Source organism: Artibeus jamaicensis, unplaced genomic scaffold (assembly GCF_021234435.1).
Source record: "Artibeus jamaicensis isolate MK-2021 breed Jamaican fruit bat unplaced genomic scaffold, CSHL_Jam_final scaffold_1019, whole genome shotgun sequence".
NCBI lineage: Eukaryota > Metazoa > Chordata > Mammalia > Chiroptera > Phyllostomidae > Artibeus > Artibeus jamaicensis.
Window position 1 is genome coordinate 20667289 of NW_026522025.1, and position 72089 is coordinate 20739377.

The following is a 72089-nucleotide window of genomic DNA, read 5'->3' on the forward strand; positions in this document are numbered from 1 at the left end:
CCTTTTCATCACAAGCTCATCTGCACTTATTGTTTGCTGATTTATTTATGATGGCCACTCTGACTGGTGTGAAGTGGTATCCCACTGTGGTTTTAACTTGCATCTCTCCGATGTTGAGTGCGGTTGTGGTGAAAAAGGAATCCTAGTATGCTGTTGGTAGGAATGCAGACTGGTGAAGACACTGTAGAAAACAATATGGAATTTCCTCAAAAATCTGAAAATGTAACTGCCTTTTGACCTGGCAATTCCACTGCTGGGATTGTACCCTAGGAATGCTGAAACACCAATTCAGAAGAATGTAGGCACCCCAACGTGCATTGCAGCATAGTTTACAATAGCCAAGAGTTGGAAGCAACCTAGGTGCCCATCAGTAAATGAGTGGATCAAAAAGCTATGGTACATTTACACAATGGAATACTATGCAGCAGAAAGAAAGAAGGAGCTCCTATCCTTTGCAACAGCATGGATGGAACTGGAAAGTGTTATGCTGAATGAAATAAGCCAGGCGGTGAAAGACAAATACCATATGATCTCACCTTTAACAGGAAGCTAAGCAACAAAACAAATAAGCAAGCAAGGAACAACCAAAGACACTGAAATAGAGAACAGGCTGACAAGGACCAGAGGGGAGAGGGGAGGGAATTTTAGGGGAAAGGGGGAAGGATTCACAGGAACAGGTATAAAGGACACACGGACAAAACCTAAGGGGATGAAAATGGGAGGGAGGTGGGGAGCACTGGGGGGGGTGGGCTGGGATGGGAGTAAAACACAGAAGACTGTACTTGAACAATAATTAAATAAATAAAAAATGGCTTTAAAAATAATATATGGACTTCATTTTTTCCTTGCACACTAATAAAATTCTAAGTGGACTCAAATGGTGCCCAAACACATTTTTGTGTACAGTGGTTTATGCTGTTAATTTTAAAACTACTTTCCAAAGAACACAGATTGTATGAGTCATTTCTTTATTTCCGGGGAAGAAAGTGTGATGAGCATGTTTATGTTTAATGTGTATCTGATCTGTCATCTCTGATTTTTTTCTATAGCACTACAGAAGGTAGGCTTCTACAGCATAAAAAAGTGCCCAGTGGGGTTTCCAATTTCTATAAGAGGCACTAGAGTAGATGATGAAAGCTAGAAATCTGAGTTATAATTTTAGCTCTGCCACTGAATATGCAATCTGAAATAACTAACACATTTTATGATTGTATTTATATTTATAAGTAAGCTAAGGAAAGGACCCCTTTATCCCATAATCTTGTATATAAAGCTTATTGACATTTATTAAGATATTGCATATCTTGAAGAAATACTAATAAATTTTTGTAAGAACTTTGTAAATGGAAATCACTAGGCAAACATATATTAAAGTCATTATACAGAAGGCGGTAATGAGCATTTAAATACAGTATGACAAGTAAGGCAAGTAAAACTCTGAGTTTCCCTCGTATTTTATAATAAAAGAAAAATGTGCACTGAAACCCCTATTTAATGTTTGCTTAAGTGAAACATTAAACAACTTTTAAAAGTCATTCTTTTACACAGCTCTTAAAGCATATTTTGCCTTCTAAGGGATAATAATAATGCTAACAGTAATCATATGCCACATTTACATAATATATTTCTTTTTCTGTGCTGGGAGTACTTTCATAACATGGATCTTATTTTTCTTTGGATGACATTCTTATAAGCTCAGCAGTACAAGTAGCTCAATAAGAGATATAAAATATAGACCAGAGGACAATGCAGATAATCATAAGACAGATTTCTAACACATCAAGAAAGTGCTAATGTAACAGTTATATTACTTATAAACCCATGGAGAAATGAGTAGAATATATTTTATAAATTAAAATGGTAAACATTTATTTTTTCTTTCACTTATTTGAAGTAATTTTCTATTTTTCATGTATCACTTGCCTATATAAATAAACCAGACATTACAAGAAAACTGGAGATCAGTATCTCTCAAGAGCATAGATGTGAAAAATCTCAACAAAATATTTATAAATATAATTCAGTAATGTTCATAAATAACTATATATCATCACCAAGTGGAATTTATCTCAAAGGTTCAAGGTTAGTTTAACAGTTGAAAATCAATCCACATAATCCATCACATCAAAAGACTAAAAAATATCACATGATTATATCTATAGATGCAAAGAAACATTTGACAAAATACAATATCCATTCATCATAAAAACTCTCAATTAACTAGAACTAGAGGCGCACTTCCTCAGTTTGATAAAGACTATCTGCAAAAAACCTGTAGCTAACAAACATACTTACTGATAAGAAACTTGAAGCTTTTGTACTAAGAACAGGTAGAAGACCAGAATGTCCACTCTCGCCACTCCCTTCCAACATGGTACTAGATGTTTTGCTAATGCAACAAGGCACAAAAAGGAAATTAAAGGAATATAGATGGGACAGAAGACATAAACTGTTTGCACAGGACATCACCATCTATGTAGAAAATCCTAAAAAAATAACAAAACAACTCAGACCTAATAATTCTAGCAAGTCTGCAAAATACAAATGTGATACACATGCATCAATTGATTTATTATATATCAGCAATAAACTAATAAAATACAAAATTTAAAAATATTTACAATAGTACCCCCAAAGTTAAATTATAAATTGAACAAATTATATGCCAGATCTGTTTTATAAAAACTACAAACCTAAAGAATGAAATCAAAGAACAAAATAAATAGATATATTCTTTGCTCATAAATGGAAAGCATCAGTATTCTCAAGATATCAGTTTTTCTCAATTTGATCTATAGGTTAAATACAATCAGAATCAAAATATCATCAAGCTATTTATGTAAATATTGATGAGCTGATTCTGAAGTTCACATGGACGGGCAACAGACTCGAGAGAGCTAACACAGTATTAAAGAAGAGCAAAGTTGGAGAACAGGCACTGCCTAAAGTCAAGATTAACTACATAGGTGCAGAAATGAGACAGTGTGGAGCTGTAAAGAAAGAACAGGCAAATAGGTAGATGGAACAATAGAGAGTGCAGCAAATGGTCCAAAAATATAGGCAAACTTATCTTTGTGGAGGAGCAAAGTCAGTAGAATGTAGCAAAGATAGTCTCGTTAACATTAGTGATGAAACAACTAGACATCCACATGCAAAAAATATAAATAAATCTATACGCAGGCTTAACCTGCTCCACAAATATTAACTCAAAATAGATCATAGGTCTAAATTTAATGCATATAATTATGAAACTTCTCAACCATAACCTAAAATGATGCCTTCTTAGATATAATACCAAATATGTGATTCACGAAAAAATTGTAATTAAAAACATCTGCTCTGTGAAGGACAAGTTCAAAAGATTAAAACCACACAAACCACAGTGGGAGAAGACATTTGCAAAAAGCAGGTCTGATAAAGGACTGCTATTTAAAATATAAAAAACCACTTAACTCAGTAATAATAAGAAAACAAAAAATAACATTAACAAACATTTCACCAAAGAAGAAATACAGATGGTAAATGTTCATAAGAAAAGACCCTCCACATCCCGTTACATCAGGAAAAAGCGAATGGAAACAATAATGCAGTTCCACAATACACCTATTAGAATGGCCGAAATCTAGACCACTGACAACCCCAAAATCTGCTGAGGATGTGGAGCAACAGGAACTCTCATACATTCCTGGTGGGACTGACTGCAAAATGATACGGTCACTTTGGAAGACAGTTTTGTGGTTTCTTACACAAATGAACATGCTTTTATCAAAGAATTCAGCAAGCACACTTCTTGGTGTTGACTCAAGAGCTGAAAATTTATTTACACACAAAAGCTTGCACACAAGTGTTTACAACATATTTATCAAAATTGTTAAGCCACTTGAAGCCACTAAGATGTCTTTCAGTAGGTAAATGGTTAAATAAGCTGGAACCCAGATAATTAAATATTACTTAATGCTAAAAAGAGATAATTTCTCAAGCCACTAAAAAGACATGGAGAAACCTTAAAGATTATTTCTAAGTGAAACAAGTTGATCCGAAAAGGCTACACACTCAACTAACTACATGTAGCCTTCCAACTATATGACATTCTGGAAAAGGCAAAAAGATGGAGACAATAAAAACTTCAGTGGTTGCCGTGGCATGGAGAACTGGGGAGAGATAACAGGCAGAGCACAGTGCATTTGTAGGGCAGTAAAAATATTCTGTATGGTGTAATGATAGATATAAGTTACTATACAGGGTCCGGCAGAAATAAGGCTTGCTTGGGCATGGTTGGGAGTGTACATGAATGTCCTGCAGGAGATGGGCAGCAACTCGAACATTTCATCTAAAGTGTCACACAGTGTGCTGGAGTGTGATATTGTTATGTTACAGAGTTTCATGTTTATAATTTTGTTACACAAGATTTTGTAATAAAAATGAAGTGTTACTTGTGTTGTGCCTGTGTACTTATACAAATCTATACAATATACTGCATGAGGAGTACATTTTAAGGAAACAGGTAAACAACAAACTCTGCATGATAATGATGTGTCCGTGTAGGCTCATCCTCAGTAAAGCATTCTGGGAAGTTGGTGATGGAGGAGCCACGCCATGTATGGGGTGGGGTGTTCATGAGAAATCTCTGCACCTTCTCAGTTTTGTCATACACCTAAAAGGCTTCTATAATATAAACTTTAATAATACTCTGCACAGAATTCCACTTCCACTAACCCTTCTTGTTTGAACCCCCCAAGTCTATCTCTGTGATATCACTCTATCATGGTGTGCAATCTTTTACCCCTAACATCCACCTAGTAAGTAGACAACTCCACAAACGCAGTTTTTCCTAATTCCATCCTCTTCTTTACCACCTCTTCACCTCCTTTCTCCTCTCTCCTTCATCTTCCTTCCTTTCTCCTTCTTCCTCTCTCTTTTTCAAATTTGTTTGTTAGTGGTTACATGAAGACCTACTATGTAACAAGTACTCCATAGTTACCTACCTCATTAAGATTTAAATTGAGATGGTCATTGAGACATTCTGCATCACATATTTATTATCATTTGCAGTTTTATTTTATAGTGTTCTGAGAAATGTGCCTGATACACACAAAATAGCATGTAATAACAAGTCTTCTTCCTTAAAGTATGCATGAATAATAAAACATTATGTTGGAATTCTATTTCAAATTCATTTAGCACCTGTACATTGCAAATATGAATACAGTCATACATGAAAAATTTTCTGGAGAGATTTTAAGAGATACTGTTATCACAGGGAGAGAATGGATGGAGTTCCACTGATCTGTGAGATGGTCAATCATAATTTTGTCCCATCTGTCATCTTTCCAAGCTGTGGCTGGATGGCTCATTCTACTGATATGTTATCGTCAGTGTTGGAGAGAGAAATGTAACAGGGCTCACCACAATGATGGATTAGATGCAGGAGTTGTAAAAGAGAGAAGAAATGCATGATGAAGGTAATATTTCTTACCAAAATGTCATCTTTCTGGAAATTAGTGCTGTTATCATAGACATAGTTAAGACAAGAAGATAATACTAACACCTACTGGGTGTTACTTTGTCATAGGAGCCCTTGTAAGTGAATGTATACACAAACACACACATATACATATCCTATACACACATAGACATATGTATATATAGAATACATGTATGTATGTGTGTATATATTTCTATATACATATATTCTGTGTATATATATGAATATGTATATACATATATGTGTGTATACACACATATTCTATGTATATTCTTTGCAAAAACCCTATTCGCAAGACATTTTTATCTCCATTTACACTTGATGAAACTGAAGAACTGACATGTTAAGTAACTCACCCAACAGTTCACAGCTGGCAAGTGCCAGAGCCATAAATTGAACCTTTAGAGTTATGTTCTACTAAGAGACCTTTTTTGGATCTTTTTTAACCACTGTCACAACTAAGGGCTTTTAACCTGTTTGTTCAGCTCTCTCCAATTATAAATTATGCAAGCCACTGAGAGAAGTATAAGGCTCATCTTATAAGCATTCTTGGAAGAGAGATGGAAAGTCCTGGGTGCAGAACAATGCTCTTCTCCTAAGCAGTTAGCTGATGAGGTTCTGCAGCCAAGGTCACTCACTGGAGCTTCGGGGACACTGGTTTATTGGACCCTATCTGTTAGTTCTCTCAAGTTCTTCTCCTTTACATGGTCTCATCCAAGATTTTTTTTCTTATACCCTCAGGGGCTTTGTCCTTATTTTCTTTCACAATAAAACTATGTTCATTAAAAACCAGAATCCCAAACATTAATAACTGAAAAGCAGTGTTGGTTCTAGTGTGCTGAATCATTGAACACTTTCTAGAAATAAAGAGAAAGAAAGAGGTGATGCAACCCATATTAGGAATATAGACCTCCTTCCTAGAATAAATATAATTCTTCAGTTTTAAGGTCTATTAGAGCAAGAACACTGCCAACTCTGTTCAATAATACAGTCCAGTTCCTGTCAGGCAGTGGTCACTCAATTAATGTTTGTTGAATGAATGAATGAACAAATGAATGAATGCATGGATAGTTAGAAAGACAATACAAGTATGTATTTATAGTAAAAAAGGTTGACTACTGATTCTCTGATTATAAAAGTTTTAGTTTATGTATTTAGAAATGTTTCTCCTCCTTTCCTTATAAAAACTTTCAAAAATGTTTCTTGGCCCACCTTTTTAATCCATTCTTTCAGTAGAACACTTACATGTAATTAAATTTTTTCCACTGGGCTCTAAAAAGTGATAATTGAAAATAAAGATGAAAAAATCCACCATTTGTGTTCATACTGGCTTTGAAAAAATTAAAGATGATATGTAGTATTGCAATTATACTTCTCAGTGAGAAATGAAAATCTCTGAGGAAAACTAAGACATTACATGACCCAAACTCCCCTGGCAAACCACTTGTAACATCAAAAACTCTCCTTGGAGATTTAGAAAACTTATCTAATATCTAATTTCCTGTCTATCTCCCTCACAGTTGTACAATCCATTCACAGAAAGACTGTTAAGTTTCTTGTGTCTAAAGGGAGATGATGCAAAATTATTCCTCTCATTTTAACTGTGTTCACCGTTAAACACTGGGGAAGCTAATGGAAGCCTCACTGCTGGACTTTGAGAATTGCTTTCACTTAAAGAACACAGAGTCTAGTACCCTGATAGGGATAATCCATCATATTCTACTTCCATGACACATCAAGACCTGCAGCTTGACCTTCTCTTACAGTCTTTTATTCCCAAGCCTATGAAATTACTATACTTTTAGAATGCATTCTGTATTTTAAACACTGTACTCTCTAAAACAACATGGTTAAAATATATCATATGTTTTTCTCTTAAGGAGATTTTGTTTTACACTAGGACTTATGTGCTAACTCTGATGAGTTTTGAAATATTGCAAGGCTCTGCAATACAGAGAAACACAAAATAAAAAATAAAACTCGTTTGTCTTCTTTTAAACTTCTCCTTTGTACCCACTTTTAAGGCTAATTTCTCACTAAAACAAGAAGGATGACTCAAGCTTAAATGTAAAGGTTATCCAAGACTGACAATTTCAGCAGCGACTTGACATGTTCCTCTGCTGGCACAGGTAATTCTGTTGGGAAGACTGCCATTTGGCACCATTGAGTCCGCATTGTAGATAATGCAACAGTATCTAGTCATAGTTGACCTATTGGAATTGAGGTGATTTATTGAGATAATTTTCTATAATGGGACTATTAATTTTTAACAATTACCAAGGACTGTTGAAGTAGAAAAGAGAATTAAGGACCTACATATAAAGTGCCTTTTTTACTGGGAGGAGGTTAGGACCATTAAAAATGGGCTAAGTGGAGGTTACCGTGCAATTAACTACACTGTTGGAACTCCTTCCTTAATTCTTGCCCCCTTCTCCCATGCCACTGTACATGAAAAACATTGGTGGGAAGTAATTCATGGGAATGGTATTGAGTTGGACTTGGAAGTGCCTCAGTGATAAAATGACTGTAGTTCCTCATAGAAAAGGGCTGGGTATGGACTTGGTAAATTTTTAATGCAATTTAGGCATTTCACCAAATGACAAGAGCACATGTTAGGGACATAGCAATACTGCTGGAATAAAGATATGTAGACATCACTAAGGGCTGTTATTCGTTATATTTGTTTTGTTTCAACAGTATTTAAAAATTAAAAGAGTATTGTTTTCAGAATCACTAAAATAATTTTTAAAATTTAATTGAAGCATGGTAGCTAAAGTTTAGGTATGTTAGCTAAAGTAAAAGTATTGTAATATTGTTTTCTGGAAGGTAGAGTTTAGATCATTTTAAGTGTGATCTAGGAGAGGTACAAGTGTCAAATACTCACAGTATGATCTCAGTGTGCCCAATGAAAAATTAAACATAAGAAATGCTTCATTAGAGTGTCCTTGTAGTTAGTGTATTAGTTTGGGATCTTTTACTTTGCTGTCATGTGCAGATGTATCAAGTGTAATGGGCTTCATTCAGCAAACTGTTTTCTTTATTGGTTGTGTCTCACATGGTCAAGGGCATGCTAAACACATTCTTGGAATGATTCCCTTTTTCAATCACTGTGTCAATAATCACTTAGAATATAAGTGGATTCTGTTTATTTAGAACAACCAGGTGGCTGAAGAGAGTCAGTTAATAAGTAATCAGCAAAATCAAAAGCAATAATGAAGCCCTTCAAGGTTTTGTGCTATATCATCTGATACATAATCTCTATTATGTGGGTAAATACATTGCACGCCTAGCTGTTGAATGACTGCTGATGCCACATTCCACTCTGTGTGTTTATTCAGCTTTGAGGCTCTTGCTGCCAGGAAAGATCTAACATCTGTTTGAAGGTACTATCTTCTGTTCTAGAAGACTCCCTGTTATGAAGTTGGGTTTTCTACAGATACTGCAGTTTTCAGTAGTGCCTGTCAATATATCTTTTATCTACATAAAGAAGTAAAAAAAAAAACTAATAACCACAGAAACTGTATTGAAACTATTCATCTAATTTGATCTAAAAAATGCACTCTCTAATTAGAAAGATTCTATCTGGAAGCTATGCCAAGACTTCAGATGTTAATTCATAATATTTTTCTTGCTCACCACAATCTACTTTGAGTGAAAAAAGGGACTTCATCATGTTCTCTATTACTTTTACATAGATTGAAACATTAATTTTCTGATGACATAAGTCAATATTTCTTTTTATTTCCTTAATATTGTTCTTTTGGTTATATAAGAGCTAGTGTCAATGTGAATGAAACTCAAAGTTTAAATCAGAACGATCTTCAAAACCTTTAAAATAGTGTCCATTTCTCAATTGCATTTATATGTCTTTAATTTAATTAGGTTATAATTGCATTTTATATTGAATAATACTTAATATTTAATGAAAGAGTTATAGGAGCCTACCAGGCCCAGATAACATTCTGAATAAAAAAAGCTCAATGTTTCTGCTGCCTTATTTTACTTCATCCTTCTATCTCTTTAAGTGCCCACCACCCACTCCACACAGAGAAGCAATCAATGTTCTCATTTTGCTCTTGTAATTTCAGAGTTTCAAATCCCTTTATTACTATTTTCCAGGGAACTCCCTAACGACTGTACTTTTCTTATCATCATTTGACTATCATAGTGTAGGTAGACGTGTGTCCTGGGAACTGTTAATTTGACTTAGAAGACATGCCAGGGTCTCATCCCAAATAAATGCATTTACTCTCTCAGATGTCAGAGAATCAAGATCTTACAGGTCAAGGGCAGGAGAAAGGCAAGAAAACACTGCGGGTGCGTGAAGACACTCGGTGTCCTAGGGAGAGTCGATGCGGTGGGACGGGAGATGAGCCCGGCTTCCATCCCCCAGTTTGACACCGTGTATTATGAAGACCTCCCAAATCTTCCCCACGTGTTTACAGCATCTGCCTCCCTTTATAGTTGACAAATCCTACATTAAATTATTTAATGTGTTAGTCCTGTCGATTGGCATCAACAAAGAATAAAGCCCCTCAATTTTAAATGATAAGGCTCACTCTATTTAATCTTTGAGAATTCTTTTTGAAAAATATTTTATTTTTTAAAAGATTTATTTATATATTTATTTTTAGAGAGAGGGGAAGGAGAGGAGAGAGAGAGAAACATCAATGTGTGATTGCCTCACACGTGGCCTCCACTGGGGACCTGGGCCACAACCCAGGCATGTGCCCTGACTGGGAATCGAACCACGATCCTTTAGTTCCCAGGCTCACACTCAATCCTCTGAGCTACACCAGCCAGGGCTCTTTGAGGATTCTTTTAATTCTACAACTTCCTCAAAAGCAGGTATTTTTATATTACTTATTCTCTAACTATGCACCGGACAGCCTTTTAAATTAGACAAACACCTTTGTTTTGGGGGGATTGTATCTAAATGCCAGTTTCCTGTTCTATCTCCATTGTAAACTAAGCTCCAAAATTATTAAAGTTGGTAAAATTTTCTAATATTAAATATTTTGGCCCTACAATATTTACAATACTTTTAGATTAGCAATTGTAATATACATGCCAAGGAACTCTTATTCTTTGGAAAATAAGTGGTAGATAGCTAGATTGTTACAGTGATATAACAAAAAAATCCAATAAAATGGAGCAATACTTTAACAAAATCAAATGAATTTCTTTACTAAATGACTTATCGGAATCTTTAATACATTTTTGGACTTCTGAATTTCCAAGATCAGGAGTTAGTATGAAACAAATATAAACCAGAAAACATTTCTTTTAGAGGAAACTTCGTTTTTGTTTTCTGTGTATTCCATTAAGTTCATTATGAATAGTAAGGGCTTTGATAGAACAAGTTATAAAAAGAAGAAATCTTCATGTCTTGAAAATTGGGGTCCACATTTGAGTTTTTGTATCAATAACTTATCCTCTGTATTAATAAACTTATTTCATTGAACATATATTAAAGTATCAATGATATACCAAGCAGTTATCCAATAATTTTCGGGGCAACTATCTCCAGTCATTTAGCACTATTTTCTTGGTCTCACAGTCACACTTTTGTCTCTGACAAGTCCTTAGAAAACAAACATCTTCTTTACCTGGTTATTTACAGGTAAATAGAAGTGCCTCCATATTAGTCACTGCTGCTGCAAGACAACTGAAGGGGAGTAGTCTAGGGATTACATAGAAACTTAATTTGATCTGAGAGTTCCAGATTTGGTTTACATATATCCTGGTGGCAGTGATTTATTTCTGTACACCGCAATGTCAGAACAATGACAAAACTAGTCTACAGTGATAGCATTGAAGATTGGCACTATTATTTTCTATTGCTTATGACTCCTGGAAACTGGTGATTTTGTTGTCAGAACTTGAACAGAGATATAACCTGGGAGGGGAAATATGATTAGTTCCATGAAGTAAGGCTACTAGAGGGGTGAGAAGGGACTGAGCGAATTAACTTACTTTACGTTTAAATAAGCACATTCCGACTATGTGATCCCTGAGCTGGCATCAGACATGTTTAACCATGCATGGAAATGATAGGTGGTTTTTCTAATCTTCAAAATATTTGAAAAGAAAACAGTCAACCATTTGAAGGTTTCAAGGAAGAATATACCCAAGAGAGACAACTTGTCAAATTGATACATAATGATGTGGCAATAATAGGGACATAAAAGTCACAATTAGAGGAGATATCTGATTACGGTAAATAATTTGTTTCTTATTTTACTGAAGACAGACAAGCAAAAACCAGACAGTATCTGAACACCTTCACTTGGTTTTAGGAATACATCCACCAACCTATGTACACACACCTTTGCCCATAGTCTCTGCCTTCGCTCTTCTTTCAGTGAATGAACTAGTGCTCTCATTGAAAGTTTGAACTAAATCAAACTTTCTATGTGCATACAGATCTACATCCTGTCTCATTTTTGGACAAACTGCTTAATATATCTTTTCTCTTTCCTGCATCATTACCCTTTACCCTTTCTATTGTATTATTATCAGCAGCATAAGAGCATGACATAATATATTCCATCTCAAATTAAAAATAATGTCCTTGACTCCACCCTTATCAGCTCTATCTTACTCATTTTGTTCAGTTATATAAGAGGAACAAACCCTCAAAAACCTTGATAGTACTTACCTCCTGGGTGTGTTCTAGAATTAACACTCTACCAGGCTTTTGTTTTCACCATTCTATAATCCTACAATTGTCGAAAGTCACAACTGGTCACCTCACTGTTACTCTAAAATCAACTCTTCAGCTTCATCTCTCTTGACTTTGACAAACTTTGACACAACTGATCCTCCTCTCTTTTCCAAAACAATTCCACCCAGTGGCTTTCATTCTGTTCTCATAGTTCTTATTTCACACGCTGATTCATCTGTATCTCTGTGAATATTGCTGGTCTTTCTCATATGTAAAACTTGGAGTACTTTAGGGGGCAGTAGCTACAATGGTGGGCAAAAGTAGGGTTATAGTTTTAAGTACATGAATTAGTTTATTTTTATATTATTTATTCTTTTATTATACATTTTTCAACTGTAAACCTGCTTTTGCCCACCCTTGTAAACTCATCTTATCTTTATAATTTTCCTAGGTAATTTCATTCAGTATTACAGCTTTATAGCAATCTTTATATTGACTATTCCAAAATAATATCTTCAGTCATGATCTTTGATCCAAAAATTTCCAACACTGTCCATAAATAAATTAATAAATGGAAATTCATCAAAATTTACAAGTCTTGCTAACTGATAGACACTTTTAGGAGACTAAAAAGACACACCACAGATTTAAAGGTATTTCAAAACCTCATGGAACAATGAATGTGTATTCTAAATACATAAAGGAGAAAATATTAGAAAATAAACAAAATTAAAAATATTGACAAGAGATAGAAGTGGATATTCCATCAAGGAAGATAGATAGACAGATAATAAGCACATGAAGAGATACTTAATTTCAACAGTTATTATAAAAAGCAATACTAATATCATTATGAGATACATTACACACCCCTCAGAGTGATAAAAATAAAAAAGAAAACTAAAACCTGGCATCACTAAATGCTGGCAAGATTGCTGAACATAAGAACCTTACAACTCAGAATGAAAAATGGCACAGCTCTCTTGAAAATTTCTATACACTCAAAAGTATACTTGTGATAAAACCTGGTATGCTAACTTCTTGGTATTCATCTATGAGAAATAAAAATTTTTGTTCATGCAAAATCTTGTTTATGAACATATACAGCAGTTTTATTTGTAATCACTAAAAATTGGAAAACAGCCCGAAGACCATAGGCAGTTATATCCACACACCTCTATACTTCCATAACTCAGGCTAAAATACCTAGAGTGTTTGTTGATACCTGCTTTTCTTGGAACTATACATTTAATCCCTACAACAAAAATAATTGTTTCACTTTGTAAATACATCCAGGTCTTCTCCTCACATCTAGTTTATGCGACCATCGTCTCTTATGTGGACTGTTGCAGTGGTTTCATCTTGAACATTTGTAGGCTCAGGGTCAAAGTACAGGTAGAAGCCCACATACAATATATCTAAATATTCAGAATTTTAAAACATTCTAAAACTGTTTAAATGAGATATGGCAATAAAAGAAGGGCCAAGATATTTCCCTGGGCCCCTAGGTTCCAATTCTCAGCATTTTTCTTCTCTTCTTTCCTACCCCTCACCCTGTTCCATCCTATACATGAGGGCTCTATACTAATAAATGGCAATCGAACACTTGAGTTTAATCCAAAGTCTCTGAAAACAACCAATTATTGTCCACATCTCAGACTTACGATGAATATACCCTGGGGGGTGGGGGGGTAGTAAGTACTTTGTAGATTTTAGTGCAAAATTAGAACACTAAACACCTTGTTTAAAAATCAGGAAAAAATGAAATGTCATTCAAATGACTAAATATAAAGATGCCCTCCTTTAGTCTCTCAGTCATGTTTTTATTTGCTGTTTAATGTTAATCTAAATGAAAAGAAATCAATATTATCTATTAGCATACCTCTTACTATTCAACTTTATATTGTGCAATTTCTATTTTAAATTCAAATAGAAGAACATTTGTTCTTGTGTACAGAATCATTGAAATTATGGTTTACAGCTGAGCTTGTATATATATGCATATGCCTTTTGTTCTTATCAAAAACAGTGGAAATGCTGCATATACTAATTCAACATTTTATTTCACTTTTAAACTTGTGTACATTTCACCAACACTCTTTGCCTTCAGCTTAGTGTTAAGTAAGAGAGGACTGAAAGGATAAAGTATTGCTTCTATGTTTCCATTTTTCCATGTAAGTGGTTAGCTAATACAGAAAGTTACACAAGTAAGAAAGAATATGATACAGTGCCTTGGTTGTTTGAGGGTTTCTGTTTTTTTGGTTTTTTTTAAGAATGTTATTCCTTTACTTCTATAAGCAAAGCAAGTTCTTGTTTGAACTAAGAACATGATCTCTGTGGCTCTCAGCCTCACCTACCCACTCTCTCCTTACTCAGTCATGAATATAACACGAGTTCTGTATCCTCACTGCAGCCTGTTAATTTCCCAAGCATTGCAGACCCACTGAAACTATGTGTTCATGGGGTTTTTTGAAATCTATATATGAATCCAATGGCAAGGAATGACTGTGTAGATTGTGTGTATCTTCTTTGCTAATGTACAAGCTTGGTTATTCCATTGGACTTCACTTCAAAGCGCAAACTCACAGATAAAATTATAAAAAAATTTAGAACACACTAAATCAAGTAAAGGGTCCTTGTTAAGTGCCAATTCCTGTGCCAGTGCAGGGACTGGCATGTGCACCCATGAAGCCAGCCTTCCATTGAGCAGTGGGGCATTCTGCCCTTAAAAAGGAAAATGGGGAAAGTAGTCACAATAGGTCAGGATCTCCAGAGTTCCAAACCCCTAGAGAATGGGAAGAGGAGATGTGAGTTCTCTGTTGTGGAAGTGGGAGGCACCTTCTCTGCTCCACAGGCTCCTCACTAAGAAAATGGTAAGAATACTGCCCAGGGCAGGAGTTCCTCTTCCAGGTTCAAGAACAACAGCCTCCTAACTGACTTTCATTATTATTGTTGTTGTTGTTATTATTGTTGCTGTTCCTAACACTACTATATTTTACCCACATATCATTCAGAATAATCCTCTGGAAATGCACGTTAGCCCATGACACTCTTCTAGACAAAGCCATTAGCCACATTCCATGTCAGAATCAAGATCAAAGTCCTTAATGTTCTGTATTTCCCTTGGTGACCTGCTGATATTATCACTTATTTTTGCACTCTCCACCTCCACTCCAGTTACACTGGCACTTTATCTGCTCCTTGAATGCATAACTAAAGTTCTGTTTGCTCCGTCTTTATTATCAGTGAGAGCTGTCTTCCTGGTCTCTTCAGATCATCATTGCTTTCCAATCACCAAGCTTCATACTGTGATATACTCTTAAAAACACAAATTGGAGCTTATCTGTCTGCTCTAATATATTTGATGGCTTTTCATTATCTGTACGATAAAGGTCAAGTCTTAACATGAGAGATAGATAATTTTTTCATAATAGCTGATATGCATTAAATATTAGATTAGTAAAAGTCATCATTTCTGATGCCTTTTTGATATTTTGGTCCTTCACATTCTTCCTCCCCTCCTTCTTTATTCTTTCTCTTCAATGTCTTTCTCTCTCTCATCTTCTCACTCATTCTCTCTCACCCTCATCCTTGCTCAGTTACATTTGCAAAATAACTGTTTAATAGTGAAATTGTCACAGATCTAGTAGAAAGCTCCTTTAACGAGTAATAAATTTGGGGCAGTAATCCTGCCCTATTAGAAGTAAAAGGGCTGATAATTATCAATACAGATGAGTAGAGACCTGCAGCCTCTGGGTGTGAAAGGAATTGAGTTAAGTCTAAAATCAATCAGACAGTAAGTAAGCTGTCACTAATAATGACAGAAACACTAACCTCCAGTATTAAGCCCGTAACTTTTTGGACCGCCAATACTTTTTGCTGCCAAATGCTTTGGCTTTTGCCCGAGTATGTGGGTATTAGTGATGAATTAGTTGGAGTAACTATAATTATGCAGCTTTCCACAAGAGATTATATTATTTTCATATTGTTTTTATCATATTTCACAAATATCAATGTTTATGTAATTTATATGATAACCTGAATACATTTCTGTAATTGATTGTCATTCTTGCATATCGAAGGGATGTCTAAACTATCCTTTTTTTTTGTGGAAGCTATGCTATACAAATACCAAATCACTTAACTTTTAAAAATTATATCAGAAGGTTATTGTCACACACATTTTTAAACTGTCATATTTAGGAGACTAATTGAGATTCATTTTGATAGATATCTTTGGTGATAAATAGATTGCCTTCCACTATGTATTAAAGAACAGCTTGTTTTCTTTGGATTACAATTTTATGGTAAAATGAAAATAATTTTTTATTTCTCATAATTTATGATATTATCATATCTTGTTACATAAAATGACAATGAACAAAAACAATCCTGCTGTTGCAATCTGTGCTGAAAACCTTCCTTAAACTACACTGTCTCCATTTCTATCTGTAGCTATAGCTGTAGAAGGTTGAAATTTTCTCATGGTATTTGCTGGATGACGTTAATACCTGGTTATAATAGGCACCAACAATATAACATACATTTACTCAAATTTTAAACAGCCAAACCTCTCTGAATAAATATTGCATGCTTTTAAGATTTGTTCCTGCCCATCAATGTTTTTAAATTACTATTATTAACATTTAATTCCTGTTTATATACAAGTAAAATTAATAAGCATTGCTATAATCTACAATCAGTATTATACATAATCTAAATCTAAATCTAAATCTAAATAAGTGCAGCTTTCTAAGAATCACTTATGATTTGTAGGACTATATTGAATTGGAGGAATAAAAAGTTTTTAAGACATTTAAATACCTCAGAAGCTCACTTTCATCAGGTTTGAGAATGCTAACACCTATTGAGTCATTTACCTATGGTTTGAATAATTTATGTATGTTCTATGACACTGGTACCAAACATTTGGGAATCTTGCGATGTGCATGAGGAGTTGTTCTTCCTGAAAACTCGGATGGTTACATTGGGAAAATATAACATGGCGGATTATAGTTCTAGGTCTGGAGACACACTGCTGGTATTCAAAACTGGTCATTTCCAATTACATGACCAAAGATCTCAGTTTCATTATGTGTAAAATATGACTGAAATAATTTATTAAACAAATGAGAAAAGTGCCATATCTAAAACCCTGATAATTCTTGTCATTTCAGCAAAGCTCAACAAATACTAGCTATTGCCATATTAAGTAGATTCTAAGGTACATTTTTATGACATTTCAACATCCCTGAAACAGGATGTATATTTCAGTCTACATTTTCTTACAATTACTGGAGGCTACTATGCAGTCACAGCACTGTTGCCAATTGATAAACCTCAAGACAAACCGCATTAACACTTAAAGACCGAAGGCGCATCTTTTCATTTTAACAAGGTCTTTTTCTTTTTAATTTTTAGACAAAGGGAAAGGAAGGGAGAAAGAAAGGGAGATAAATATCAATGTATGGTTATCTCTTATGTACCCTCAACTGGAGGCCTGCAAACCAGGCACGTGCCCTGACTGGGAATCAAACCAGCGACCTTTAGGTATGTGGCTGGTGCTCAGTACACTGAGCCACACCATCCAGGGTTTGCAAAGTTTTGTTTTTTTTTTAAATTTCTCTAAACAATGGTTTTAAATGTAAAGACTTAGAAATGTTTTGATATGACTATTTCAAATGAGTTTATGTTTGGGGATGCTATGAAAATAGTATTTTCTTTTCCAAATTTTTATTGTTAATACACACATATATATATGCATATGTATACACGTATGTTATAGAGAGATAATTGATTTTAGATGGACCTTATATCCTGTGACATTATAAAATATATTTGTTGGGTCTAATAGTTTTATTTTGTAGATTATGCAGGATTTGCCATGCACATATTCCTGTAGTCTTCAAATAGAGTTTTTTTCTTGCTGATGTGTATTTTTAACCTTGACACTGCAGTGTCAAGTGCATCATGTACAATGATGAGTAGATATCATGTTTGTGTTTCTAACTTTACAGGAAAAGTGTTCTGTCTTTCATCTTTAAGTAAAATACTAGTTGTGAGTTTCCATAGATGTCCTATATCAGGCTGAGGGAATTTGACTTTATTTTAAGTTGGATGAAAATGTTTTTCATCAAGGGTAGTAACTAGAGGGCAGGGGAGAGGGGGATAATAGGAGAAAGAAGGGGAAGGGACAAGCAAAGGAACATGAATAGAGGACTCATGGGCACAGACAATGGGGGTTAAGGTGGGAGTGGGGCAGACAGGGTAGAGATGCGCAATGGAGTAAAACACAGGACCAATAAAAATGAATAAATGTGGCTTTTTGGTACCCTAAAAAGGGTACTTTTTCACTTAGCATAACATTCTCTAGTTCCATCCATGCTGCCAGGAAAGGTAGGCATTCATTCTTTCTTTTTGCTGTGTAGTACTCCGTTGTGTAAATGTGCCATTTTTTGATCCACTCATTTACTGTTGGGCACTTAGGCTGTTTCCAACACTTGGCTATTGTGAATTGTGCTGCTATGAACATTGGGTGCATAGGTTCTTTTAAATGGATGTCTCAGGCCCTGGCTCCTGTGGCTCAGTGGATTGAGCTCTGGCCTGTGAACCAAAGGGTCACTGGTCCATCTCCCAGTTGGGGCACATGACTGGGTTGGGAGCCAGGTTCCCCAGTCTGGGGAGTGTGAGAGGCAACCAGACGTTGATGTCTCTCTCCCTTTCCTTCTCCCTCCCTTCCCCTCTATCTAAAAATAAAGAAATAAAATATTTTTTAAAATAAAAATAAAGAATTAATTGATGTTTCAGGATTTTTAATATATAATCCCAGCAGTGGCATTTCTGGGTAAAAAGGCAATTCCATTGCTAGTTTTTGGAGGAAATTCCATACTGTTTCCCACAGTGACTGCACCATAGGATCTCACCTATAAGTGGAAGCTAACCAACAAAACAAACAAGCCAGCAACATATAACCAGAAACATGGAAATAAAGAACAAATTGACGGTGACCAGAGGGAAGGGGGACAGGGATAATGGGGAAGAAGGAAAGGAACATGTATAAAGAAACATGTATCAAGGAACATGTATAAAGAACATGGACAAAGACAATGTTGGGGGAGGATTGAATGTGGGAGGTGTTGCTGGGTAGGGCCGGAGAGAGTAATGGAGGGAGAATGGGGACAACTATAATTGAACAACAAAAAAAAGGATTAACTTTTTTGAAATTTAAATATTTATGCATGCAATTTTTCTTTTTAGTTTATTGGTAGACAAATTACATTTTTTGTTTTTTAAACATTAAACCAACCTTACATTATTGAGATAAATTCAAGTCATGGTCATGGTGTGTGCCTTTCTATATATAGCTATATATAATTTGCTAATATTTGTTAAGAAGTTTTTGCATTGATATACATGAGGGCTGTTGGTCCATAGTTTTCATTTCTTATAATGCCTTGTTCTGGTTTGATTATCCTGGTAATGCAGGCCTCATATACTCAATTAGGTTGTATTTCCATTTTCTCAATTTCTGTTTTCAGAAATAGTTTAGGTAAGATTGGTGGAGTACACCAACCTAGTCCTTTGGACCTATAGTTTCCTCTTCTGAAAACTGTTTAGTTTATAAATTAAGTTTGCATATTCAATATCTTTAAAGCTAAAGTGTTACTTATATTTTATATCCCTTTTGAAGTAATTTTTTATTATTTTTTAATTATTTAAATTTATTTCTAAATTGTTTATGCTGTTATAACAAATAGACTAGATAGATTGCAAAATGAAACAAATATTTATATCTCACAGGTCTACAGGCTGAGAATTCAAGTTCAAGAACCAGTTAAATTGATTCCTGGTGAGATGTTCCTCCCAGTTTACAGGTTGTCTGCTTACTGTACTTTCCAATGGCAGTGAGAAGTCATCTCTCCTTATCTCCAATTTTAAGGATGCCACCCTCATGATAGAATTATCTACCAAAGACTCTACCAGAAGTTTACCAAACATTCTATCCAAAGCAGCAGAATACATTCTGCTCATTTGCACATGGAACATTGTCCAGGATAGATCATATGTTAGGCCACAAAACAAATCTTTGTAAATTGAAAAATATTGAAACCATATCAAATGTCTTTTCTGACCACAACAGTGTGAAACTAGAAATCAACTAACATGAAGAAAAATGAAGAACTCCTAAATACATGAAGATTAAACAGCATGCTAATGAACAACCAAAGGGCCAAAGAAGTAATAGTGGGGAAAAACACCTTGAGAAATATGAAAATAGAAATACGACTTACCAATATCTGTGGGATGCAGCACAGGACATTCTGATTGGGAAAGTTTACTATTTGTTAAGTGGGTATGTGACTTTTCCATTGATGCTACAACAAATGACCACAAGCCTTGTGCCTTCAAACACACATTTATTATTTTACTATCTTTTATGCCAGCAGTGCTACAGATCTCATCAGACTAAAATAAAGGTGTTAGTAGACTGCATTTCTTTCTAAAGTGTAGGGAAGAATTTCTTTTCTGCACATTTGGTATGTTAGCAGAACTCAGTTCCTTCCAGATGGAGAATCAAGATTTAGATTTGCTTGCTGGCTGCAATCTGAGAGTAGTTTCCTGTACATAGAAATGAGTGCATTCTGTAGGTATTGATCTCTCTCTCATCCACTGTGTGATATCACCAATGGAGAGAGGGAAAGCTTATTGCCTGAGTTCATCAATGGGGACTTGGATTCTATTAGACCTGGAGCTAGAGAATACTGTGCTATTAAGGGATGTGAGCTTATTCTGACTACTGATCAATACCATCCTGACTTTACTAAGTGCTTTGAAGTGCTCAAAAAATGAAACAAACAAAAACAGAAGAAACAGACCTACAGGTAGACGTGATTGTGACACTTGTGATACTTACCTGCTCCAACCAAAGAAGCCCAAATTTCATGTGGACACTAGAATGGAACGTGATGCTGTGGCTTTACTACCGTTGGACAGTCTTGCATTCAGGTTGGGACAAAGGGTCAAAAGTGGAACCTCACAAATTTTGTACTCATTTTCGGGACACTAGTCAGTACCTACAATTCCTATGATGGATCTGGTGTTGTGACCATGAAATGGGCCACCTGTTCCTCTGGACCATGGCCCTCAAAAACTGACCATGGTCTATCCTAGAAAACATACCATGTGTGCTTGAAAATAATGTATATTCTGCTTCTTTGGGGTGAAATACTCTGTAGATATCAATTAAATTCATTTGATTTAGTGTGTCATCTAAGGCCTCTGTCCCCTTGTTGATTTCCTGTCTGAAAAAAATATATTAATGGAAGTCAACAGAGTGTTAAAATCCCCTACTATGACTTTATTTCTGCCATTTTCTCCTCTAATGTCCATCAAGATTTGCTTTACATATTTAGCTGACCCTGTGTTGGGTGCATAAATGTTTACTAGGGTTATATCCTCTTACTGGATTATTCTCTTTGTCATTATGTAATGTCCATTGTTTCTTACTATAGGCTTGGTTTTAACATGTATTTTGTTTGATATAAGTACTGCTACCCCAGCTTTTCCTTTTCCATTTGCATGAAACATCTTTTTTCACCTCTTTATCTTAGTCTGTGTATCTTTCATTCTGATAGGGTTTTTTGGAGGCAGCATATATATGGGTCTGGTTTTCTAATCCATTCAGCTACCCTGCCTTTTGATTGGAACACTTGAGCCATTTACACTTATTTATTTTATACTCTGGTTTCTCTTCAGATTGTATAAATCTTTTGCCTTTTACACTTATTTATTTATTTAAAGATTTTTATTAACTTATTTTTAGAGAGAGGGGAAGGGATAGAGAAAGAGAGGGAGGAAACCATCAATGTGTGGTTGCCTCTAACACATCCCTTAATGGGGACATGGTCTGCAACCCAGGCATGTGCCCTTACTGGGAATCGAACTGGTAATCCTTTGGTTCATAGGCCAGCATTCAATCAACTGAGCCATACCAGCCAGGACTAAGCCATTTACATTTAAAGTGAATATTGATACATACGTATTTATTGCCACTTTTTTACTGTTTTTCTCTGTTTTTTTCTTTTTCTTTTTCTTCTTCCTTTTCTTAAAAAAATATTTTAATATTTGTTTGGTGTTAACAACTCCTTAGCTTTTTCTTGTCTGGGAAGCTCTTTATTTCTCCTTTAATGTTAAATGATAGCGGGTAAGGTAGCTTTGGTTGTAGGTCCTTGCTTTTCATCTCCTTGAATATTTAATGTCAATCTCTGCTGGTCTGAAATGTTTCTGTTGAGAAATCGGTTGACAGTCTAATGGGAGATTCCTTACAGGAAACTAACTCCTTTTCTCTTGCAACTTTTAAAATTCCCCCTTTGTCTTTAAGCTTGGGCATGTCTCTTCTCATCTGGAGCTTCCATAACTGTCTGTTTTCAAATTTAATAATTAGGCCCTTTGGGGCCTAATGGCTCTTTTTTTTTATAATAACAATACAAAAGACAGTAATAAGGCCAAAGTAAAATGGTGCAATTTTAGCATTTCAATCAGGAAAAGAACACTTTTCTGTATTACACAGAAGAATCTATTAATAGATAAATAAATTCAGCAAACTAGCAGGATACAAAATTAATATCCATAAATCAGTTGCATTTTATATGCCAATAATGAACTATCATCAATAAGGAAAATTAAGAAAACAATCCCATTCACAATTGCTTCAAAAAGAATGAAATGCCTAGGAATAAATCTAACCAAGGATGTAAAAGACTTGTACTCAGAAAATTATAAGACACTGAAGAAAGAAATAGAAGATACAAAGAAATGGAAGTGAATACTGTGTTCATGGTAGGAAGAATTAACATCATTAAAATGTCCATACTACCCATAGCAATCTATAGATTCAGTGCAATTTCTATCAAGATTCCAATGACATACTTCATAGGGCTAGAAAAAGTATTTCAAAAATCTATATGGAACAACAAAAGGCCCTGATTCTACCTAGCAACAGTGATCTTGAGAAAGAAAAACAAAGTTGGAGGAGTCACAGTACCTGATATTAAACTATACTATAAAGCTATAGTAATCAAAACAGCATGGTACTAGCATAAAAACAGACACTTAGATCAACAGAAGAGAGAGATGAGAAATAAACCCACACTTTTATATTTAATTAATATTTGACAGAGGAAGCAAGCACTTAAAACAGGCTAAATATAGTTTATTCAATAAATGGTGTTGGGAAAAATGGAGAGATATGTACAGAAAAATGAAACTAGACCACCTCCTCATACCACACACACAAAAATAAATTCAAAATGTATTAAAGAATTAATTGTCAAACCTGCAATCACAAAAATCTTGAAGAAAACATGTTTTAAAATATCAGACATTGCTTTCATCAATATTTCTTTGGATATATCTCCCCAGGCAAGAGAAACAAATTAAAAAATAAACAATACACATCGTGTAGTATGTTAGAGAGTTCTACATAATGAATAGCTATACCTCCTGAAATGCTGGGAGTGCCCTCACTCAAAAACACTGACAAACAGGGTCAGATCTGTACTGGAATGTCTCCATACTGCCTTCCTCAGGGGTTGCACCAATATGCATTCCCACCAACAGTGCACGAGCATCCCTTTTCTCAATATCCTCACCGGCACTTGTTTTTTGTTAATTTATTGATGATAGCCATTTTGATATGTGTGAGGTGATATTTCATTGTGGTTTTAATTTATTTTTCTTTTATGATTAATGACATTGAGCATCTTTTTGTATGTCTATTGGCCATCTCTATGTCCTGTTTGGAGCATTGTCTGTTCAGGTCCTTTGCCCATTTTTTAATTGAATTTTTTTTGGTGTTAAGTTGTGTAAGTTCTTTATAAATTTTGGATATTAACCCCTTATCAGACATATCAGCATATATGTTCTCCTATTAAATTAATGTTTTTTTTTATTTTGTTGATGTTTTCCTTTGCTGTGCAAAAACTTCTTGGTTTCACATAGTTCTATTTGTGTATTATTTTTTAACTTTGTACACACTAAATATCTCCCATCCCTAGTCACTGGAAAACCTAAAGTGCTCACACATTTCAAATTGTTTCTTAGTACTACCACTCTAAATATTAATACATGTTTTTAAAGGGAAGTAAATGAAGTCAGAAATTACTACTGTTGATTTTTCATTTATTTATTTTTTTATCATTTGTTTAACAAGCATATATCGGGTAATTCCAGAGTGACAAATTCTACGCTGGACACTGTATATGCAGAGCACAGAATGCTCTTGACCTAAAGTTCCTTCCATTTCTGTGTTCCATCCTCAAATTAGAGGAGCTATTAACACTGCTATTCAGATTGTAGGGCATTTATTGAGCCACACATACTGTGTTCTAAAATGATTGTTGACACACAATTCTATTTCTTCTAATTCAATCTTTCATACTTTTTGTCTTCTGGATAAGTACTTAATTTTTTTATTTTCCACTCAAATGTGGCAAGTGAGACATTTCTCTGAAGTGATAAATTTGTAGCAAGATTGAAAGAACTCTGGGAAGAGATTTTACTTGAGCCATGAGGTCACTATCCATGCTCTCATGGAACATTATAAAAAGTCCTATCCTATGATAAAAAAAAAACGATTCCAGCTAATGCTTTATCTTATTTCTCATTTTGTATGTGTGTAAATTCTTGGGGACTTCATGTGGGCAGTGGTAAGGTTAAACCAAGATTATAACCCTCTAATAGTATGATTCTTTTCACATTATAAACTTGCCATTATTTGCATTTCTTGAAGTCCTTCTTGTTAGAGTAGGCAGCTAGGAGTTAACAAAAGAGAATAGAACTAGACTGGCTGGGTCAGATTAAGTCTGAAAGTTATACTCAGGTTTAAGTGTAACTTCAGGCTTAAGTCTGAAAGTTCCAGCTTCAGATACCCCAGGGGATAGCTGATTCCTTACCAAAGACATTAATACCATCGAACTGTCTAGGAAGGACCAGCTTTCCAATTCTCCCAGGGTAAAACTAATCTGATTGCCCAGGCTATGGAAGGAGTAACAAAAAATAAAGGTAAAATTTTTCTACTGGGCACATGCACAGTATAAATCAGATGATGCAGCAAAAGTTTGGAGCACAGGCAATAGGAACCAAAATGGTGAAATAAATGGGCTGAGCCTAGCCTGGGAAAAGAATCAGATTGGATAAGGGCATGGAATCCTGGAAGGGTCAGGAATGGGATTGGTTGCAGGGAGGGCCCAACACAAACCAGGGAAAACCCAGGAAGTAGGTTGGGTTATTTGAAAGAAAGCTGGCTACTTTTCAGAAACCTCTGAGCAGATGCTACTAGGGCATGCCCACACTCTGCATCCCTGGAGGTATATTATTGCCTTTCAGCCCAATAGATCTTGCCACTACAATCAAACTTATATCCCACGCATGTGCCCTTTGAAATTTCTTTCTTGCAACACTATAGAATCCATTTCCAACAACAGTGCTTTCACCTCCCTTCCACATTAGTTTCCATACGATAATGCTAATTTTTGAAATATGAACCTTCTTACACAGAAGGGAATGAATAAAAAATAATATTGAACTCATACTAAAAGAGACATAGAAAAAGAGAACCAAACATCAAAGATCAGCAGAGTAACTTCAAGAATCCACCCTGGATTCTAGATTGAGGTAGAGATTTTACAAAGAAAGGAGAGGGCCGTGGGGTGCCAGTGATGGAAGGACACAGAAAACATCAACTAGGACTCCCTCCCTGTGGGGAAATACAGATATCAGGTGTGAGTCTTTGTGGGTCACAGCTCAGCTTAAGAAGGATTTGGGAAAGAGGAAATTAGAAAGTGCCTGGGACAGGAGATTAGGGAAGGTACAGCCTCTAGAGGAGACCAAAATGTTGTGGGAAGGAATAGGTGAGTCTCAGATCTTAACAGTCAAAGGAAAAAATAAATACGATGAAGATAAGGCTACTATTGAAACAAGACAATATCAAAAAATCATGAAGAAGTTTAAAGAATCTTTACTCTTATTTCTAAAAGTGCTGATACCATCAAAAGGAAAAACACTCCTATTTATTCTATTTTTGAAGTTTGCCTCTGTTTGTCATCTCAAGGGTTTCCCCTGTCAGTAGCAGCAGTAGTTATAGGAAGGAACCTGAATACACACAGATATATTTTGAAACCTGGACAATTTAACCTAAAATACATTTCAGCTTTGGAGTGCCCTTGAGGGTGGAACTGAATTGCTCAGCAGATGAATAATGGGATTCATTACTATGACCAGTTAAAATCTAACATAACCCAAGGTATTCCCTTGCTGTTTAGCAGCTTAGAGATTGGGGAAAGTAATGCAGCCCCACTTGAAGCAATTTCTTATCCTACTGCAGAAGCCATCAACAAAGGGATATTTTCTTCCTACAGGATAGAGGTATATCTATTTTCATAGATACAGGGAACAGAGGCCACCTCTTTGCATATTCAAATGACCTTGCTTTGATCATTGTAATTCTGTGATGCAAAAAAAATAAGTGCTTATTTATTAAGCAAGCCATAAAAATAGACTTGATCAATATCCTAAGGGTCCATATACTTACCTATATATTTTGCTTTTGTTAGTGTGTCCAAATAGTCATATGAATAATAATGTTAGGTCATCAATTTAGAGACACTCTCTGTGTTCTTTATTCTGTTATACATGCAAAATAAAATCTGCTGTATAAAATATAAATTAAACACTATGAGGTCACCTTTTCCTTACAGTGTTTATCAGATAACAAGAAACAGGGTTTTTATTTTTATGAAGCTAAAATTTATGCAATCACGGTTACACCATAACTAGTATGGTATAAAATTGATATACATATATATGTTAATTTTACCTATGAATATATATAAAAATAGAATAAGATGTCCTAGCTGGTATCCTGGTGTTGCTTAGTTGGTTGGAATGTTGTCCCACACACCTAAAGGTTGTGGGTTCAATTTCTGATCAGGGCACATACCTAGGCTACAAGTTCAATCCACAGCCAGGGAGCCTATGAGAGACAATCGATGATGTTTCTCTCTCACATCCGTGTCTCTTCTCTCTCTTTCATTCTCTCTTTCTCTCTTTCTGTCTTCCCTTTCCTCTCTTTCTAAAAGCAATAAAAATGATCTTGGGAGAGAACTAAAAAAGTAAGATAAGGCTAAAATAATCTATGTTTAGGAAGACCTGTTAACAGACAACTGTGACATTTAACAATGATAACAATAACAACAAAACACTGTGACCTCAAGATATTGATGTTACTTGTCTTAGTCCTACTTATTGTCAATGTCTGAATCAGAACCCATATAATCTAAGGTAATTACCCAATCTATACTGGGTAATTCTAGGTTTTCAAGTAAGCCAGCTTGTTCCCATTCTACAACTAGATTAGTTAGGATAACACATGCCATTATTAAAAGTGAACTCACAAGCTCTATAATTTAACCTAATTAAAGTTTGTTTGTTGCTCACCTAAACTGACAAATACTGAGAGCCTTCCACCTAGGGATCAAGAGCACCTGGGATCTTCCATCATATGGCTCTGTAATTCTCTAGGACCTTTGGTCCTATGGATCCAGCTGACAGAGAAAGAGAGACAGAAAAGTATATGACACAATATACAGATGATGGATCATAGAATTACACACTTGAAGCCTATATAATCTTATTATCCAATGTCACCCCAATACATTTAATTAAAAAAGAAAATCAATATGTGCATTTCAACATTACAAAAAACAGAAAAGAAATGCTTTTCTTCTTAACTATTCTAGCAAATGTAGCACTAATTACTTATATTCACATTTCATTACTGAAAAGCAGTCAGATGATTTCAAAGTCCCCGAGTGGGATCTGGGAAATCAAATCTCTAACTAATAGCTTCACAAAGTTTGTGGAAAAATAATATCTTTTTATGAGACCCATACCGTGTTCTAATTTATACCTGTTGTTCTGTTTAAGACTACTTATTACTATCCAATTTAAGACATTTTAATAGTGTTACCTTCTCAAAAACATTCTGGTTTGAATGACAGATTATGTAATCATCCTATGTTCTACTACAGTGCCCTTAGAAAAATACACAAGATTTTTATAATTATGGTTTGATTTTGGTTCCATTTCTAATACATAAAAGTACATGAATATGCCAACATTATAATGTTTTGTTGCAGATACCATTAGCATACTGTTTAATGTGTTTAGTTCATAGAAAATACTCAACACCTCTGGAGATCCAGAATATTGTAACTATTTTTAAAATATATTCCCCAAATACTTAATAATAATAACATTTCTCAAATGTATGAAATTTGTATCAGAAATTTATCAAAAATAAAATGTTTATGATTTTTTTGACCCTAGATAATGCAGTTTTGAAGAAAATCATACATAAATAAATGAAATGCAGCCAAATGTTCAAAGACACAGTGAATATTTTATAAGCATGTTGGAAAAAATTTAAACATACAGTAAATATACATCTAAAAGAAAGAAGAGAACCGAGGTACTCTGCTACCTGAAGACAAAAGGATTGGATATATATTAACTTCACACCCCATACAATCAGTTAATGCTGCAATAAACTCTCCTGCAGTGTACAATTTGAGTATATAATTTTTTAAATGATAAAGCAAGTGAGGATGTAATAACAGAGCCTTTAAGCAATAACATGCCATGTATCCCGAATACTAGCATTCTGTGATATCACATAAGATTTGCTTATGAAAACTATCTGAGAAACATAGTTTACCATGACAAGTTTCCAGAATAAAAGTACTACTCTTTCTCATGAAATGTAATGAAGACTACACTTCAATGAAGTACAGTTGTCAGCTGAAGGAAAATTACTGCTTTGTTATGTTGAAATAACACATAATATAGAACAGAACATGAATTAAAATAACTTTTGAGACAGCAGCATGTATAATTACATAAGGTGTCTCTACCATGATTTTTTATAATAAAGTATTATATATAGCCCATTCAGCATATTTCCTTCTAATCCGTCTACCCGTCCCTCAATACCCTGTTCTCCCCATTCCAACACAGCTGTTAAATGTCGATGTCACAGTGAAGATTTTATAAAATCTTAAATGTTTTGAGCTCCAAAAGAACAACCTGACCAGTACCTTTCGAACTGAAAACTCAAAAATTCCTATCTTAAAAATATTTTCATTATTTGTGAATCCTCACACAAGGATATGTTTATTGATTTTAGAGAAAGAAGAAGGAAGAGAGAGTGAGAGAAACATGGATGTGAAAGAGAAACATCAGTCGGCCACCTCAGTGCACACCCTGACTGAGGATCAAACCTGCCACTTAAGCATGTTTCCCAAATCGGGACAGAACCCACAGCTTTTTGGTGCATAAGAAGATGCTCCAACCAATGGAGCCACCCAGCCAGGGCAAAACCCTCATAAATTCTTAATTGTACTATTCTATAGCAAATATTCTGGAACTTTCCTAAAATAGCTGATACCATAAAAAATGAAAACAGGAAGAAATGAATGTCTTTATCCTTTTAAACAGAAAATGTCCAAAGTTTTTTCTTATTTGTAATGTTCTACTGAAATGTATAACCTGTCATTTTTGAATGTTCTAGGGTAAGTGTATTTCCAAAATTTTCTGGACTGTTTTGGGAATTATTGTCCATTCCATTCACATTCGTATACAAAGATACCACTAATTTTCTTTTGAAATTTAAGAATATTAATTTAAAAACATAATGTACTACCTATTAGCATATTGCCATGCCATAAACAACATATGAGGAGCGGTTCTGATAACTTAATTGTAGTATTACGAAGAAGTTTATGTAGAAGGGACCCTAACTGTTCTCAAATACAAATCACTCATTTTAAAATAAAAAATCGCAAGAAGATTAACTGACTTCACAAAATCACACCAACTTTTGGTGGCAGAACTAGGGCTGATATTACAGTCACCAATTATTTTTATTTTCATGTGTCCAACACTTTGAATATCTCTTTGATGTGATCACCGCCTGAAGTGTCTGCATCATTATGGATGAAATAAGACATTCACCTGGAGTCCTGTGGAGGAAAAGGGAAGGTCTGGGCCTGGCTTTTCTCTGAAGGGGAGCAAAAGCCTCGCCCTTACCCTGACTGACAGCTTTTACTGGGTTTCTTCCACAGTACCTGATGGTCCTCATTTACTGTGCACAGGTTGCTTTAGATGGTTACCTTTCACAGAAAACAAAGCAACCAATGCCGATAATCACATTACAGAAGAGAAATATTTGCAAATGAAAAGGGCAAAAGTGGTTGAATCAGTTACACCGGTCCTAGGAAGGTTTAGCAGGGATTTTAGGAAGTTACTTTGCAGTAAATGTTTGCCATAAATCCAGGCAAGGAAGTTTTTAGCAAAAAGCAAGACTCAAAGCAGCCTAGGCACATTGCAGGCCTGATCCCCCACGGGAGAACCTAATCGTGGGTGTGGGTCCTGTGCATCTCCCAGTAGGAGCTGGGCTCACGCGATGTAGGATAGTCTCCTACATCTCTTATCTGATTTAATTGTTGCACCACCCTGTAAAAAGGTTAGGATAATAAGTAATATTTCCATTTGGCAAAAGATAAAGAAAAGAAGACATTGGCTTATGTAATCTACCCATTTGGGAAAGATATCCACAAACATGTTAATTTTGTATCATTTGTAGAATATATCCTTTTAGGTATTTTATGTAATGTTTTGTGGCCAACTATCCAGGTAAACTTAGTTTCCCTTTATAATTCTAAAGATGATTTTTGCACCACCGTACTACCAGGCTCCGAGACAGAAAGCTTTGCTCAAAAATCTGTATTGTGTACTGTCACCTTGGCGTGAATAACCTGCATTTCTAAATATGTTCATGTAAAATGTAATTTACAAATAAGTAACATCTTTTGGACAGTTGCCACAAACGAGAAAGTCTTTGTGGAAGTCCAGATTTCCAGAGAAGTTACTCCATTAAAGCAAAAAATATATATGTTTAGACATATTGAAGTGGATAAAAGGAACATTTTGATAATGCCCTCATCATTCCTACACCGAAGTGGTATATCTCACTTAGGGTTAAAAGGGACCTTCTTGGACAATGGTTTTTGCCTGCAGTAGAAGAGGAGAGTGGCTGAGTGAGCGGGTTGCTGTCCAATAGAGTCATTTAAATATTCTTTTTTTTCTTTTTCAAAATACATTTTATTGATTATGCCATTACAGTTATTCTATTCCCCCCTTCATTCCCCTCCACCCTGCACACCCCCTCCCCCACCATTTCCCCCTTTAGTTTATGACCATGTGTCTCAAGTTCTTTAGATTCTATATTTCCCATACTATTCTTGCCCCCTCCTATCTATTTTCTACCTACCATCTATGCTACTTATTTTCTGTACCTTCTCCCCCCTTTTCCTTCTCCTACTCCCCTGTTGCTAACCCTCCATGTGATCTTCATTTTTATGGTTCTGCTCCTGATCTAGCTGTCCTCTTAGTTTGCTTTTGTTTTAGGTGTGATTCTTAATAACTGTGAGTTTGCTGTCCTTTCACTGTTCATTTTTTTCATCTTCTTTTTCTTAGATAAGTTCCTTAATATTTCACATAATAAGGGCTTGGTGATGATGAACTCCTTGAATTTCATCTTATCTGAGAAGCACTTTATCTGTCCTTCCATTCTAAATGAAAGCTTTGCTGGATAGAGCAATCTTGGATGTAGGTCTTTGGATTTCATGACTTGGAATACTTCTTTCCAGCCCCTTCTTGCCTGTAAGGTCTCTTTTGAGAAACCCGCTGACAGTCTGATGGGAACTCCTTTGTAGGTGACTGTCCCCTTATTTCTTGTTATTTCTAGGATTCTCTCCTTGATTGTAATCTTGGCTAATGTAATGATGATGTGCCTTGGTGTGTTTCTTCTTGGGTCTAACTTCTTTGGGACTCTCTGAGCTTCTTGGCCTTCCTAGAAGTCTATTTTCTTTCCCAGATTGGGGAATTCTCCTTAATTATTTGTTCAAATAAATTTTAGAAATGGGAGGTCCATGCCCAAGGGAGACAGAGAATGGAGAAAACAGCAGATGAAATTCTAAGAGGAATTAAAGGCATGTGGTTCCTGCTGACTGCACTGCAGATTCTACCAGGAAGCTTGTTTACAAGCCACATGGTAAACCTCTATTGAGGATCTCTACAGCTGGCTTTGAGGGTTTCCCAATGCTCTGCCTGCCTCACCCACACCTACCTTCACTGTGAAGCTGGTTTTATGTGTAGGATCCCAAGGGTCATGACAATAGTGAGATTTAGTCAGGGAGCATATATAGAAAGCAGACCAGGGTCTGTGGGCAAGAAAAAAAAAAGCATATATTTAAGTTGTAGTGCCATTTTTGAGAAAAAAAATAAAAGCTATCAACAGCTGGACTGATGTGTTGTAGAATCTGGAAAAAAAACATACAAGCTTAAGAATTCTGCCACAAAAGATAGCAACACATTCGGAGTAGATGTATTCATACAAGATCTGAGAATCACTAGTAGAACTAAAAAAAATTTTTTTTTACCTTGAGTACCACTAGTAAAGATCAGAGAAAGTGAATCCTACTTCAACTGTAAAAATAGGAAAGCAAAACTCTAGGGAATATGAAAATTCAAGGACATGTGACATCATCAAAAAGTCACAATAATTTATTACCAAAACAAAGACATAGAGATTTATGATTTATCTGACAAAGAATTTAAAATAGTTTTTTTAAGGAAATGTGATGAGCTACCAGAAAGTACAGAAAAGCAATTCAACAAAATCAGGCAAATAATGCTAACATAGTATGAGACATTTAATGTAAATATATATATCACAAAAAAGAATCAAACAGAAATTCTAGAACAGAATTTAATTAATGAAATTAAAAATACAACAAAGAACATGAACAGTAGACTATATCAACAGAGGAAAGAATGAATAATAAAAAAAGATAGGAACTTTATAATAACCTAGTCAGAGAAGAACAAAGAAAAATAATGAAAGGTGAAGAAGTCGATGTGATATACGGGATACTATCAAAATAAACCCCAATATGTAAATTATTGGAGTTCCAGAACAAAAGTTGAATTTAGGGTTGAAAGATTATTTAAAGAAATAATGGCTGAGAACTTCCCAAAACTTGGAGGAGATTTGGACATTTAAATTATGGAGTTAATAAAATTAGGGAGTTAATCACCCCCCAAAAATTTAATCTAAAATATTTTTCTATCAAAATTTAAATACAAGAAAAAAATAAAACTTTCAGAAATCAAACACAAGATGCTAAAAGCAGAACAAAAAATTGTAACCTACATAGGAACCCCCATTATGTAATCAACATAGTCCTCAGCAGAAACCCTACAGGGCAGAAGAGAGTGAGGTGATAAACATTCAGTACCAAAAAAAAAAGTGGCAACCAAGAATACTCTTAGCTGGCAAAGTTATCCTTCAGAAATGAAGAAAGATATAAAGACTTTCTCAGGCAATCAAAAGTTGAGAGAATTTATTATCATTAAATCTGAATGAAAGAAATGATAAAAGGAATTCTTCTAGCTGAAATGAAAGAACATGTCAGTAACCTAAATCAGTAACCTAAAAACCTATAAAAATATACAACACAATGTGGTAAACCCAAACATACAGTCAAATTCAGAATACTCTAATACTGTAATGTTGTGCTATGTTAACCACTTAACTGTAGTATAAAGGTTAAAGCAAGAGAATAGTAAAAATAACTACAGTTACAATATTTGTTGATGAATACAAAAAGAGGGAGATTGTGAGATTAAAGGACAGAAGGTAGAAAAAAGGGTAAAGTTTTTATGTGTGATTGAAGTTATCAACCTAAAGAGAATATCATATTCATAACATGTTTTATATAAGCCTCCTGGGACCCATAGAGCCAAAATCTACACTGTATTTCACAAAATAAGTAGACAAGAGAACAGAGAATACTGGTATAGAAACGCATCAATTCACAAAAGAAAGTAGCACAGGGGAAGAATGGAAAAGGGAACTATGAAACATCTAGAAAACAATTAAGATAACATTAGTACATCCTTATCTGCCAATAATGACTCTAAATGTAAGTGGATTGAACTCTCAAATTAAAAGACATACTGTGGCTAGATCAAAGCAAACAAACAAGAAAACAAGACCCAATTATATACCTTATGCCTACAAGAGACTTTTCTGGAGAAATCTTCAAAACCAAATGCCAAGTTTTCCCAATTTAAACATTCTCTTAGGGTAAAAAAAATGCTTTTGCTTTTAATACTCAGCAACCCTTTTGGTTTTCGGTATTCTGTCATATTTTTCCCAAGTGTGTATTGTAAAGCTCTTAGGAGATAATTTTTAATCTATCATAAATTTTGTTCTGAATAACCTAATTTATCCTATTTCTTACAGCATATGAATTTTCATTTTAAAACAATGCATTTAAACAGTAACATTTTCTAATAAATTTCCAAAAATAAAAAGGAAAGAAAAAAATAAATTCACCAATACTTTTGTTTTTTGCATTCTTGAACTATGGTATTATTATTTTGGCATTTTTTACCTCTCAGTCTTTTCTTTCCTCAAAAATTTTTATACAGTTATGTTCTATATGCACTTTTTAAATTAATAATGTATTAAGGAATGTTGTTCATGCTACTCCCTTTTTATAAACACCATTTTGGATGGCTGCTGTGGGCAGAAAGCTTGCCCTTTGCCTCTCCCCTGCTGCTGAACACAGCTACCTACACATATTAGCCATTCAGTAATGTTACCCTGAATAAGGGGGCAGGCATTTTAAGTATAAATGCTTTCTTGTATAGTCAATTCTTTCCGCCACACCACCTAATATAATAATGTAGTTCAAAAGTTGACATTCAATGAACAGTTGCTGAGTTAAACACTGTAAGGATTTTACTCATGTTGCCACGTGAACTCAATAAAGAAGAGGATGTGGTATTTGACTTTTGTCTCTCATAAGCCCTGGTCTCTGTGGGGTTCAGTTTGGGGCATTAAAAAATTCATAAAAATGAATACATTACCATACATTTTATTCTACATAAGGGATATTCATTCCTTCACCTATCTGCCTTAACCTTTGACCTCCTATAATCAGTTCTCAATACACCTGCTAGAATTATCTTTTCAAAAGTTCAAATACATCATGTCAGTTTTCTCCTTACACCTTCCAATAACTTTCCATCTCAGAGTAAAAGCCAAATCCCTTAAAGTGGTTTAAAAGCCATTACATAATATAGTCAGGTCGCCTGTCTGACATCTTTTTCTTTCATTGTATGTTGCTTGCCTTGATTTACCCACACTAGACTCCCCACTGCTCCCTAAATACGCAAAGCATGTATCTCTCTTTGGGATCTGGCATTTGCTATTCTCTTTGCCAGAAAATATTCTATTCTCTCCCTTAAATTATTCATTTCTCCTTTCAAATATCAGCTTACCTGAGAGGTTTTCCCTCTCTTCAAACTGGTATTCCTTGATCACTTTGCTATTTAATTTAGTCATATGAGGTCTGTCTAGAAAAAGGCCAGCCATTGTTAATATAAGGAGAACAGTTTGCATGATATTGATGTAACCTGACAGACAAGGAGAGTGGACTGGAATGCACATGTGTGAACAATGACGACTTCACTGGACTAGTCAGTAGGGGTGGTAGATGCCACTAAGTGAGCATGCGCACAGTGCGGCTGTGCATTCAAAATGACTGAGCAAGTAGAACAACAAATCTGCATCAAATTTTGTGTTAAGTTTGAATGTTCCTCCATGAAATTCAGGAGGCTTTCAGGGAAGATGTGATGAGTATAGTGCAAATAAAAGTGTGGCAAAAATGCCTCAAAAGTGTTTGAGAATCTGTTGAAAGTGACCCACATTCTGGAAGTCCTGCAATAAGCAGAACACCCAAAAATGTTGAATGTATATGGGTTGCAATCAACAAAGGTCTGTGCAAGGCCCCAAAGTGTCTACTTTGAGTGGGACTGAGGCATTGTCGTCATATACACAATGTTTCTTATATCTTGTATCTTTAATATGTGTCTCTATTTTTTACAGAGCATGGCTGGGTACTTTATGGACAGACCTCATATATATGTCAAGAAGTTTGTGCTTCATACCAGGATCTCTTTTCCCCCACAAAGCCCAACTCCTTTCCTTTATATCATGCTGAAATATGAATTAAATGCAAATAACTTAACAATTTTTTGATAATTTTACAATCTAATTTAATATTAGCTTCTGGGCTATAGTTTGTCACTGACATAAAGGTTAAATTCTATGGCTAATGATCTTGAAATTCACACAGTACATGGTAGTAGAAGAAAATAAAATCTTTGAAATTCAAAGGAAAAGAACTTCTTTGTGAATATTTTTTAGTGATGTTGGTATGAAAACTTTTTGCAGATATGAAACCACTGTACTTGGGGGTTTTTTTAGGCCTCAACCTCAACAGCTGTTCTTGTAACAGCACAGCAAGCTTTGTGTTCTGAGATGCAGGCCACGGGGTTTCTTTGTTAAGGAGTGCTTCCCTTTCATAAACTTCATTTTTTAATGCATTAGTGAGCATGTATGATGCTGAAATTAGTAGGGAATATCTCAGAAATAAAATCACAATATAATTAAAACTCTAAGAGAAACCATATAATATTTATAATACATCCTTGGCAGATTATTATTTTTTCCTCTGTCTCCTATATTCTAGGTGAAATATTTGTCTAAAATAAGAAAATTAATAAATCTGGGCTTAGGGTAAGATCTAGTTTCTAAACTCCATATTCTTGCAGTTCTTATCGACTTCAAAATGGTTATAATGGTTATATTTTAAAAAATAATTTGTGTTTTCTTTTACATGATGATATCATGTGTGCCTTGGCCACATATATGACAAGGGCATTGAAAGTTTTGGTAGTATAACTAGGTTTTTGGTGATCCTGTTACAGGGAGATTGAATATATATAAGATCCTAAATAGAGCTTAATTCAATACAAGAATACTTATTATTTTTCCAATATGTGTCAGATATTTTTAAGATGATTTTAGTATCATGTGATAGGACAGAGAAAAGTTGACTGATCACACAGAAATCAAACCAAATTCTTTGTCCTACTTGCATGTATAGTCTTACCAGTGAGGACCAAATCATTGGACAATAAGGGTCTGGATTAATCTTAGAAAGATGTTCCGAACTCTATCAGCAAGGCTAACTGACTCCAAACTAATTACTGTAAAATTACTCACACACATCGATTAGCACATAAAGTTATCAGCAACCTAGGAGAATATTCAGGTAAATAGCAGTTTCAGGTAAATAGCAGTTAATGCTTAGTTTATCTGCCTAAATAAAAATCTTAAAAGTATTAAATTTGAAGTACAAATTTTTCCATTTTTTGACTTACATTATTAAGATAACATAATCCAAATTGTGTCTATATCTTTGCACTTAATTTGACTTCTTTTGATTTAGATTAGCTTTTTGACTGATCCTCTACCCTCTGAGAGAAGATCTCAGCCCTTGACAAGCAGAATGAGGAATTCAATTATTGCTATGGTAAACCCATCCTCAATTGGACATTTTCACTGAGTTAGAGACTCCATTAACTATTCCTTTCCTTTTTCTCATTATTCATGTCTACAGATCTATTTTTTACTTTTCACAAGAAATCTTTTCATTTAAACAAGTTTAATCAACCTCTACAGAAGTTTCTCTAGAAAATTAACTGGACTGACTCTAGCTTTGTGTAGATAATAGACATAGTATTTAGCTTTTAATAATTTTAAAGGCTAAATAAAATAATATAGGAAAATCACCTTATAAAATTAAACATATATAATAAAAGGTTAAATGTGTTCCCAATGGATATGTGGTAATATATGAATATTTATAAAACTCTAATAATTAGAAAACAAAATGATTATATGATTTAGAAAATAGTTTTGGTAATCTTGGGTTGAAGAATTAATTAGTGGTAAAATATTAAGGGTTGGAAGAATGAACCATGGATAAAAAAATTACCTACAGAGGCAACCAAAAAACAATAAGGTGAAAAAGAATTTGTCCAAGGTTACTTGTCATTCATTAATAAATCCTTCATTCACTCCTGCATCTATATACCTATCAATCATTTCTCACACACAAATACAAAGGTGTAAATCAAGCCCCATGCTTTCATGGCATTTACAGAATCCAAGAAAAAGAGCAATGTCTTTCAAAACACAACTATTATTGAGGAAACAATTGAGGTCTTGCAACACAGGGGAATGAAATACCACATACAGAAGTCCTCAACCTCATGAAGAGTGTATATTAAACCTAATCATTCTCACTGGCTAATTAAGGTTACTCCACCATTAATATAATTATATGGTTTTTTTCCTAGCTATTAGGAGACCATTTCTTTTAATGAAAATATACCTTTCTTCCAACAATATAGGAAAAACTCAAGAGGTAAACTGGTGGTGAATTATTTTTCTCTCGAACATCATTTTCATTTTCTGAAAGACACTGGAAGATGTTGCACTTATATACAAAGATTAATAACATATGATTCTTTTTCCAAGTGACTCAAAATCTAATAAGGGAGATAAATGTAACATAAGTACAATTGAATGTGACATACACAATCACACAAGTTTACAAGGGGGGAGTCTACTGAAAAATGCAACAAAGACATTGCATAGAACAAGGCCTACTTCTGGAATATGGTCTCAAATAATTTTTATGTCCAATCTGTTCTAATGCTATTGTGACATTTATTCAATAAAAGTTGATTGAGTGTTCACCATTAGACAGACTCTGTGATAATTACTAGGATTGTAACAGAGAAAAAGACAGCCCATGGCTTAAAAAAGCCAATCTAGCAAGTCAGACAAGGAGCAAATCTATTCAGCAAGTACTAGTTCAGTCTTTACCTCATGTTTCAGGCTTTAAGTAGAGCAGCAGAGGACATAAAAACAAATATTTTCACCCTTACAGAGGAACTTATATTTTAATCAGGTGAAATTGACAATGAACAATTAAACAAGAAACACACTATTTCTTTAAGATGATGATGAGGATTATTGGGAAAAATTACATTTTTACAAGATGAAGTCACAGCTGAATAGCTATCATACAGAAGAGATAGTTCATAATCAAAGACTTTCTGAGATGAGTTTTGAAAGATAAATGAGAATTGTGTAATTGTTAAAAGAGGGAAAGAACATATTTATTAGGGAGGCCAGTCTGGATTTTATTCAATTGTCTTTGTATACTACAGTGACCTAAGAAGGGATAAATTTTTTTTCAGTGACTCACCAGAGGAGCAAAGATATAGAAACAACAATTTTTAAAACAGTTGAAATGCTGGAGAGAGAGCTGTGCATAGCTTCCACCAATGACCTACCTGACCACCAAAGATCATAATAGGAGTGCAGGTAAATGTTGTACAGGTAGCAGATGCAAGGCAAAAGCAAAACAAAGCAAAACAAAAACAACAAAATGAGCAACAACAAAAAGTACTAGGAATAGTATATGTCATAGCAGATAGCAGAATGACAACTGATCTGACACTTACTTTAAAGACATTGTTTTGCATGCGATTCCTAGAAACAGGGATGCTAATTTGGGGGGAATGGTAAGAAAGCAGTGAAATTATAAATTGGTAAAATAGTTAAAAATAAAGACTTGATAATCGAAAAAATTGCTGCTGTGTATCTTAGATTTTTATGAAATGAATCATCGGCAAATATGTTCTATTTAGTAGGGTTTTACTTGATTTTATTGACGGTTTCCTTTGCTGTGCAGAAACGTTTTAGTTTGTTGTAGTCCCATTTATTTGCTTTTTCCTTTGTTTCCTTGCCTAAGGACATAAAACAGAAAACAATATTGCTACAAGAAATAGTAGAGATTTTACTGCCCATGTTTTCTTCCAGAATTTTTATGATTTCAAGTCTTACATTTAAGTCTGGAATCAACGTTGAGTTTATAAAGAACATACACAACGCTATACCCAATATACTCAAAAATCCAATTAAAAAGTAGGCAAACAACTTGAATAAACACTTCTCCAAGGAGGACATACAGATGGCCCATAGACATATGAAAAGATGCTCAACATCACTAATCATCAGAGAAATGCAAATCAAAACCATAATGAGATACCACCTCATGCCTGACAGAATGATTATCATCAATAAATCAACAAGCAACAAAGTTTGGCCAGAATGTGGAGAAAAGACTGGTGCAGCCACTGTAGACAACAGTATGGAGTTTACTCAAAACATAAAAATGGAACTGTCTTGTGATGCAGTGATTTTGCTTTTGGATATATATCTGAAAAAACTCAAAACAATAAGTTGAAGAAATATATGCACCGCTATATTCATTGCAGCATTATTTACATTAGCCAATGTTCAGAAACAGCTCAAATGCCCATCAGAAGATGACTAGATAAAAAAGCAGTGGTTTATTTACAGAATGGAATACTACTCAGCTGCAAAAAAGAAGAAGAAGAAGAAGGAAATCTTAGATCTTTTGTGACAGCATAGATGAAGTATTTTGCTAAGTGAAAATTTAGCAAATTTTGTTAAATGAAATTTTTGCTTGGCTACGTGAAATTTTACTAAGTGAAATAAGCCAGTCAGAGAAAGACAAATACCAAATGATTCCATTTAATTGTGGAATCTAATGAACAAAATGAACTAATAAATAAAAAAGAAACAGAGTTATAGATACAAAGAATAGACTGATAGCTGTCAGAGGAGAGGGGTGTTGGTGGGCTAGGGAAAAAAGATGAAGAGATTAAGCAAAAAAAAACAAAGAACAACAACAAACACTTCACAGGTACGGACTTCAGTGTGGTGATTACCATAGGGAAAGGGGAATGGAGTAGGCAGACAAGAGTAAAAGAGGGATAAATAGTAACAGAGGAGACTTCAGCTGGGTGGTAAACACAATAAAATAAATAGCTGGCACATTATATAATTGTGCACTTGAAACCTATATAATCCAATAAAAATTTTTTTAAATAAATGGATGGGTACAGCTACTGTGAAGAGCAGTATGGAGATACTTCAAAAAACTGAAAATGGAACTGCCTTATGACCCAGACATTCCACTTCTGGGAATTTATCCAAAGAAATTCAAAATACTAATTTGAAAGAGCATAAGCACCTCTGTGTTCATTGCAGTGTTATTTACAACCACCAAGATATGGAAGCAGTCTAAGTGTCCATCAGTTAATGAGTGGGTAAAATAACTATGGGACCTTTACATAATGGCATACTACTCAACTGTAAAAATAAGAAAACTTTACCCTTTGCAGCAGTATGGATGGACCTGGAGAAGGTTATGCTAAGGGAAATAAGCCAGTCAGAGAAAGCCAAATACCATATGATTTCACTCTTATGTGAAATCTAATGAAGAAAATGAACTAATATGCAAAATACAAACAGACTCATAAAGAACGTGCTGATGGCTCTTGGGGTGGGGGCCAGATGAGAAGGTGGAGGCATAGGACAAAAGGGAAAAATGACTCACAGACATGGACAGTAGAGTGGAGAATGCTGGGTGGACAAGAGTATAAGGGGACTAAATGATAATGGGAAAAATAAAATATAAAAACTAAAAAAAAGAAACAAAAAATTTTTTAAATAAAAATATTATACTACCCAAAGCAATTTACAGATTCAGTGCAATACCTATTAAAGTACCAATGGCATATTTCACAGACATAGAACAAATATTTCAAAAATTTATATTGAACCATAAATGACCCCAAATAGCAGCTGCAATTTTGAGAAAGAAGAGCAAAGTAGGAGGGATCACAATGCCTGATACCAAACTGTATTACAAGGACACTGTAATCAAAACAGCCTGGTACTGGCATAAAAACAGGCACATGGACCAATGGAACAGAATAGAGAGCCCAGAAATCAACCCAAGTCTCTATGGTTAATTTATATTCAACAAAGGGGGCAGCAACATAAAATGGAGTAAAAATAGCATCTTCAACAAATGGTGTTGGGAGAACTGGACAGCTACATGCAAAAAAATGAAACTTGAGCACCAACTTACACCATACACCAAAATAAATTTAAGGTGGATAAAAGACTCAAATATAAGCCATGACACCATTAAAGTCCTAGAGGAGAACATCGGCAAGAATATCTCAGATATTTCACACAGCAACTTTTTTACTAATATGCCCCCTAGAGCAAGGGACATAAAGCAAAGAATAAACAAATGGGATCTCATCAAAATAAAAAGCTTCTGCATGGCTAAAGAAAACAGTATTAAGATAAAAAGAGAACCAACTGTTTGGGAAAACATATTTGCCAATGATACCTCACATAAGGGTTTAATCTTCAAAATATACAAAGAACTTACATGACTCCATTCTAAGAAGACAAGCAATCCAGTTAAAAAGCGGGCAAAGGACTTGAACAGACACTTATCCAAGGAGGACATACAGAGGATCCAGAGACACATGAAAGATGCTCAATATCGCTAACTATCAGGGACATGCAAATTAAAACTGCAATGAAATACCACTTTACACTGGTCAGAATGGCCATCATAAACAAAGCAACAAACAACAAATGTTGGAGAGGTTGTGGGGAAAAGGGGACCCTAGTTCACTGTTGGTGGGATTGCAGACTGGTACAACCACTGTGGAAAACAGTATAAAATTTTCTCAGAAAACTAAAAATGCATCTGCCTTTTGACCCAGCAATTCCACTGCTAGGATTATATCCTAAGAACCCTCAAACACCAATCCAAAAGAACCTTTGCACCACAATTTTCATAGCAGCACAATTTACAATAGCCAAGAGTTGAAAGCATCCTAGGTGCCCATCAGTAAATGAATGGATCAAAAAATTGTGGTACATTTACACAATGGAATTCTATGCATCAGAAAAAAGGAAAAAGCTCCTACCATTTGCAACAGCATGGATGAAAATGGAAAGCATTATGCTGAGTGAAATAAACCAGGCAGTGAAAGACAAATACCATATGATATCTTTAATGGGAACCTAAACAACAAAACAAATAAGCAAGCAAAAAATAACCAAAGACACTGAATACAGAACAGGCTGACAGTGACCAGAGGGGAGAGGGGTGGGGATTTCAGGGGAAAAAGGGAAGGATTCACAGGAACAAGTATAAAGGACACATGGACAAAAACTAAGAGGGGTGGAAATGGGAGGGAGGTGGGGAGCACTGTGGCGGGGGGAGGACCGTGATGGGAGTAAAAGACAGAAAACTGTACTTGAACAACAATTGAAAAAATAAAGAAAAATTAATGTTCTTCTTAATTGGCAAAAGTCACTTATTGCTATTGAGAGAAACAGAGCAATATCTTTAATGGAAGTTTACTTATGAGACAATAAAATCATTAAACACTTGAGATATTTTTTATGTGTTTACTAAATTTAAAGGTCTATATAAAATAAGTGTTTTTACAAAGCTATATTAACAAAATCTGCAGTAGAAAATAAACTATGCAAAAAACTAAGAAATGCTAACACGACTAGCAGAAACATAAGCACTTTCACAGATGAGTTCTTTGAAATTTCTAATAAACAGGGAGTTAATAGACCACTAAACTATTCGTAGTACAGAATAAGAAGAAAAAACTTCCTAAGTATTTGAAGGAAAATAAAACGTCAACACATAAAGTTAATTCCAGAAGGATAATGCAACACAGACACACACAAAACAACATTGGGGTTAAAAAATGAAATTGCATTATGTGATAATTTTTAAATTATAAAAATAACAACTTCATGTTTGAAATATCATCCTTGAATATCAAAGAAAAATACTATAAATTATTAGGTTCAGTGACAATATAGAATTGGAAAAACTCAGTGTCTACTTTATCAATTTTAGCAATTAGTAGTTTGACATTTTTTCTGAGTAATATATACACCATTGTATAAATATTCCCAATTTGTTTACCCACTTTCCTGCTGAAGGATGTCGTTTGCTTGTTTTTTCACTTTTTGTCCATTATTAATAACGTCACTATTAGCAATTGAGTATAAGTGACTTTGTAGATTTTTCTCCCATTGGGTAGATATCCAGGAATAGAATTGATGAAATAGAGGGTAATTTGTATTGAATTTACAAGAAATCATCAGTCTTTCAAAGTCTTTGTGCCATTCTAACTACTACCAGCAATGTGCGACAGTTTATTGCTTTATATCCTAGTCAACAAATAATATAATTGGTATTTATATGTAGCCAATCTAGCAGTTCTACAGTTGCATTATTGGGGTGTTTGTTTGCAGTTCTCTAATATTAAATGGTGTTTATCACTTTTTCATGTGCTTATTGGTAATGCTTATAAATTCTTTTAAAATATGATCTCACCTTCAACTCAACCTAATCAACAACAACAACAAAAGCAAACAAAATGTAACCAGAGACATTGAAAGTAAGAACAATCTAATAATAGTCAGAGGGGAGCAGGGAGGGAACAGAAGGGAGAAGGGTTTTGAGGAACTACTAAAAAGGACACACGGCCAACACCAAGTGGGAGGGAAGAAGCAAGGGAGGAATGTAGGTTTGGCTGGGGTGGGGGAGTGGAGGGAAGAAAATGAAGACAATTGTAATTTAACAATAGATTAAAAATATGTATCTATTATTTATTTATTAAGTATATTTTATTGATTATGCTATTACAGTTGTCCCATTTTCTCCCCTTTATCCTTCTCCACTCAGTACCCCCATTCCTTCCAGCATGCCCCCTTTAATTCAAGTCCTTGGGTTGTACATACGAGTTCTTTGGCTTCTCCATTTCCTATAATATTCTTTACATCCCCCAGGCTATTTTGAACCTACCAATTGTGTTTCTTATTCCCTGCACCTTTTCCCCATTCTCCACCTTACCACTCTCCACTGATAACCCTCCATGTGATCTTCATTTCTGTGATTCTGTTCCTTTTCTGGTTGTTTGCTTAGTTTGTTTTTGTTCTTTGAGATTCTGCTGTTGATAGTTGTGAGTTTGTTGTCATTTCACTGTTCATATTTTTTATCTTCTTTTTCTTAGATAAGTCCCTTTAACATTTAATATAATAAGGGCTTGGTGATAATGAACTCCTTTACTTTAATGTTGTCAGGGAAGCACTTGATCTGTTCTTTCATTCTAAATGATAGCTTTGCTGGTAGAGTAATCTAATTTGCAGGTCTTTGCTTTTCATCACTTTGAATACTTCTTGCCAGTCCCTTCTTGCCTGGAGAGTTTCTTTTGAGAAATCAAATGATAGTCTTATGGGAACTTCTTTGTAGGTAACCCTCTGCTGTTCTCTTGCTGCTTTTAAGATTCTTTATCTTTAAACTTCAGCATTTTAATTATGATGTGTCTTGGTGTGGCCCTCTTTGGGTCCAACTTGTTTGGGACTCTCTGGGCTTCCTGGATTTCCTGGAAGTATATTTCCTTTGACAAACTGGGGAAATTTTCTTTCATTATTTTTCTTCAAATAAGCTTTCAATATCTTGCTCTTTCCCTTCTCCTTCTGGTACCCCTATGATTCAGATATTGGTACATTTAAAGTTATTCCAGAGATTTTTAAGCCTCTCCTCAATTTTTTAAATTCTTTTTTTTCTTCTTTCAGTTGAATATTTATTTTCTCCCTTTGTTCTAAATTGTTGATTGGAATCCTGGCTTCCTTCCCTTTACTGTTGGTTTCCTGTAGATTTTTCTTTATTTCACTTTTTATAGCCTTCACTTCTTTATTTTGAGGCCATACTCTATCATTTCTCTGAGCATAATGTTTTTAATCTTTTGTGTGTTTTTATTTAATAGAGTTTCACTTTAATAGAGTTATAGAAGTTCTTTATATATTCTGTATGCAAATCTTTAGTTAGACACATGCATTGCTAATATTTTCTCTCAATATATGATTTGCCTTTAATTTTCTATGAGAAACAAAACAATTTAATAAGAAATTATGGCTGAGTTTATCTGTTTGTTAAATGTTTTGAAAATAGAATTACCTTTTCTTTGTTTAATGTTTTCTATCTGATTTTTGTTCTAATTGTCAATATTGCAGATAATAATATTTTTAATACAAAAGTTGTCAGTTGCATCAAAATTTTGTCCTGGTCCTTTTGCACTCTCTCTAGTTGCAGATGATACCACTGTTGAAAAAAATTTGGGTTCAGTGCACTGGGACTCAGATCTCACAACTCCACATTGGAAGGCAAGCTAGTTTTTTTAAATTAATAATAGTAGTCTCACTTACTACAAATAAAGAGTCCTCTTATCATTTTTGTTTATAAATATTTGAGTTTCTCTAATATACCCATCTGACTAAGAAGTATCTATGTAATATTTTAATGTAAATTTAAATCTTTGAAAGGGACAGATTTCATGACCTAAGGAACAAATCAATATTATTGAAATCATATATTTCACATAATTTATTTTTTATAATAGAATTCACTCTAGAAATCAGAAGACAAGTTCATGTGAAATCTTTGCCTATGCTTCATATTTTATAATTAATTTCCGATTGGGTCAATGATTCTATTATTCATTTTTGTTTTTCTTGCAGCTTTTTTTTAATAAAAAATGCTTCCATGAGTTTTTTTGCATGAACTATGTACAAAATGTGTATAATTAAGAAATGTTTTAATAGCATGAGCCTGAATAAAGTAAATAAATTTGTCAGGGGTCAAAGTCCTTTATATGTTTACATAAGACTAAAGTAGCTATGTATAAATTGTATGGCTGCCTAAATTAAATATAATTTATGTATTCCTGTAATTTTTCACATCTGATATACAGTGTGAATGCATCATACATTAGAACTACTGAGTACTCAAGTATGTTACCCATGCCTTCTTTTTTTGTTTCTACAAATACTGTTTTCCTCATTGAATGACATCACACTTACCATACTGTATTTGAAAGATGTGTTTTCTATTCAAATTCATATTTGTAATTTTTGAAATAATGTCTCACAGAAAATATGTTCACCCTGAAACTATGTGTGATAGATATTATCCATTAGAGAAGAAGTTAAGATTCATAAAGATCAATTGCTTGCCCAAAGTCATATAACTAGTGCAGAATTTAAACCATCTGTCTATTAGGTCTACAATCTTTACATTATATCAGTGTTGTCAATATTAATAAAATATGTAAATTAAAGTTAGATTTTAATACGAATACAATAAAAATTAGCTATTTAGTTTATTATTTAACATAGTAAGATAAAATATAGATAGAAAACAACCACAAATTATAGAACTTCATTTTAATTTATAGAATGATGTCATAATTTTTCCTCAATAAAATTTTTGTAAACTGTAGGAAAAAAATAACCTTTCTATTATTTTAGTTTCAGAATTCTCTGTATCAAAGTAATATACTTCATTATTATTCATTTTCTTTCCTTAAGCTAACTTTGTATGCATTAAGTATGTTTGGAACCACCCTGCCTGGTTTCAGAAGCTGTAACCCCCCCATGGCTAAAGGTGAGTGAGAGACCTTTGGACCATAAGCCACTAAGAAGACAAAGCTTATCTCCCTGGCAGGGGCACCTCTACCTCTTTTACTTCACCCTGCCTGGCCCCCAGTGCTTAATCAGCCAATGACAGGTAAGATTCCTCAAGGGAGGGACCACCAAAGACAAGCACAATCGCAGGGGCCTCCAGGGAAAGACTTGAGGGGCTATAAAAAAAGGGGGGTGATGAACCCTCATCCTCGCCTCTCAGCTTTGAAATAACCTCAGCCCTCATTCTGTTTGTAAGAAGTCTCCTAATCTCTTGGCTGCCTTACTTCCCTTGCTTGACTTAAGCCCGAAACAATGCTGGTGCTGGAAAGGTCCTGTTCCCTAGAGTGATGGGGCCTAAAAAAGAATGTATAAAATCCTAGGAAACCTATTTTGCTAATATCCTGAGTTTAAATAATAAGGGACCGAGCAAGAAGTGAGTTTGTTTCCCAAAGTTTTATGGCCCTTTAACTATCCGATCCTGCCTCAGAATAAGCCCTCAAGAGTTTCTTGAATGTTATCTATTGTTTAGTCATTTCTGCCTGACAATGATTGATGAGCTTTATTCCTGTGCAAATTGAACACAATAAAAGCATGTCGAAGCAAGGGTCCTGGCACTCTCGAGAGAGTGGTTGAGGTGCTCCCAGGTCTGCTCCCCTTGAGAGAGAAACCACGCTATCCATTTTCCTCCACAGGATTCCTAGTCTGAGTGAATTTCTCGTGCCTCATCTACAATGTGGCAGACCCCATGAGCCAGGGTCCGCATCAAAGCAGATGATGCACTTAGACCTTGTTGATTCCAAGTTTAAGAATGAATTAGTTTATAGTAGTGAAGGAGTAAAAGAACCACTTTGTAAGTAAGTCAAAGTCTGTCTAATGTTATTTGTTCCAGAAAGAAGGCTGCAAGAAGAACAAACAGTGACAATTATTGTGGATTTCAGTATTAACAACAAAATTCTTAGAAGCATCCTCATTATAAAATGAACAGAGTATAAGAATCAAATAGTATAATATCCTCTAGGTTCATCCATGCTCTTGGTCAGATTTGATCCTTTTTTATGGTTTCATAATAATCCATTGTATACATGTACCACAGGATTTTTTTTTTTCGTCCATTTGGCTATTGATGGGCACTTGGTTTACTTCCATAGCTTGTCTACTATAAATAATGTGGAAATAAATATAGTGGTGCATGATACTAATACAAAATAATATTGAATGTCAACTCATTTGACATTCAATATATCATTTTCATAAAATATAAAATCATTTTTAATAAATAAAAAGTTCACCTTTGTTAAAAAAAAATAGTACCAATAGGTAGCAATAAATAAGGAGAAGACTGTCTAGATATCTTCCATTTGCCTCACCAGATGTGCTGTGCCTCCTCTCTCTGCTGTGGCTCTGGGCCCCAAGAGGCTCTCCCCATCCACCACTATGTGGACAGGAGGCTGATGCCACGGGACTGTATCTGTGGACTTCTTAACCCCTGACTTCCATTCAACTGTGTTCAAATGGAATCAATGCAGAAAACAAGGTGTCAGCATTAGCTCTCTCCTCACTGGGTTTCCGCTGGATCTCTACAGGTTGAGATTCTTTGTTTTTTATTCATCTTCTTGCTTATCACCTACTTACACCTCCATCACCACCTCATAGGCAATCTACTTTCTGGGGCCAAATGGAGTTTTGCCACACTTATACCACCAGTTATGAGTTCCAATTCTGGTATATTCACATCTGATATCAAAAAATACCACACTGAGGAATGTAGGATCTGGCTTCTGGAACACTCACCAAAGGGATCAGGTAACTATATCTGTAATAATGGAAGCTAACTTCCCATGGAAAAAACTTGAGAGACAATTAAAGAAGAATAAATTTTTGTTCCTTTTATTCCCTGAATGGACTGCTCCAAGGTGTCATTCCTAGAGTCAGTAGGCTTGGAGGATTCCTCCTCCAAGGCCAACTGTACTTTCTGAACAATCACTCTCATTTTTGGGCTCATTATAAAAAATTGGAAGGGAAGGTAATACATCATTTTCCATTTCTTTTATCCTTAGATTTCACAGCCATTATCTTTTTGTCTACTGCTATAAAATTGCATATCCAAAGTAGAATTAACATTTAATTCTTGCGTGAAATTCTGTATAATAAGGAAAGTAAACAAAATGCATATACATATGTAAGTATATATTATTAGTTATTGATAATACATATGTTATATTTAAGATACATTAAATAAATTCTATATGACATTGTGTGCATGTATGTGTGTATATATATCACCCTAGTAACATTTTTCAAATTTCACTTCTACTGTTGCTTATTTTTGTAACATTGAGGTATATAGAAACACATTTTTTTCTTCTTTCAACAGCCATAGTCAGTATCTTTTACCTTTCCTTTTTTGTAAGATGACCCTTCCCTTCAGCTATTCTATCAAACTTCTCCTCCAATATTCTGTCACTTCCACTTTCATTTTGTTTATTCTGAAGGCTAATGCAATTACATTTTTCTGAAACCATAATTTTAAGTTTAAATTTGATGCATGTTTTCTGTTGGTCATTAATTAAATTCCATACCAGGAAGTGTTTCTTATATCATGTTGAATATGCCGACATTTCTCACTTCAGAGACAGTAAGCTATTTTATTTTTTTCTTATACTACTTATTTTTCTTGGATGTAACAGCCTGATGTTATATTTCAGTTATACACATACACATAAATAGATATATATGATATACATTTTTAAAAGGTTTCCACATAACTCTTTTTTGGGTTTTTTATCATCCTATACCATATTTAATTGATTAATTTCTTAGGTCTGTTGCATGCTACTTTAAGATTTTACTCCTAGTATTTTACTCTTTGCCTACCTAAATTAGTATCCTAGATTATTTTAATTAAAAAACGAATTTCTCTCCTCTCTCCTTCCCTTCCCCTCTCTCTAAAAATAAATAAAGAAAATATTAAAAAAAACACCTTATCATCCATTCCTGGTACAAACTCTCAGGAAAGTAGAAATAGATGAGAACTTCACTAATCTTAAATACTATTTTGGAAAACTAATTTGGAAACAATTTACCAGTTTATTAAAAATGTAGGAGAGACAACATAGGGAATAATGGGGGGCATCAAGGAACATGTATGAAGGACACACAGACAAAGCCAAAGGGGGTGGGTCTAAGGGTGGGAGGCAAGGATGGGTGGGGCAGGAGGCATGGTAGGGTGAAAGTAGAGACAAAGGTGCTTGAACAACAATAAAATAATAAAATAAATGTAGGCATGCATCCACAATATGATCCAGCCATTCTATTCCTAGGTATTTCTTCAAGAGAAATGAGTTATGTCCATGCAAGGACTTAAAGATGAATGCTTATGGCAGCTTTTTTTATAATAGCCCCAAACTGAAACCAAGTCAAATGTTCATGAACAGCTGACTGGACATACTAACAATCCATACAATGGAATACTGCTTAGCAATAAAAAGCAATGGGTTATTGATCCATGCTATAATGAGGAGAGATCTCAAAATAATTATGCTGGGTGAAAGAGGACTGAAACCTGGATGGCTCGATTTTCTCCTAGAGATACTTCATTTGTATGTTATTGAACCCTAATGACCACATGTATTTAAACTTATTTTATTCATTTCTCTCCAATGTTCTGAGTTAATATATTTTAACTGAGTTAATATATTTTTCTCAAGTGAGTAAAATGGTTCTTGATTTTCAAGATACATGCATTGATACAAATAGAATAAGATGACTTACAGTATGAAAAAAGAGTAAAACTAGTTCATTTGCAATGCCAAATCAATAACATGCTGTTTTATTATATAATATAGTAACAGAACTGTTTTGACTGAATAATTCATCTCAGAATGAATATTCAACTTGTTTTATAGAACACACATCAAAGAACAGTTAAAAGATAAAAGGTTAATGGAATATGGCTGCCAAGAAAATAGAACATTTCTCTCCTAAAAAAAAAAAAAAAACCAAGACACTCTTGTCCAATTCATGTACATACTTAATTAATGAGCTGTAGAAATAAGTCAGGAAACTATTTCTAGAATTCAGGAAATTAAAAATATAATTAAGACTGCATATCGTCCTGCTACAGAAGGATAGTGTATCTGTCATCAAAAAGTAATTTGATCTTTCAAATCTTCACTCATTTGTATACAACCAAACAAACTTGAGGAACTGAGGAGACTTAACCGAGCTCAGAGGAAGTATGCATTTAAAAATTTCTGCAGCTCCCAAGCCACCACACTGTTTTGGGTGAAGGCATGGGGAAAAAAGACTTGATATTTAAATTTTTAAGAATTGTAGTGTTTTCTGAAAATATCTGACTAGAAATTAAGAGACAAATCAGTAGGATATTAAATTTGACAGAAGGCATAATAAAAGCATATTCCTTAACAAAAATTTTGTTAACAAATAAAATGTGAAACTCTTTTGGAATTAACATTTTACCTTTAAATGCTTTTTTCCCCAGACACTGGTCCTCTTTTTCTTTGATCCAGGTACTCATTTTATCTCTAATCTGTATTTTATATTTTATACTCATGCAGGTTTTCTGACTATTTTCCTTATAAAATTAACCATTTTTCTGTGCCTCACTATTCTCGAGACCATCACTTCTGAATATAGCGTCCTAACACATTTATAGAAATACAGAAACATTACTCCACCCCAAGATTTACCAAATCAAAATATGTAGATATTTAATGGGATTACCCAATTATTTTCAAACACATTAAAGTCTGAGAAGTATTATTAAATTCTGTATATGTTTACTTCTGTATTTCTTTACTTTTATTCTTTTGCTTAAATGATTTTCTTATCCTGTTTAAAGATAAATCCCTGTAGATACAGAGAAAATAGTGAAGTTATTTGTCACCACTGCTTATTTCAAATACAATGTATGAGCTTATTGCTCATACATATTTAATAACTAGTTACTGAATGAATAAATGTGTTACCCCCACCAAGTTACCTTTATCGAACTAGTCTAGCCTTTTAATGTTGTCGACCAAGAGAAGAATTAAGACTCTTCACATTTTATTGCCTGTTGAGAATAGATACTCATTACTCTGATATGCTTTCATTGGCCTGGGACTTAGAAGGATTGGCCTTGCAACTAGGATAGGAACTAGGGATGAATAGAACCATACTTAATGTTTTAAATGAATATTGATTATGGCTGTAGTGGCATGGGTTCAGTAACAAGCAAAGAGGTAGCTTATGATAGCACCATAATGTTATGGGAAGTCAGCTTATAATTTTTAAGTCATGCTCAACCATTGGCTAAATATATATATATATGGCCATGGAAACATTATTTATCATTTGAGGACATTAAGCACTTCTTTTAACTTTTTTGTTGTTCAGTTACAGTTGTCCCCAGAGTTACGACTTTACTCTCCCCTCCCTTACCCACCTCCCTCTTCCCACATTGCACTTTTTTATTCATGTGTAAAATAGGGACACAAAATACAGTCTCAAATAATAGTGTTAAAATTTTTTTAAAAACATCAGGGGTTGAGTGCCAAGATAGAATGCCAGTCTCAGTAGTAATAAGTTTTAAAAGCCAGAATGGACTCACATCCTTCAAGAGAACTCAGTCAAAACAAAGTATTTCTCATACTTTATTTGTTATGCTTGTGGTAAGCAAAGTGATGTTTGGTAAAAAATTGACTGCATGAAAAACAAGAAGATAAAGCTCATAGTACCCAGATGTTGGTTTCTGAAACCAAGTTTTCTTGAAGAAAGGCTTAATTCTGTGCCTGCAACAGGAAATACACAAGATAAGCCTAGAGCATCTCATAGTGCCAGAAAATTAGGGTCTGCTTAAACAAGCAAAACCCAACAAAAACAGTATGACACTACACAGACAGAGGTATGTCAGAAGGGTACCAGAGCCAACGCAAATTGCTACCAAATGGCGGAATGAAAGCAATTAAAATAACAAAAGAAGTAAAGTAGTTCTAGATTATATGCCTCAAGCATACGATAAATCTTCTCGAATCCATACTGATATAAATAAGTAACTTAATAAACAAATGAATGGGGGAGAATAATTATTCTCCACTACAGAAGAATTTTAAAGAATTTATAGCAGTACTTGACTCAAGGAGCATAACTCCTCACTCTCTAAGTGTGACTTGTACATGGTGACGTTCTCTGAAACAGTACAGGATTGAACCGGAAAAAGCGGAAATTTACTGTGGACACACTACCTAAGCCAGGTGACCAAGGTCAACAACAGCAGTGATATGCCATCTTTAAATATGGGCACATGTTGTGATATGTTGAAAATAGCTATTATCTCCTTGGTGTTCCTCCCAAAAACCCATAACTGCAATCTAACTGTTAAAAAAAAAAAAAGACATTAGGCAAATCTCAATTGAGTCAGTCTAGTCAATATCAGAACAGCATTCCTCAGCTGTCAAAGGTATCAAACACAGAAGCCTAAGAATACATGGCAATTAAATGCAGTGTTTTATCCTTAGGAGAATGAAGGATCCAGAAAAAGTACATTTGGAAAAAATTGAGGAAATCTTTACATAAACTTTAGTTAATAATAGCATCTGAATATTACTTTAATATTCTCACAAAAGTACCATTTAAATATAAAATGTGGATTATAAGGGAAATTTGGTAAAAGTATATAAAAACTCTTGGTAGTATTTTCACAATTTTTCTGTAAGTCTGAAAGACTTCTAAAATAAAGAAATACTCTAAAAGTGGAAAATACAGTTCAATTCCAATTTCTACGTCTTAGCCATCAAATAATTGGGCATTAATTTTCCTCATATATATTTAAATAAAAACTTAGAACATGTACAACTCATTAAATGTTTGTATGGTTGAAAGAAAATAATCATAACAAAATAATCTGTAATCTACCAGGTAGTATTACTAGTTCTATGTTTACCAATAAGTTTGAAGTTCAATGTTATTAAAGTGATGAAGACTGTTAAGTAGCTGAACTTCCTTTTTTTTTTTAGCTCACTGTCCTATTAATGGGAAAGAGACATATCCAAATCTTCAGCCAAAGAAAAGGTCTTGGAGAAATAAAAATCCTACCTATTGAGCCCTGGCTGGTGTAGCTCAGTGGACTGAGCACGGGCCTGCAAACCAGAAGATTGCAGTTCGATTCCCAGTCAGGGCACATGCCTGGGTTGCAGGCCAGTTCCTAGCAGGGGAAGCATGAGAGGCAACCATACATTGATATTTCTCTCCCTCTCTTCTTCCCTTCCCTTCTAAAGATAAATAAATAAAAAATTTTAAAAAGATCATACCTATTGAGAATTGTTGAGATAATAACTAAAAGTAATTCATGTAATGCCAACCACACAAAGCCTAAAATCCAGAGTGTTAACTAAATGTTAACTCTTAGATATACATGTAGAGACAGAAACCCAGATAGACAATATTGAAGAAGTTTATTAATAAACATGAATGACCTGGAACAGGGGTGTCAAACTCATTTTCGCCAGGGGCCACATCAGCCTTGTGGTTTCCTTCAAAGGGCCAAAATAATTTTAGGATTGTATAAATGTAACTACTCCTTAACTGTTAAAGAACTGAAATGACACTCAGTCCTTTAAAAGCAACAGTGAAGCTGATGTGGCCCCTGGTGAAAATGAGTTGCACACCCCTGACTGAAGCCTATAAAAGGTATAGCATTTTCTTGTAATAAAACTCTTTCTCCCTTTGTGTGAGATTTACCTACACAAGGGGATGACACTGAAAGTCCCTACAATAGAACTGTATTTGTACCTTAATATGTTACATATAGTCCCCAGAGCATTAAGTACATATATTACCTAGCCTATGAATGGTTCTAAATAGATATTGGTAACATACATGGATATCATTGACCCCAAGAGTCTGAAGGCAGGTCTAAGATAGATATTAACCAGCAAGCTGATTCTAGGTTTAGTAAAAGACACTGTAAGCCTAAGTAGGTAGATGGATAGCAAGGTTTGTAACACATCTTTTCATTTAGTAACAATTTTTAAAATAATTTAATTCTAAAAAGTATAACTTAAGAAAAATTAACTAGACTTGTTTTAGAAGCAGGTTTCCTCAATGCAAAGTTAGGAAGAAATAGTGTATTAATAATTGTAATGTGTCTAGTTCCATATTTGGAAAATACTCTTGAAATATACCCATACATGTAACCTGTATCGAATCACACTGAGCAAGAATTATTCCTACAATTGTCATTTCCCTTGGGTCATTTTAATGGTATAAATTCCATTTAGATATTAGTCCTACAGAAGTACCATAATTACCGAAGATAAATGCCTCATCTACTTTCAAATCTTCATTAAAATTAGCTTTGTTATTTTGGTGATGCCCAATAGCACAGCTATTAGAGTTAAGAGTCTGTCAGCATTTCCATTTACAAACTCTGGGTTTTTTTAGTGTTCATTATCTTTTCTGTTTTGAATTGCATTAGCCTGAAAATTAGCTGTCAGCATGAATATGCATTGTATTACCCAAACTCCGTGTACATATCAGTTTAGCAATACAGAAGGCAAAGATTAGTAACTTCTTTCCTCCTTCTTCATAAAATTCTCCAGGTATGTTTCCTGCTTGATAATCTCATGGACAGGAACTGACTGAGCCTTTTAACTGTGAACTTTCTCAGGGAATTGGTCCTCAAGCTTACCCTAACTGTTGTGATATTAAAAAATTTATAAAGAAGTCAAATTGAAGATGGACTGTACTTGCTTTTCAATATACAAAGCAGTTTAAAGCTTCTGGATCAAATTGCAATCTTAGATCATTGGAGATCTAGGAGAGGTACATTTTGTAAGGTGGGGGCATTGTATCTGTGATTTGTGCTATTCCAACCAAAGAGCAAAACAACAATAACTCACAGAAAGTGTCATTTTGTTAGAGCCATTTCTTTCCAACAGGCAATGGCAGGAGGTGATGCAGCAATCACAACAAAAGCAGCTGCAGCACATGTAAAATGGTGTAAAAAGCATTGGAATCTAGTCCATACCACGTACCCCTTCTGTCCTGAGTAAAAGCTACAAAGGCAATTTTGTTACTTGGTTCCTCAATCTCTCTTTCACAAGTATACTCCACGTTTAGTTAATTTGTTACCACCCGTTTCAGCCCTAAACATCTTTGAACTGTCATTTGATGTTAATCAGAACACAGATCTTATCTCCCATCCACCATTTTGCCTCTTTTTCAAAAACCAGTTGTAGTGGGAAAAGGGAAGAAGATAAGGTAGGCGAAATGAAAGAACTTGCCCTTGTACAATATTTAAATAGAATATCGTGTCAAACATAATCTGTAAGAATAAAGAATACATTTCTCCTAGACCACCCTAGCCACCAGCAAGGGGTACCAATATGAGAAACACATGGTCCTGGGTGAACTGTCTGAGTGATGAATCTATCAGCTGCCCTACTTGTAAGAGAAGTGAAAATTAAAGTGAAAAATGAAAGAAGGGAAGTCAAGAGTATTATAAATATTTTCTATGCCTTACACCCATGTGTCAACCAGGGCTAAATAGAGACAGTGGCTAATGTCACACAATGGAAGAAATACGAACAAGTTCTAAGAGCCACATACACAATAATCCACCGAGTCTGAGGTTCCCCCACCTCCCCAGATATGGAAGCAGTAGCCTGGTTGAAATAAAAAATAAGATAAAATACTTTTGTTACATGACAACGTGTTAGATGGGGGTTGTCAGAATTTATAGCTGAAGAAACACATATGCAAATTCTAATACCTTATTAAAATAGCAGATCATATTCTGTCACTTAAATTATTAACCTTCCCAGTAGAACTCTAATTCTTGCATAATGGTCCTTTCCTATTGTTGGATATTAATGAGTGCTTATCATTAGGAATATCTGATCTATGATGAACCTTGAGATCTTCATTATTATAATTTCCACGTCTGCATTTGACAGTTATGCTTACAAGATAATCCAAACAATTTGTAAGAGATCTCCCATCTTTCCTTCATTTTAAGAGAAATATTGCAGTTGTCAAATAGTTCAAATCAATGCACATGCTTGTTGGGCTCTCAATTCAAGTGACGATTCCTGTGAATCCCTGGGCCCACCACAGCACTTTCAGGATCCTGAATAAAAATATGGAGAAGTTACAGTCACTGTCTTTAAGCAAAGGTAGAGACAAAATAATATAAATAATTAATTATAACAAGTCCATCAAAAAAAAACATTATATGAGTAAAATAGGTCAAATGTACTTTCATATAACCCTCAGAAAGCAAGCAATATTTTAACTGTAGCGTTAACTCTATTGTTGAGAGAAAAAAGAAACATTCTAAGTTATGCAACATGCAATTGATTTATGAGTAATCACAACTTAATGAGGAGCAAAATAACAGCATAAAGAAAATATTGCAGAGGGCTCATGTGCCCGCTACATGTTATACCTACTCTCATTTTTTTTTTGCTTAATGAGTTAATGAGTAATAATTATCAAGCTAGCATTTATGGCCACTCTGTGACATGCATTTTTAAAAACTTTTATATGTAGCTGTTCCATTATATTGTTATTCCCATTTAATAGATGAAAAAAATGAGCGTGCATTATTTACGCAGATAACCCAGCAGCACACAGCAATTAAGTGTAGAGCAGAGACTTGAATATAGGCAGTCGATCTTCAACCAGTTCCCTTAATATACATTTATGAATTTTTCCTATATAAGAGATACTGATATTGGATATTTGTACAGATATTTCTTAATCTCTCTGGACAATGATCTCTTTTTCAATAAAAGCATTGCCAAATATGAAATCATTTCTTAGTATTTGTTTCTACTTATGAAGACATAATTTATGAAAATTATGAACATTTCAGGAGTCACAGGTTTTGTCTAAAATTTTCTTTAAAGTTTATATATGTTTCTAAGGAATAAGTCCTAAAGCCCTCCCTATGTTTGGCATATAGAAGATAAGTTTTTCCCTCATACTAACTTCCAGTCTATTCTTTTGTATACAAGCTGTTAATTTTAACTCACAAATAGTGTCAAATTATTGTTAAAATAAAGAAAAAAGTTTCACATTTTGTTGAATAATAAAATACCCCTTTCTTCTCTCCACTCATACCATACCTTTCACCAGCTTGTATATTGACACTTATACATGAATTTTTTTGTTCTTAATACACCACAAAAGTGAGAAAGCACCATTAATCTGTCATAGCAGTTTTACCAAAAAGTAAATAGCCTGAATCCTGAATTTGGTATGTGACATGAGTACAATTGTGCACTTGCATTTTCATAGTAAAATTTATTTTGTTTCATGCAATAGAAATTCTACTTAGTATCACCAGTTTTACTGTTCATGAATTGTAATGTTTCCACTTCTGAATAAGACATTGAATTACACATTTATAACCAAATGTTACTGTTTCTCTTAAGAAAATAATCATCAAATTCAAATTGCAATGAGATCCTAGCTATAATCTTATTTTATTGGGCTCCTACTTAACTGTTTCATATGTATTTATTCATTAAATTCATGGCGTAACTTTGTTAGGTAGGTATTTTATCAGGTCTTGGATTACCTTGAGTTGATTGAGGTGAGTCATATCAGTATAAGGGCAGATCTTATTTTTATTTAAAAGCTTGGCTTATTTTAGTTCATCTTTCATATTTTGCAAAGAATTTAAAATATTACATTATATTTCTAGTTATGTGGATTAATTAATGAATTCATAGGTGGCCTACTTAATTTTGCTCATATCCTTAGTTCCAGTCCTATATTATCTATATTTTAACAGTGCATTTTATGAATAGGTATCTTAAGAGGTTTCCCCTGGGTTACACAGCAAGCAAGTGACAGAACTGGCTGTGCCCTTGAACATAAGGCTGTACTCACCTTTGGGATGCTGAGGTTACCTTACAGTGTCTGCAGCTTATACTGTTTCATCAGAGAAATGCCACTGACTTGTTTTTGGTAAAAGAATGCTGTAGATATATTAGGTAATATGACAGTCTCTCTACTTTCTGTCCCTTTAACCCCAAAGGTTTCTGCTTTTTATCAAAGAAGAATGAGGGTAAAAAATTCATTTAAGCTTAAAATTTTTAATTTTGTTTTAGAAAATACACAGAATACAATTAATTCTTTTAAAATAGTAGTGAAAAAAAGGGACAGCAGAAGTAAAGAACCTGGGAACAAAATATGCTGATTTTGGGGGGAGGAAATATGTGGTTTCTGATCCAAAAACATCTGTAGAAAACCAGGTTAGACTCCGGTGCAATAAATTGGATGTTCAATTGATTGGAGCAGGTTGACATACCTCATTAGAATCTCAGGAAAAAAAATTACTGGGGATTTGTGGCAAATATGGAGACATTTGCTTCACTGCATAATCCCGCAGAGGGTTGTCTGTCTGATTTCCGTCACTTTTCAAAGTTCATTTCAAGTGCAACAAACTGAATGATTGATCATTTTATCAGAAACCCATCTGTTTCTCCCCCAAATTATAAAATATCTAACCAGTAATATGAATATAACCCTTAAGTATAACCTTTCCTAAACTCCATACATATCTCTTCCAAAACATGTTGTTTGAGAATAAGGCATAGACCTGCCACCTCGTTAGCACATGACCAGGCTTCAGAAATGCCTGATCCCCAAACTCAATGAGAAGATTTAGTATCACATGAATGTAGGTGAGGCTGGAGGATATATTGTTAAATATTTTCCCAGCACCAGTAACTGATCACTTAGGAAGAGTTCATTTCTCTCTGGAATTTAGGTTTACTAAGATTTTGCTGAAACTCCAACTCTTGTATGACTTAAAAAAATGAATTTTTAGATTTTTTCTTTTTAAAAAAATTATTATGGTGAGATCAATGTCTTTCACAATCTTGCCTATGCTCTTTGGTAGACAAAATGCTCCTAAACCTTTAGTGGATTGCCTTTTTTTCCTAAAACCCAGATAATTTTTGAATTGTCAAAAGGCCTGTCGCGAGCTCCCTCTTGCCAACTCATCTAAGTGTCATCTTATTCAATGACACTGCAAACTCTTTCTGCTCCTTGAGTTTATCCTGTTGTAAATAACCATATCACTGGAAGTATATGGAACACCCTTCCATTTAGAGTTTGTTTGGTGATTCTTAATTATCATTAAGCAGCTTAGATGACACTCAACCTATAATATTTTTCCTGACTCTCAAGCCTAAGTGAGGTGCCATCTTTTTTCTCCCATAGCACCCTAAATTTTCCCTAGTTACAACTGATTATACTGTGAGATAATTGCATGCTGTCTCCATCTCAGTTCATCTATAATTATTTGAGGGTAGGGATGAAGACAATCATATTTACCATTTATACATAGTATATAACATAATGTCTAACACAAAATATGCACCATATATATATATACTTTTGAGCCAAACTGATTATCCAGTAAATGAGTGGGCACAAAATCTGAAATCTTAGGAAAGAAGAAGTGGTATATGTTTGGAAATCAATAGCACATGGATAATGTGTTTTCATTTAGAAGTTGTCTTCCAAACACTTTTTTGTAATTTCTTTTCATAAAAAAAAAAAAGCTTAGATTGACTACCTTTCTTAGGCTTTCAAAGCAGGTAGATGTAGCTATATGATTAATAATTGCCAGTATTATATAAACTGAAATTCCCTGCATCAGCTTCTAAAAATCCATTTTAAATGATGGCTGAGGTATGACCACTGCCCCTTCCGCTTATACTTCCTCCTCTCTGAAATTCACAGCTGGGGCTCTAATAGCCATCTCAGATTATAAAGTGACCTTGGGAATTAAGGTCAAGCACTAAAGAAAACAAAATAACTCTTTGGAGCAGAACTGTCATAACACCTAGTCATTTGCTACTTATCTGAAATTTTATACAATAAAGAAATTAATGTTATGTTGTTTAATCCAACGTAATCCGAGTCATATTTTAGCATAAATGAAAGATTACTAAAGTCTGGGAACCAGATGGGATTAGTCTATGAAATGTGTAAAGTGTTATTTCAGTTTAAAAAAAAGACAATTTGTATAAAAGTTGAAGAAACTTATATAGTGAAATGACCCAGGGAGTTTTCAGAAATAAATATTTCCTTCTAGACCAGGTGAGAATTTCCCCCCTCACATCTGTAAAGTGACTTCCTGTGCTCTCAGCCCACTCAGTGATTTGCTGTACAATCCTCCCATCCCATTGTTCTTTAAGTGTCTATTTCTTGGTCTGCCTCCACCACTATACTGTAAGATCTTTAAAAAGAGGCATATAAATTGCTCTTTTGAAACACCAGGGCAGAATACCAGTTTTGCAGAGGCTATCGGTAAAGATTGAGTAGATTAATAAACTCATAAAATTCTTTACCTCTTTTTTTCAATGTAAGAGCCATTCAGATTGATCCAAAGTAAAATAGAGAAGAGAAATAATTTTCCAAATAACTTTTCCTTAAACTATCAAGGTAATGGAGATCAATCTGCTGTGTATAGCACAGAATAACCAAATAACTTATATTTTTATATGACTTTACCCTCTCAGTGCCAATGTTATTCTTCTCCTTTGCTATTGATTTCACAGTGTTGCTTTATACAATACTTGGGCCCAGCAATTCTTTTAGATCACATTAATCTTCTCACATAAACACTTCCACTTAGAAATAAAAGTCATAATAATGCACCAAAACCACTACAATTCCTGGATAATGGATATGAAAGGGGGCTGGGCTAAAATAGCATTAACACCCTCTAACTGAAATCAATTTAGCACATTTTAATGCTCAGAATTTTTCATTCATATTCAAATGAAAATTCCTCAAAATGTGCTGTCTCCAACTGCAGAAAAAGTCATTATAGAGAGAAATGTATGATATCTATTCATATCTAACATATATTTTAAATTTCAAGACGTGACAGTATGAATATATTTTTTTCTTTTTCTTTATGTTATTTTAAAATGTTAAATCAAGTTTGAACTATAAGCATCATCCATGTCTTTGTACTGCCTAATAAATTATGCTAGCTGTACTTTTTTAAAAAAGTATTTTTAATAAGTAAAGAGTCTAAATGAAAATGAATCATAGCTTGCACCACTGCTGTCAAAATGAGTTTGCATAAAAAGAATATGTATTAATATTGCATAAAGTGACCTTTAGGGAACAAAGAATGTGGTCATAGTCTTTATAAAAAGAATGATTTTCTGAGTTAATCTAAGGAGTAATTTTGTGTTCTTTCATTCTGTTCTATTAAATACTATCACATTTGAAATGCTGAAATGAAAGGTTCATATTAAATTATTGTCTATCACATTTTAAAGAACATACCAGTCTCTCACAGCCCTTTTTCAGCTCTTCATCATTTTCTTTGAATGCATCAAATGAAGATTAAGTTTTTTTGTGGTCTTCCTGGCATGTTTTCTAGTGTTTTAGGTTCAAACTCAACTCCTGCCATTAGCTAATTGTGTTGTACCATAAAAATAGGATGGGCAAGATGTCAAAACATGTCAGTTATTTTCCTCATTGTATTCTTGGGGTGAACTTTCCAAACTTTGCACGCTTCATATTCTTTACACTATAAAACTGCTTACAGTGAGCCTAGTCTTTGAAATGTTGTGTTAATGAATGTATTTGAAAAGCATATATTTCAAAATTATTATTATTAAAGAAGTAGAGATCTCTGAGTAGGCAATTTGAGGTAAGTTCTCCTGGACTTTCACTGGAAAATTCAGTAGCAAAAGTGAACATTATTTTAGGCCACAGGCAAAACCTTAGTATTTATATGATATCATGGAAGATGGTAAGATATGAAGCTCCAGGAATTGGTTTGCCCACCAAAATAACTATTGCTCTCAAGAACTATTAGAATCAACTATTTTGGAATTTTGCAGTCCACTCAAACACTTGCAGTAGCCAGAAGAATATTTGATGACGGGAGAGGCTGGTAATATTCAGTGAAGTTCAGTGTTTCTCGTGACAGATCTCATTCCCCAGCTTCACAGTGGGCAGCTCATTGTTACCGAGGTGAGCAATAAGGGCAGTGTCCTTCAAAAACTGTGCAATATGTGCTTTGATCTGCTCAGGGCAGCAGCCCCAGGGGAGCCAGCACAGATCCTGATCATCTCTTCAACACCCTTGGGCTAAAGAGACTTCCAAATGGCATCTGTCCAAGAAATGTAAGGAGACTGAGCATTTAAAAAATAGGCATGTCTGAACATTCCTATTCAGAGCAATCTCTGTCAGGACACTGGCTGTCGTGGAAGCAGGGGAATAGAGATTTCAGTGATCACACGTGATGAGTAAGAAGGTCTTCAAAAAAGCAGTTTGGGAAAGTCACCAAACAAACAGAGGACTGCAGCCCTTAACAACGGCAACAAAAGAGGAAAACATAATTATGCCTAGGAGCCTGGGAGAATTCTGACATCCAGAGTCAACTCATTACTAGATTAAAAATGCCCACTTATTCAAAAATTATAATTCATACAAAGAAACAGGAAACTGTTGCCAATTAAAGGAAGGAATGACAGGAACAAATCTTGAAAAAGCCCAGACATTGGACTTACTAGAGTAAGACTTGAAATGCTCAAGAAGTTAAAGTGTATGGTTGTTCTTTTGAGGTTGATAAAATAGTTTGAAACTCGACAGAGTGCTAGTTTCACAGCAATGTGAGTACACAGCTGCAGTTTGAAGTGGTTAATTATGATATGTGAGTTTTACCTCAAACCAATCCTAAACAAATGAAACCTGGTATCAGAGAGGCTGCTACAAGAGACTCAATTATTTATACTCAAAATTGAATTAAAAATAATTACAATGGAAAGTTAATATTGTTAGATAAAAAATGAGCTCATAAGAATGAACAAATGGGTAAGGAATATAGATAGATGATTATAAAAAAGAACAATATAAACGGTTAGTATCATATCAAAGATATTCAAATTCTCCCAGTTAGGTAGCTGTAAAGCCAAATATCAAGAACTGATGATTAGAGGGGTTGTAAAAGAAATGCATTCAGATGCTGCTTGTGGGAAAATATTTTGGGGAAAAATTAGCAAAATTTATTGATAATCTTTAAAATATTGACACCCTTAGACTTAATAATCCACTTCTACATTTCTAAACTAAATAAAGAAAGAAATTTGGAAAAAATACTTGCTGACAAAGCTACATGACACTTATTTATAAATAACTTATTAGAAGAGTTATATAAATTATAACATTGTGTGATGCAATGTGAAGTTATCGAAACTATGTTTTAAAAGGGTATTTATGAAATAATTAATATTATGCTAAGCAAAATATATGCCTATGTAAAACTTTAAGTGTATACCAATATGCCTATAGTATTTCATATCTTAGCTATAAACACATATGTGTACATAGAAAAATGTTGAAAGTGCATAAAATATCACTAGTATTTATTTCCAATGAGTGTAATAATGGAGTGATTTTTATTTTTTCTTTTTAAATTGAACATTAATTTGGGGAAGGATCAAAAGTTGATAATCTTAATATTGTCCAAAGAATACTTTTTTTCTTTGTGACTCAAATTTTATGAGTAAACACTAAAATAAAATCAATGATAATAATAGCTTGCATTTCATTTATAAAAGAAATGAGCACAGTTTTTGTTTTCTTTTTTTAAGTATATTTTATTGCTTATGCTATTACAATTGTTCCACTTATTCCCCCTTTGTGCTGATAGTCTTATGGGAACTCCTTTGTAGGCAACTATCTTTTTTTTTTCTTCCTGTTTTTAAGATTCTCTTTTATCTTTAACCTTTGGCTTTTGAATTATGATATGTCTTGATATGGTCCTCTTTGGGTCCAAATTGTTTGGCATTCTCTGTGCTTCCTGGGCTTGCATGTGTATTTCCTTTGCCAAATTAGAGAAGTTTTTTTCATGATCCTTCAGATAACTTTTCAGTTTCTTGCTCTTTTTTCTTCTCCTTCTGGCATCCCTATTATTTGGATGTTAGCACTTCGGGAGCTGTCCCAGAGCCTCCTTATACTATCCTTGTGGGTTTTTAAAAAAATTTTTTGTTTCTGCTCTGGTTGAATATTTATTTCTTCCTTGTGTTTCAAATCTTTTATTTGAATCCCAGCTCCCTTACCTTCACTGTTGGTTCTCTGTGGATTTTTATTTCACTTAGCATAATATTCATTTCTACCTTTATTTTGTTGCCTTACTCAGTGAGTTCTCTGAGTATCCTGCTCACCAGTGTTTTGAACTCTGCATCTGATAGTTTGGCTAGCTGCATTTGCTTTAGATCTTTCTCTTGGGGTTTTGTTCTGTTCTTTCATTTGAGCTGTGTTCCTTTGTCTCTTCAATTTAGCAGCCTCCTTACTTTGTTTCTGTGTATTAGGTAGAGCTGCTCTGACTCCCTGTCTTATTAGTGTGGCCTATGTAAAAAAGGCATCTGTAAATTCTGTGGTGTAGAGCCTTCAGTGATTGCCAGAGTGGAGCAAACCACTTCACCACTTTGAGGGTCTGTGTGTGGGCCTCAGAGAGGGAACAATGCCACTGCCTGGCTTCTGGAGGTTCGCTGGGCACTCGTTCAGTTCCAATCACTTCACCTACTTCCTGTATGCAATTAACACCCTTCCAGCTGCTCTTTTGGTAATGAAACCCAGGGTGGGTTTGCATGTGTTCTAAGTCTGTGCAGGCCCTTTAAGTGGTGAAAATCTGGACATTTCTTTCACTGCCTGAACCTTTACAGTCAGGGGTAATGGGGATTTTTCTTCTTGGTGCTGGATATTGGGCTGTGAGGTCTGGTCTGGGGCTGGCATTGCTCACTCACAAGGTATCCCTCCCGATTTTTATCCACCATATGGGAATGTGGGCCCATCTGGTCCACTGCCACCACTGCCCCTCCATGCCTATCTGCCTCTCTGCCTGTCTGACACTCTGCATCTCCCAGTCGGGGTGAATTCGGCCTCTTTAAATCTTTGGTTGTCAGACTTCCATACAGGGTGAGTTTCTAACGGTTCTTGGTGTTACTTGTTTTGATGTCTGATTGTAATTATTTCTATGGTTGCCCAAGGAGGCATGTATCTACCTATGTCTCCATCTTGACAGGAAGTAGGCATTATTTTTATATTCTACATGATCACCTAATGTATTTTCAAAAATATCTTATAATGACTATATTTACTTTCATGGTCAGAAAAGAATTAACAGTACTTTTAAAACAAAGTTAAAAGCAGGTTTCTGGCATCCACTAAAGACAAAGTAGGTTGTATCAACTGAGTCTCCTGTTGATAAACAATATAATCTCTGGGCAAGGGTGTCCAACTATTAGTTGAAATTACTGAAGAATGAATAAAAGCAGGAAGACAGTTGAGGAGATTCGATCTTAAATGCAGGCATATATAAGAAATGAAAATTTTAGTTATATAGCTTTCCCCTTCCAACACTGCATCATCCATGTAGTGACCAAATAGGACTTGATTAAAAACTGTTTTAGGAGACATTCTTCTTGAGGTGTCGAGAGATAAAATTTGGGACTGCAATGAAGGGAGCTATAATTAGAGGGAGAAAATATCAGAATGACAGGAACCACAAAGTAAGAGCTCCAATATATGCATAGAAGATCCCATAAAATCCTTCACAGACCACTAACTTAAGCAAGAGTCAAAAATCTTAAAGAAGGAACAACAAATATAAGGAGAAAAATCCAAGCTCAGCCATCAGCAGTTACTCATTATAGACACAGGGGCGGTTGGAGTTTGAGTCCCTCTAAAGTAGGGAGTATTGCCAATAAGTTAGACTTTCCATTGTATTCCCAGCAATTCTCAAGTAAGAAGAAAAAATCATGTCCATAAAGTAAGGTATTGACCCAATTAATAAAGCCATAACTAAAATTTTACAAAGTAAGAAACCCACATACCTATAAAGCTCAGCAAATATTAAGAAATGATTGTAATAGCAGTCACACTTAAGTATATTTTTCATCGTAAGTAGACTGAGATAGTTTAAATGCATACTGTAATCCCTAGGGCAATAATTAAAACTCAGTGAAAACAGAAAAGGTCTAACCAACCTGTAGTGCATAGAGAATGGCATACAAAAAAAGACTGGAAAGACATAAATGAAGACAGAGAAAGACGAACGAAGAACAGAGGGGATGACAAAATGATTCTAAACCAAATATCCTGAAAAAATAATATATATATGTAACTGATTATACACTTAAAATTTAAAGGCGGATGTATTCAAACTGACAAAAATAGGAGACTGGGAAAGAATGGAAAGCAAAAGTATAAAAAAGATGCAAACACTAAGTATAGGCAAGCTTAGGAGTATTAACTGTAATGAAAGTATATTTTATGATGATGAAAGACCAAGCTGATTAATAAAACTCAACAATCTAAAATATGTAGTGACTATAATAGGAATTCAAAATATACCTAACACAGCTATCAGCAATGGGGATGCAGGGGAGGATGAGGTGAATAGAGAAACAGAGCTAAAAGTGCAAAGGACTCATGCACATTAACAATAGAGTGGTGATTGCAGGGTTCAGAGAGAGGAGCGTTAGGGGGGTAAACGGTAATGGAAAAAATACACAAAATTTTTTTGAAAAGGAAATAAAAAACTTTCAAAAATTAAAAAACAAAATATGCTTACTACAAATTTTCAGAAGTACCAACAGAAATGAATAAAATCCATGCTCACAGTAGCAGATTTTTAACATGTCTCATTTTAGTAGGTGTTAGACAAGCCACCCCATTAATAATTATATTGAAAATTTGAACCACATTACTATCTAATGTGACCTGAAACACATTAATAGAACACTACATCTATTAATAAGGCAATACGCAAGGGAGTGCTTTTGAATATGTTAACAGTTTGAAAGTCTGTTTATATACTCTCCAGCCACAAGGGAATCAAAGTGGTAATAAACACCATTAAAATAGTTAAAAAACAGTAAGTAATTTTAAAAAGATACAAAAGTCCAAATATAGAGAAAGTAAGCAGCCCACTTCCAAATTCTCTAAAGATCAAATAAAAACCACAAAGAAACTTGTGTGAGTCTGTCTAATGTGCACATGTTTGTATGATTTACAGGAATAAAAAAGTAATATGTCCATATTTGTGACATTCAGCCAAAAGAGTGCTTAAGAGTAAATATGTATCTTTAAATGCTTATCATAAGAAATAAGAAAGGCATAAACTCAGTAACCTAAGAACACATAAGTGAATGGGGAACTATAACATGACTATAGATTGGAAATCTTATGAAAGTCCTGTTACCGAAATTAGTCTATAAATTTGATCTAGTCCCAATCAAAATTCAGTACACCTTTTTATAGAAAATTTAACATACCCCGAATAACCAAAGCAATTATTGAGAAAGAACTTAGGGACTTAACTTCATCCAAATTAGTCTTACTATGAAGCTACATAATCAAGACAGTCTGGCAATTTTTGCAAGAATGGCATATAAACAAATGAAACAAAAGAGACAGTCCAGCATATATCCATAACTATACATCCAATTGATCTTACTCAGGTGAAAACATAATGCAGTAGGGAAATACTAATCATTTTAACAAATGACATCTGATTAATAAATCTCTTTTTTAAAATTTTATCTTTCAGCCAGCTGACAACTTTAAGAGTAGTTCTTCTCTTTTTTTTTTTTTAAGATTTAAAAGAAAATTATTTATCCTTAGAGGAGAATGGAAGGAGAGAGGAAGAGAAATGTCAATGTATGGTTGCCTCTCATGCATTCCCTGCTGGGAACTGGCCCGCAACCCAGGCATGTGCCCTGACTGGGAATTGAACCACAAGCCTCTGGTTTGCAGGCCCGTGCTCAGTCCACTGAGCTACACCAGCCAGGGCTGAAAGTAGTTCTTCTCTTTATGACCCAGTACTCTTCTCTTTTTGCCCCACATCGGGGAAGCTGCTAAAACAATCTCAGGTGTTTCCTCCTTCATTTGATATGAAAACCGTACACAGAACCCCTCACATTGTCTCTATCTGCTAACGACTATGCAAACTCCAAGCAACATTCTTTAGGAAACAGAAAACACGCCCTTGAAATTAAAAAGCATTGTTAGTGTTGATGATGTGGAGTAACTGGAACTCTTCCCAAACCATTTTGGAAAATGCTTTAGCCAAACACTATGTAGCTAAGTATATTCTACCCTGTGATACCACTGTGAGATATTTATCAAAGACAGAGGAACATGCACATCTGCAGGTGGTCTGTACAGAAATGATTATTTTGGTTTTATTCATCAAAACCAAAAACGAATTTCACTCGAATGTGCATCAACAGGTCAAAGGATATACAACCTGTGATGTACTTATTCAACAATAAAAGGAACAGAAAACAATGTATATGAAACTCAAAAATCAACTCTATGTCGAGGTTCTACTTACTATACACTTATATTATTTCATTTATATTAGTTTCAAGAGCAGGCAAAATAAAGCTTTTGAGATAGAAATTATGTAGTTGCTATTATGGGGAGGTCAGAGATTAGGAGTGAAAAAGGCACAGTCAACATTCTAGGGTGACAGAATGTGGATTTATACATTTGTCAAAACTCGTGTAAGTGTACAATTCAAACTTGTGCCTTTTATTTATGTAAAGGATTCTTCAATTAAAAAAACAATAAAAAAATTGACAAAATGGCCTAAGAACATAAATAGATTATAACTTTTTTCCATGAGTATTATGACAGTTTGGCAATATTTCCACCTAAAAATATAATGGCAATATGATTAAAAGTGTTGCACACAACAAGGTTTGAACAAAGTAGGAAAGTTATGAGGTCTCTCAGCTGTCTCTATAGGAAGGATTCGCAGCAAACTCATCACATGCCATGAATGGATTTGAATATTAACAAAATCCATTCTTTTAATACTCCATGTACTTGATTAAAATGGCGTTTGCCTAATTGTCTGGATTTTTCAGCATTTATTCCTTCAGATTTCCTTGTCTCCCTTTTTAATAAGGTACTTATTTCATAAAGAGGTGACCTGTTGATACCCTAACAATATATTCTCCAGCTTCAAAAACATCCACACTGAGGAGAATAAAAAAGAGTATTAGTGTTATTTTAAGCAGCTTCTTGAATTAGCTAGTGTTATCTGAAGCTTTATTCACACCAGTGCAAGAGATCATGGCCAGGTAATTTTCTAATCGTCCAGCCCTCCTAAATTCACTTTACCAAAATAACTCTTCTTTTATGTGCTTTTTATTGGGACTTCTCGAGAGATTTTCTTTGAATAATAAACTCTAGTTATAAAAACAAAGTCTATCTCTCCCTATACACTAAGCAGATCAGTGGTTGCCAGGGGTAGTGGTAGAGATATTCAGATAATCTGATGTCTTGGCTAAAAAAGAGCGTGAGGGAAATTTGTGGCTTATCAAAATATTTTCTACTTGACTGTGGGGTTCTTGCATTTTTCAAAATTCATAGAACTGTGTACCTAAAATTGAGGAAATATGTGAATATAACCTTAAAAAATCAAAGTTTGATTAAAGCAGATGCTCTGCATTCTGATGATAGTTTTCCCAAGAAGTTATATATAAAGTGTCATACATTTGTTTATTTTTACTATTGCCTGTCAGCCTGGGAAATCAGTATGCTATGTATACAGAACTGGACTAGGACACAGGAAGACGTGGCTCAGTATCTCTCATTTTAGAAGTAAACACACAAGTGAGTAAATATATAAATAAATATATTCCCTCAATATCCTACTGAATATTTCCTATATCATTCTTATATTTAGCAGGAAAACAATGGTTTTAAGCTACACTTATATGTAGATTTCATTGAAATAAGATATAATGAGTTTGATTTTTTTGCCAAATGATTTAAAAAAATAAAAATATAACAATACAAATAAATATGTTATATTGCTTAGCTTATTGCTAGGATTATCAAATTTATTACTTATATAAAAAGGATATACATTTACCCTATGCATTAGATTTTTTATTCATAAATAAATTACCTTTAAAATAAATTTTCCCAATACGTCCTACAAATTTAAGTATATTTGGGACTTTTAGAAATACTGGGTTAATCCTAACTGAGCAAGTTATTCTGAATTTTTTAGTGAATAGCCAGGAGAGCACTATAGTTTACCATACAATCATTAAAAACATTCTTACAGAGTATCTAGTTGTCTAAAATGCTATAAAACCATTTTCAAATTACCTCTTAATTATCCATCTGTATTAATACTAACTAATACTCTTAATAGAATATTATTTCATGAAATTAATTAGGAAATTAGTTGGCTCTGAATTCAGGATAACATTTTACAAAGAAAATAATTCAACTTTGGGATTAAATTGGAATTGGATCTAGCAGGAGACATTAGTTTTATTCTGAAGGGCTACAAGAACAATGAATAGGTTTACTATATTTACATCAAAGTAATTCTGCATTTGAAGAGTAATAGG

At 34.4% G+C, this 72089-nt stretch overlaps 1 protein-coding gene across 1 annotated transcript; it reads left to right on the plus strand.

The window, feature by feature from the left end:
* Positions 1-20816: 20816 nt before the first annotated feature.
* Positions 20817-21307, plus strand: LOC119046149 (thiamin pyrophosphokinase 1; the record flags this gene model as incomplete). The annotated part of the gene is given in 5 exon segments (XM_037141087.2): positions 20817-20993; positions 20996-21059; positions 21062-21118; positions 21121-21258; positions 21261-21307. Coding segments are annotated over 5 exon segments (483 nt in total), but the record flags the coding sequence as incomplete, so codon positions are not given.
* Between the last annotated feature and the right edge of the window lie 50782 nt (positions 21308-72089).